The 72089-nt window shown below is 37.5% G+C and overlaps 4 protein-coding genes and 2 pseudogenes across 7 annotated transcripts in view; 3 read left to right on the top strand and 3 right to left on the bottom strand.

Annotated features, from left to right (window-relative positions):
• Positions 1-126, top strand: part of LOC127956753 (plexin-C1) — a 23276-nt gene extending 23150 nt beyond the window's left edge. Inside the window, exon 14 of the mRNA XM_052554934.1 lies at positions 1-126. This exon is cut by the window's left edge and continues 173 nt beyond it. Coding sequence (XP_052410894.1) covers positions 1-16 — 16 coding nt within the window. The 3' untranslated portion in view covers positions 17-126.
• Positions 127-29609: 29483 nt separating this feature from the next.
• Positions 29610-37290, bottom strand: LOC127956671 (suppressor of cytokine signaling 2). 4 transcript variants are annotated; one of them, XM_052554794.1, is made up of 3 exons: positions 36857-37290; positions 35312-35566; positions 29610-32837 (listed from the first exon to the last, which is right to left on the bottom strand). In XM_052554794.1, exons 2-3 carry the CDS (start codon positions 35436-35438, stop codon positions 32368-32370), a joined length of 597 nt encoding a protein of 198 aa, XP_052410754.1. In that variant the 5' UTR covers positions 35439-35566; positions 36857-37290; the 3' UTR covers positions 29610-32367. The 4 variants fall into 4 exon arrangements, with proteins under 4 accessions (XP_052410754.1, XP_052410756.1, XP_052410755.1 ...); XM_052554796.1 differs by having other exon boundaries at positions 29610-32834; positions 36857-37286; XM_052554795.1 differs by lacking the exon at positions 36857-37290 and adding an exon at positions 36270-36823.
• Positions 37291-41096: 3806 nt separating this feature from the next.
• On the top strand, positions 41097-52439 carry LOC127956892 (condensin-2 complex subunit H2). The gene is made up of 19 exons (XM_052555165.1): positions 41097-41289; positions 41729-41859; positions 41951-42052; positions 43051-43112; positions 43205-43280; positions 43369-43434; positions 43685-43764; positions 43970-44136; positions 49256-49374; positions 49460-49534; positions 49691-49760; positions 49851-49952; positions 50038-50082; positions 50157-50227; positions 50819-50915; positions 51044-51183; positions 51265-51366; positions 51480-51629; positions 51832-52439. The coding sequence occupies exons 2-19, from the start codon at positions 41752-41754 to the stop codon at positions 51973-51975; spliced, it is 1776 nt and encodes a 591-aa protein (XP_052411125.1). The 5' UTR covers positions 41097-41289; positions 41729-41751; the 3' UTR covers positions 51976-52439.
• On the top strand, positions 44506-49200 carry LOC127956891 (uncharacterized). The gene is made up of 5 exons (XM_052555164.1): positions 44506-45570; positions 46675-47256; positions 47495-47638; positions 47782-48031; positions 48127-49200. Exons 1-5 carry the CDS (start codon positions 44851-44853, stop codon positions 48786-48788), a joined length of 2358 nt encoding a protein of 785 aa, XP_052411124.1. The 5' UTR covers positions 44506-44850; the 3' UTR covers positions 48789-49200.
• A 643-nt stretch (positions 52440-53082) lies between the features above and the next one.
• LOC127956561 (protein SCO2 homolog, mitochondrial-like) lies at positions 53083-61765 on the bottom strand (annotated as a pseudogene).
• A 4351-nt stretch (positions 61766-66116) lies between these two features.
• On the bottom strand, positions 66117-69777 carry LOC127956560 (RAD50-interacting protein 1-like; annotated as a pseudogene).
• Positions 69778-72089: the final 2312 nt, after the last annotated feature.

Raw genomic sequence — 72089 nt, 5'->3', positions numbered from 1 at the left:
TTTGATATTTACGTAAATGTAATACTGTCTCTCAATAGATTATGGGAGGGAGAATCTCAGATTTTTGCTTTGATAACTGCCCCACTAGTGCTACACTGTTAAATTTATCATAGATCTTTGTCAACTTTATGAGATATTTTATGAGTAGGACATTTCTTTCATTGTCATTTCAGATCAAAGTTGGGTATTTTTATACTTCCCTACGACAAGAAAGACCAGAGTATTTGGGATTTTTTTCTATAGTATTTTCTTTAGTATTCGTATTCTTTTGTCTTATCTTTTTGATTTTGTTATCAATTTTTCGGGCTTAACATAACTTTCCGATCTGTTTTTCCTGTTCAGTGGCCACTCCAAATAAGATATATACAAACATGCAGCCTTTATAAGTGAAATTGTGTTGTAAAGTTAATTTTAAGTCAGAGTAAAATCTCTCATCCTTTGACTGGTCAGAAATCTCCCGTCAGATCCAAACTGTAGAGCTGTTCTCCAGACAGCAGGTGGCGCTTTATACTCACATATTATGATACGCTGCAAAAACATTGCCATTCAAACACTGTAGTATAATTATTTTGCATTAGTAGGCTTTAATTGTATCTTTCTCATTGTTCTCTTGTTAATCTGAAAGTTTGATGTTATCGCTATACTGTAAAACAAAGTGTAATTAAATAAAGATTTTTTCCATGATCATAACAAAGGCCTATTCTGTTATAACGATAGTTACTTGATTTAACTCCGCTACTGCATTAACCCTTTCAGGCAAATCATTTTATTCAAACATTACTGGCATGAAAAATATATTTAATTATCAAAATAACTCCTAAATGCAGTTTAAATATATTTTATATCCAAATCTAATACAGAAAGCTTATCACAGTTCGGCAGAGAAACTACTTCTGCTCCAAAAGCTTGTTTGTGCTACTTTACCAGTGCCTATGCAACCATCACAATTTCACAAAATGGATATATTCCTTCTGAAAGAGTGATAAAAGAAAACAAACTGAGGACAGAACAAAGAAAAACACCTAAACTCAATGCCAGTTCTGAATCCAGCTATGGAACATGATTCATTTGGTTTCAGACATAATTTCTCTATTATTCTGCTAATAGAGTCACTGCAAATTACCTTTGAAAAGAAGAACTGCTTCAGAGAACTCAATTTACTATAATTATTCCAGCAGAAAAGCATCACTAGAGCACTAGCCCACAAATACACAGAAACACATTCATGCAATTACAGCTCGTGCTTTGAGACACAATCCATCAGACAGTGATAAAAATAAAGGTATGGAGAGACTGTAATCACTATAGCAACAAGACGAGCCACATTCCTGAGTTCTTCACTTGGAAGGATCAATAGCACATTATTCACTCCTTCTAATGTTCCAGGAAACCTGAAGCCTTTTCCAATAGGCAGAACCACTTCTTCTTAATCATGTATTTTTACACCGATCATTATTCTGAGGGGGTACATTTTTAGTTCACTCTTTAGTTTATATTAAGATTCTTGTTTAAAAAAAAACTCTTATGATCACCAAGGCTGCACTTATTTGCTTAAAAACTGTCGAGTTTTAAAATGTAATTTATTTCTGTGATGGCATTTTCAGCAGTTTTCAGTCTCACGTGATCCTTCAGAAATCATTCTAATATGCTGATTTGGTGTGCAGTTATTAATAATGGTTCTTATTATTATCAATGTTGAAAAGTTGTTTGCTCTTTAATATTTTTGTGGTAATGTTTATCTTTCAGAAAACTTTGAAAAATAGAATTTACAATAAATAGCATTTATTTGAAATTGAAGTGTTCTGTAACATTATAAATGTTTTTACTGTCATATTTTATATTACGCAATAGAAGCATTCATTTCTTTCTTTCTTTTGTTTGTTTCTTTCTATCTTTCTTTCTTTCTAAATTTTACTTAAATTTACTTTAAATTTTAATCCCAAACTTTTGAATGGTGGTAAATCACAGTTCTAAAAAATATATTAAACTGCACATCCATTGTAAACATTTATATTAATATTTTTATCGAGCTCCAAATCAGCATTTTAGAGTGATTTCTGAAAAATCATGTGACACTGAAGACTGGATAAATGGCTGCTGAAAATGTAGCTTTGTCGTGGCAGGAATTTTATATATTGCTAACTGATGCGTTTCTTTTGCTGATGTAAAAGCTTAATCAGTAAATTCATGTAATCATATATATATATTTGCTGATATAAAAGCTTAATCAGTAAATTCATGTAATCATATATATATATATATATATATATATATATATATATATATATATATATATATATGATTACATGAATTTACTGATTAAGCTTTTACATCAGCAAAAGAAACGCATCAGTTAGCAAGCCCTTCAAGGAACTCGAGCATCATTCACAGAAAAATCACTGCGCTCACACACACACACACACACACACACACAAACACTCCCCTCGATCACAGCGGTGAAAGAAGCAGTCCTGAACTCTCAGAAATTAACCCAGCTGAGGCTTTTGGGAAAAGGGCATCTGCTGCCAATAAGCCCTGGTTAATACTTGTTATCTGCACAAGCAGGGGTATATGGAGACTTCTCAGAATCCTCGTCTGAACCGCCCCTCACGGACACAGCACCACACACTGTCACCACGTCCCCGAGGACACCCGAGAGATTTATGTGCAGGAATAAATAGAAATACGGAGATATTTCTGAAACTTGAAAATATATAAAAAAAAAATAATATGTTTTATAAGCCTAACTAAACTGCGCTTAGGACGGCAGAGGACAAGGTGTTCTATTTTGTTGGAAAGACTGTGTTTGTTTTAACAAGCCTGTTTACCAAGAAAGAGATTTTATTAAAGTAATAATACTATTTGTAATACTAAGTCTACCATCAGAAAGACTTCTGTTTCACTTCTAGTGTTTCTATACAGAGCAAATATTTTTTTTTTATCTCCTGTCCTTAAAGCTAACTGTCATATTGTCACTATTTTGCATTTTTATTTGTTTATTACTTTGCAAATGCATTTGGCTGTTTTTCACATGGGAATTCCACACAATGTAGGTGATTTCTGCAGTGACATTTGTTCCACATTACAAGCAAATTCTGACACAAACACACATCTCACTTGTCAATTCACGTCTCTTTTGTTTGTGTGTGTGTGTGTGTGTGTGTGTGAGTTAAGAGAGAGAGTTCACACAGGTGGCCTATTCACCCTCTGGCTAACATGACAGGTGACACTCTGTGCAAAGGTATTCTCTTCAACTCTTTATAACACCCTTAAACAATCTGTGAGCAAACATTCTTGGAATTAAATGGCTCATTAGATATATAAAAACTTCTTTTTTCAAGTAATTTCCACAAATTTCGCCTGAACGATACTGTAGTGCTTCTGTTAGGCTCAGTTCAAATGTTTAGCGTTAATTCCCTCTGCCTGACTAAATACAAGTGCCAAAAGCATGTAAAGACAGTAATCAGAGAGAGACTAAACTGCAAGGCAAACAAACCGGCTTCTCCAACACTAATTTAGACTCAATAAATCTCATGTGACGAGGTGCGCTGAAGCGAAAGACTGACAGAGTCTGAGAAACACAGACAGAAAGAGACAGTGGATCAGTTAGAAAAACACTGAACATTTTTGGAGAAAAATGACACATAACAATGGAATTGTATAAAATGTTATAAATGAGGAAAATAAATAATTTGCCATAAATTAGAAGGAAAAAAAAGACACATCACAGAAATCAGCAATTTGATCAATATTACAATCTCTTTCCACAAATATTTACATAAAATATAACCTGTTTCAGCCATTGCCGAAAAAAAGATTTCAAAATTAACAATTTTAACAATTCTTAGTTAAAATATATACAGTGCTAAGAAAAAGTTTGATAGTTTGGTATTATAGTCACCTTCATAAAATAAAAAAGCAAAACCGGTTTAGGTACTCATATCACAACCATTAAAATTCATATTTTAATCTGTTGCTATTTTAATCTAATTTATGCCATGTATTGTAATCTGGAGCATGTTGGTACAGGGCTTTTCTGAGAGATCTCTTAATGATTGAAATAGGCAGACATTCTCATTCAAGCCTTGTCTGTATTTAAGTATCATGTGCAGTGCATGCTGGAAGTCTTAGGACAATGTCATCAAGATGATAATGATAATAATACTATCACACCAAGATAGGTGCATTAGTACTGTCCCTGAGTTAGCAAGCATTCTGACAGAGAGAAGAAGGGAAGAGAAAGAGAGAGAGAGAGAGAGTATGCATCAGTAGGGGAGGAGCTGCTGATGGGTGATCCTACTTGTCTGGCGTTCTGCCACTTCGTTCTAATCACCACTTCCTAGAAATCCATTTCCTGGTGTGAGGAATTCTGGGAAGCCTGCTGTACTGTAGGTAATCCCAGAGAAATTCCTCTCATCTCCTTAGACCATGAAAGGAGACACTCTCCTGCCCTCACTCAGTGTGCACATCAGGGTTATGTGTGTGTGTGTGTGTGTGTGTGTGTGTGTGTGTGTGTGTGTGTGTGTGTGTGTGTGTGTGTGTGTGTGTGTGTGTGTGTGTGTGTGTGCTGCTACCAGGAAAGCAGATGCCCTTCTGGGAACACATCTTTTGTTGCTGGTCGCCAGAAAAGTGTTTCAGGAGGAAAAAGAGAAATGGCTTTTTATTCATTATGCTCTATCTACGTGGTTCCAGTGGAGCACATTGATGCTGAGAGAGAGTAAGGAAGAGAAAAGCCATATCTAGCCACGACAACCAAACCTATTAGTGATGGACACGGACTAATGGTAGATTTAAAAGAAGAGTTCACCAAAAATTCTCTGTATGTTTTTTTTTAATCGAACACAAAAGGAAAAATTTGGAATACTGTGCAAGTTGCTCTTTTTCACATCAGTGAATGGGGACTGCAGCTTTAAAGATTCAAAGGGGATGCAAAAAAGCTATATAAACGTATCATAAAGTAAATATAAGCTGTTTTCTAAGCCAAGTCACTGGTTTTGTGAATTACATTAGCTGATTCATTAAAACGATTTGACTGAAAAGAATGACTTGTTCACAAATTAGACATTGCTGCTTTTCTCATTAATACTGTCATTAAATTATGACCCAAAGCTATCATGTTGACTACTTTCACAATGTTTTACAATGCTTTTCGATCCTTTTTTTTTTAATAACTATTTTTAATTCAATTACAGTATACATGGACTACAGCTTTCAAACTTCAAAAGGGATGCAAGAGCAGCATAAAATCACCATAAATATAATATTCATGAGTTGTAGTCCTAGTCTTCTGTCGTAAGCCATATGATAGTCAATCAATAAAGAGTTCTTGAAATTTAAGAAGAATTGTTAACATCCATTGTGAATCTTTTAAAATATTTTTGTCAAAAGAATGATTTGTTCACAAATTGCCTTTCCTCCATATTTTCAGGGAATAATAGTCCAAAGCTAGTGTATTGACTATTATTATAATAATTGCAACTGATGAAAGAACGTTTGATTTTTTTTTCTCTTTAAGAAGTGTATGTTTGTGTGAGTGAAAGAAAAAGAGAGTGAATGACAGAGAGAGTGACACTGGTTAAACCATGAGGCGGTATATTAAAGATGTTATGTAAGTCTATCTACTCACACTCCGTGTTCACTCCGTTTCTGCTCCTTTGGGTTAAAATAGCTACTAAAGGTAAACCGGCGGACATTATGATCAATATAATCGGGGCTGACCCACCGGTCTATAGAATCAATGCAGTGTTGATGCCTTCATCTCATATGCGAAAAGCCATGTGGATCTGCTCGCGTCAACATAAATATGTGGCTCAGGCCAGGCTCACTGAAATCTGTTTCTGGACATATGGTGCTTTATTATCAGCTTGTGTTGTATGTGTGTGTGTGTTGCATATCTGAACATATGGGTGTGGGAACACAGCGTCCAGTTGTACTGAGATCAATGAAAATCTAATAAACAACTATCAATCACAGAACGCACAAACAGATAAAAAGAGCTGCTTTAAGATCTAGTTTCTGCTATTATTACATCTTACATATTATTAAAACATCTTTTTTTTTTTTTATTTACAGCATGAATATATATATATATATATATATATATATATATTTTATATTGATATGTAAATATTTCTCAATAATCAAGCCTAGTGTAACTCAACATGCCATATCTCAAATACGTGGATTTGCAAGATTGGAGCTGCTGTTAAATATGATTTACTATGTTGGATTACAGTATCCGAACAGCCATAATTGTAGGCCACTCTATAGACAAACAAAGAAACGGGCCGGATATGGACAGACACCTCTCAGCCATGTCATTTTGGGGCAAGTTAGTGGCCAAACTCACACACATTCACACAATAACCAGAGATGTTGTGGCTTTGGGTCTCAGTCTCGCGGGAATACACACCGTTCCCTAAACCAACACCCAGAGATCTGAATGGCCACATTGACCCCTAGTGTAAATGCTAAGTGTCTGTCTCGCACAAACACACACGCAGAGGATATGGACGTCGAGACCCCACCTGCTTATTACTGTGCAAGCAAAAACAACCACAGCTTAAGAATAACAGGACGTGAATTGAAGGGAGGGATCAGAATCTGAGAACACAACTGTAAGGAAACAAGGGAGGCTCCACTGTCTGGACCAACACGGGAAAAATATATTTTATTGAATATATTGAATTTAAATATATATAAAAATTCAAACCAACAGAATGAGGGGGAAATTACTATTTAAAAGATCAGATTTACAATGCAGCTGATAATGTTTTTTCATTTTATTGTATATTTATTTATTTATTTGTTTGTTTTGTGAGCTGCATTTAAAAAAATTTTTTAGTCATAATCATGTTTGACAACATATACCTTGCCATCAATGCCAGGTAATTTCATATTTTAAAGACCCTAATAGGGTTTCTACAGCAGTCCTGGGTTGAGCAATTTTCTGTTTCATGATTAACAATCATTTAACAAATGCCACTTTTGGCAAAATGGCATTTTTGTTGTATCACACTGTTTATCAACATGATCAAATATTAATAATATTGTATAAAGTAAGTTCTGATCAAATAAATTCTGCCAAATATTAAATAAAATGTAAGTCTTGTAATTAGGCTGTTTATTTTTGTAAATGGTCATACCAGATCTTTTTTAACTTTATTCTTTTATGTATTTTAATCAACCCCGTGTCTGTATGAATTTCATATTTTTATGTATTTTTTAATATATTTATAGATTCTAGCATAAAATAATAAACATTATTACACCCACACAAAGACCATTAATGGCCACCCCAGTCAGGTCACATGATATAAAGTACAGGAGTAATGCTCACAGTATGATGAGATGTACTGCAGAGGACAAGGCCACTGACTGATAACACGCTTACAAAATGCATAGTTTAGCATTACATCTATTGTATATAAGTAGTGCAGTATGCATTTCCGAGAAACATCTCTGTCATGTCATAGCCTCAAAACAATTCCTACAATGCACAGCTTATGTACAAATCTCAAGAGGATTATTTTCATGTTTAACTTGCCACACATGGCATAGCAGATGATTGCATAATACATTACAATCCCAGTGATTGTTTATCACTTTATATAGCATATAGCGTATATATATACTGGACTGTATGTTAGGGAAGTCCTGGTTTGCTGTATATTGGCATGCTTTATTGAGGTTTTAGCCCTGATACTGATAGTGATTAAGCATTTTTGTTGATTAACAGAATTGATCACGACTGACCCTTATGACTCAATCTGGTATAGGAGAAACGCATTTTTCCTGTTCTCTGCTTACAGACATGAACACATCCACTGTCTCTCCACACCTTCCAATCACATTGCCTTCTTTCACCACACAGTCTCACAAAGACACAAAATCCCCCTTTACCAGAGCTTTAAATGTCATTGAAACTGACATCTGTGCAAACACTGTGTGGCCTGAAACGCTACACTGCAGAACACAGGGGTGAGCTCATTTCCACGGTAATGCACGCAGTCAGATGGCTGGGGAACTGCGGTCTAAAACTAAAGCTCAGGCACAACTCTTTGTTCTTGCATTCATTCACTGCAGCTGTTAGTCTAGCTTTAAGGCTATACGATGTAGTAGAGCAGCATAATGTTGAACAAGCCGTGTCTGATCTCACTGGCAGCCAGAAAGATTATAAGTAGCAGTGATGTAGCGTTTGTTGTTCTGTCCATTTAAAACAATATACAGTTGTGGTATCAGAGTTAATACTATAGCGGTTTTATATACAGTGCAGTGATGGGCTACTTGATATATTGGTACTCCAGTGTAGACGCTACTTCAAATAAATTTAACCACTTATTAAAGTACATGTCCTTATGCTTAGGGTAAGATGGGGGAAGATGCCCTTAAGAATAATGTGGATTTACTTTTAAATTGTAACCAATTTAGACACAAGTTTAGCATATTCAGGATGACTATGCATCAGCCCATTGTTAAATAAATAGTGGTTATAACACAAAATGTCAAATATTAATAAAGGGGTAAGATGGCCTCCTTCTGGGCTAAGAAGCTTGTCCAAATAAACTTTTATAAAATGTATAAATTAATTTTGATATAACTCTATTATTAGATTTATAGATGTTTAAAGTAACATTAGCAATACTAGATCAGATACTGTATTTAAAATTTCATGTTAACAATTTAGTTGAATAATTTAATACCTGGTGACAGGCAAAGCAGAATCCCAGTAAAAGAGATTCATAATTTTATGATTTGCAGTTGTATTTACATATTTAACAGACCATATTTTAATTGAAGATTAAATATTGTAGCAACTGTAGCAACACTGTGAATGCAAATGTTATGATGTCAGTAAATTAACCTATAGCTAGGTTTTAATTAAAGGGAATATTCCCGAAATGTATAAGTAATTTATTGAAATATTCAATAACACAAATAATTATATATTTAAATAATAATAAAAATTATAAATAATTAAAAATAATAACATTTTTTTTAAAAGTACAAATAATTAAAAATAATAAATAATAACATGTAACAACATGCTCTGAAGCAGAAACCTAGCATAACCTATAACTTTTACTCCAAAAACATGTGTCCACAACATCCCACATTAACAAACAGACAAAAACTTCAATTCAACAATACATGGTCATAGATCATTACTTTACTTTCCAGAGATTCAAAATTAGATCAGTTAACCGGAATACAGTTTTGACTGACATAATTTAATAAATGTTGAGGTGAAATGATAAAATCTAAAATAGCCAGTCAAAAGTGCTGAAATAAGAATGTGTGCCATCTACAATCAAGAAAAAAAGTCTACTGATCTAATAATATCTGCTGTATGTATATTAACAATTACTTAATTTACTTAATTTTACCGACTCATGAGTTTCAGGACTCATGACGGTATTGTTGGCAACCCTGTGCTATGTAAATGTAATCATACCATGTTCACTTATATGCTTATCGAGAGTCATGTTTCGTGTGTTTCAGTCGTATTTTTGTAACTCACAGAGACGGAGTGTCATCCAAAGAAGGTTCTAGATGCAGTTTCTGTCTTCAAGTGAAGCTGCCCCATCAGTTTTCGGGCTAAATTAGGCACTTTAAAGCCACTTTCTGTTAGTTAAAATTTGTTATGTAGGCTAGCCTCCTTGTTACTCTTGCGCCTTTTCAAAGATACAATTCATCATATCACAAATTTTAAAATAAACAATCCTACAAAACCTGCAGTTGTTCCTGTTCTTTTAATCAAGCGACCTTTAGCACTCATCTTTATGGTTGATTCATGAATAGACCATTAAGCCTACAAACATAGGATCAGGAAACAATAAGAGAGGTGTCAGGATTTGAAGGTGTGGGGCTGTGATGGTTTGCTCTGATAAAGTCTCCCCTGTGCATTTACTGTACACAGTAGACTAGAGAAGGATGATGCACAGGTTTAAATGTTCTTCCTGATCCTGATTTATCTCACATGACCTCCGATGCCTTCACTAGGACATGCTCAGAGTCCTTACTTTAACCTTCAGCACTTCCACATATTCATTTTCACACATTCACGTCAAGGGCTTTGTGAATGACTAAATACTGCTTTCTAAAACCAGTGAAAAAAGAGCAGTGTTTTTATCTTGTGTTGATGAGTTTTCTATTGAAACAAGAAGTTTGGGTCAGGTATTGAAACTCCTTTTTTAAGACATCACAGATGTAATCCATGATTGGTTCAGCATGATTGTGTATGGTATCAAGAGGAAGGATGTTGTCATTCTGAAGGGTACTTGATTTGGACAAAAGTTTATATGCATCCTATCATCAATGCTTACTTTTACAGATACATTTTTATAAGCTAAATGTCAGCTTTGTATATAGCCTGATTTCACCTCACAGTAAATAAATAAACCCTTTGCAACTTCGTTTCTCAAATTAACTTATTTAATAATTTCTTGTATATTTGCTATTTTTTGTCTTATAATAGTGACGCAGCCACGAGGTTGACTTTTTTCTCATAACTGCGACTTTAAATCTCAGAATGTAACTTTATATATCATATTTGTTACATTATATATCACATATGGTGCCTTAGTTTCTTGTAATTACAGTATGTTTAAAAAAGTGACTTCATATTCCCTGTGTGAATTTGATTGTACTGTATGTGTGTCTGCAACTTTGTTTCTCAGAGTTGTGGTTTTACAAAAATCTCACAAATTTTACAAAATGCCTTTACATCTCACAATAATTGTGGCTTCATATTTCACGAATGCAACTTTGTTTCTGGTAACTGCAATTTTGGGAGGGGTACACCCAACTAATCTTCCAATTTATATCCAAGTATAAATACAACCTCTTACCACTTCCGTTGTCAGTTCTTTTCGGCATCCCTCCTCCTCCCCTTCTCCTCCTTTTATGAATTTTTTTTTTTTTTTTAATCTTTCTGTCTATAGGGGGCTATTGGAGCTTGAGTAAAATAGTCTCTCTGAGCCCTCCATTACAGATATCAAGCCAAATCTGTTCACCACTAATGATAAGATTATATGGGCACACAAACTTGTGAAACTGTCTACAAAGTATCTCAAAGTATCTATATGACAGTATCTCACAAAATAACTTTACATCTCACAATTGACTGTCACAAATATGCCTTTGTTTCTCATAATTGCAAGTTTTGTATTTCACAAAATGACTTTTTTGAACTCAGTTGAACTCAATTGTAGCTTTTATGACTTTTGTCACTATTGATATCTTTACAGTTTATTTTACAAGTGACTTTATAAAGTGACTTTATCTCTTGTACTTGAAACTGCAACTTTTATATCTCAAAAGTGTGACTTTTCACTTTTGACTACATCTATATCCAGGCTTTATTCAAACTTTATCTCACAATGTTTTATTATCCTAAGACCTTCCTGTAGCTCAAACGATAGAACATGGCACTATAAATCCAAGGTCATGGGTTTGATTCCCAGGTAACGCAAAAAGTGATAAAAATTGTACCTTGAATGCAGTGAAAGTTGCTTTGGATAAAAGTGTCTGCCAAATACATAAATGTACTGTAAATGTAGACAGCAATGGACTTCCTTAAAGCATATATATGACCTCAAGGCTTACTTACATGCACTACACTTTTCACTCTCAGCTGTCCTGAGGGATTTCATAAAGCTACTACCTCGATTAACACACATCTTGTTCCAGCAGGTAAGGAAAACCACCAGCGACTGGTAAATAATTACAGCTAATTATCACTCATGTCAAAAAATCAGTTAAACTCCTAACGGTATTCAAATCATAATGCAGGATAATGATAATTGCATTTTATGTCATAACTCAGCATCAGGGAAAAAAATAATTCCTGTCTTAGCCTTGCTATCCAGACATTCATTTGCAGAAACCCAAAAGAGGAACAGATCCGCAGACCAACCCATCAAGAGCCCACAGGGTATAGAATGCCACACCATCCAAATCCGGTTCCCATGACAACCTGAGCCGAAAAGCCCGCCACATCATTTACAGCAACCCTCAAGTATATATTTCCTCCTGAGTTCAGGGAAGGCGGGTGACCACCGCCATAATTCAATGGAGGAAGACATATCGCTCGCTGTAGAGCTGCTTTAACGTTTTGCCTTCAGCAACCTTTAAATCTAGAACAAACACGCTGTAAGCCCATGGAGGCATTTTTATCTGCTTTAACGGGCCCTGATGCGTTTTTTGGCACCACATGTGAATTTTCTGAACCACTGGACCGCACACACATCATTTTATGGGTATGAATTCAACCGTCCCAACTGAAGGCTGCGATTACAATACCCCTGCACTTTTCTGAGAAACACCGTAACTGCTGAATTTCAAACGCTTCCCTGGAATTAGGGAACTGAGGACAGAAGGCCTGTGTCAGAAAGCACATGTAGCGAGACTATAGTCAGTTATACAGAAAATAAAACGCCACAGGGGACGTATGTAGATTTCTTTATCAATCTTTCTCATCAGATGATGAACATTCATCACAAACCATCAGTTTAACACCACAAAAAAGTCGACTGTGATTTCTTAGACATCACATTATTGGATCACCTCAGGGACAATGGGGCTGTTGATGGCCATTGATATTTAACTACTAAGTCAATTATACATCAGTGTAAACTCTTTGACGCTCAGATTCTAGGAAAGCATTCAAAGTCTCATAACATGGCATCTGGGAGACAAAGCTGAAAACAAAAACGTGTCAATGACAAACGCGGAGGGAGCTGACAATCGCAAGAGAAACTGACGCGTACAAATGTTTACAAATGATGGCACGTATTACACACACACACACACACACACACACACACACACTCTGATTAATAAGTGAGAGATTAGGAAATAACCTGTGTCATATTACAAACACCTGATCTGTAAATATTGAGTACGCTTTGAGTAAACAGCACTGAATAAAAACAGCAAGTGACAGATGGAGAGAAAAACAACAGAGAGCAGACCAGAGATATTATGCTGAAATAGTATCTCAACAAACTGGCATACAAGTGTCATTTTTATTTTTCAAATGTTTCAATTCTTGTATATAATCATTCTACATGCATTTGAGCTCGTAGTAACTTTTACTTAAATATAAGTGAACTTTATTAAACCATTAAGTACCACTTTTGTCAGCTCGTGACTAGTAAACTCCTCATTTGCTGCTTAAGGTTTAGTTTAGGTATTGGGGAGGACAAGGGATGTATACTATGGTCTTGAAGAATATGTAGTGAGTGACGTGACATTCAGCCAAGTATGGTGACCCATACTCTGAATTTGTGCTCTGCATTTAACCCATCCAAAGTGCACACACACAGAGCAGTGAACACACACACACACACACACTGTGAGCACACACCCAGAGCAGTGGGCAGCCATTTATGCTGCGGCGCCCAGGGAGCAGTTGGAGGTTCGATGCCTTGCTCAAGTCGTGGTATTGAAGGTGGAGAGAGAACTGTACATGCACAGGGAAGAAACTAATAAACATACTAAAAGTACTAATAAACTGACAATATGCATGCTAATAAATAGTGAGAATTTGTCCCTATACTAAAGTGTTACCGTGAACAGTATAGAAATGGTGTTTTAAAAAGTATGAAAAAAGAATTGGTAACCAGTCTGGGAACATAAATCCCATGTGGGCGTTTCAGAGGGAATTACTGGATGGAATCAGTGAGCAGGACAGCTTGTTTATGAATGGGAATAAAAAGCATGACCCCGCTATGAACGTCACATGTATCAGCTAGCAGATGGTAAATAGATTCAAATAAAGATTGCATAAAGTGTCTTAAATCATCTCACCTCATCAAGGACACACGCTATCTGGGACAGGAAACCTTTACCAAAACATTATAAAACATGAATACACATTAAATTATTGTACAACTACATACAAAATTGACTTAATTCACCATTGGTGGTAGAAAGGCAATATCTGCAATACAAAAATAGGTGGACATTTCTGGTCATTTCTGTTGCAAATCAAATCATACTAAACTGTACCATAATTTTGTCCTATGTGACATAGCAAAAATGCAGAAAAGAAGTCTTAATAATATATACAAATAGCGTGAGAGAGATCATTGTTATACATCTCTTTTAATATAGTGCTATTTATTTATGAAATTATAATTAACAACATTTTTTCACCTTGACTTGTTGGACAATTTTAAGACAAACTTTCCTGTCATTCATTCAAAACTGCTGAAAATTATACCCTTTTTAAATGAGTGATATTTATTTAGGTGTGTCACACCATGAGACGCTACATCACACCATACTTTGCATCACACTAAAGGACAGTAACTATAGTTATTAAAGTATTTCTTTTTCATTTTGAAAATGTCAAAGGAGAAAGAAAGTTTCATTTAGATATAAACAATACCAACATGTTTCATGTTTCATCAAAATAATTTTCATCAACAAAATTCTCTCTTAGTCTCTTAGTTAATCAATATGTTACTGAAACTCGTCTAGCCCCCTGCTATATCCAAGCTTCATATCCAAGCTATATTCATTAATATTCCTTTTATACAAATGGCTACTCTTTTTAAAGCATCAATTGGATTCTATTTACTTTCTGCATCGTTCTCTCAGGATCTCCTCCCTTCTATGGATCCCAGTTCATTTTCTGTCTATATTTCCATAGTCTCTCTCTTCCACTAATTTCTCTCCATCAATTCTTTCTGTTTCAAAAACAAAGGGTCATATTTTTTACATATTTTCACGACACTTTATTACAGTACAAGTTTTCTGCAAAAACATCAGAATTTGTTTTAATTCATGGAATTATTGCATTTAAGAACACTGAAACTGATTTTTTTTAAAAAGAAAAATAATAATCATCTTAATTTGACATATTTTGTTCTATGGTGTGACAGTACAGATGTCACACCGGAGGACACTTCAGCCTTTTACTGTCAATTAATGACCTTGCTATTCTGAGCTAACCTGTCATTAGCAGTTTGCCAAACACATTTCTATAATTTTCAATGATGGAGTTACAATACATTCTTGTAACAAAATACAAAAAGTCATGCAATGACACTGTCTGTTTCTCTTCTGTCGCTGTGTTTCATGGTTTTTCCACAGCTCAAGAGCAGAATGAAGTCCAGAAAAGATGGACTTGTTATGTCACACAAACACCTGTTGGAAGACAGATGTCAGGATGTCTGCAGGCTCTGAAGCAGTCGCCTCACTGTGGCTTCTCTTCCGTCCCTCTGCGTCCACATCACCAGCCCAGCGAGCACCTGACTCTGAATCAGTACAGATCTGCAGAGCTCAGGCCCAGCGTTTATTGATTTATCTTTGCTCCACAGTGTATTTTTCACTGTGTGAGAACATGATGTGTTGTGTGAGAGTGGCAAGGCTTGTCAGACATAGCTACAGTAGCTACAGCAGGTCCTTGTGAAGGGTCAGTTGGGATTGTTTTGGGCCAATTCTTTTCTAACCTGGACGATTTCTTTGACATTCACTTCTGTCTAGGTTTCTTCAGCATCTCCTTTTGTGTTCTCCTTTGTGTTTGCATGCAACAACTAACATACAGCATGACCAGAGTTGTCCAATTCTCAAACAAATAGTTCTTTTTTGAGCTACAAGACGAGAAGACTTTTGTTTATTTAGACGCAGAATGTCTTTACGACCACATGAAACAGGAGATTTTCAGACGTGCATTCCAAACGCCTCATCACCAGGTGCTAGTCAAACGAGTGCGTAAACGCTACAAGTGACGAATCGGCTTCAGTAGAACATCACTGAACTGCTTTCAATTGGAATCAGTGAACAAAAGTAATGGGATCATTGTCTAAAACTTTGACGTTAGATGGGATTAAATTGTGACGTTGTTGCTTTCTTTATCCTTTATGTTAGACATGACAAGGATTTGACTGTACTTAAGTTCAAGTCAACTTCATGTTCAAGTCCATACAAGTTCATTCCTAATTGCAGTCCGAGTGCAAGTATCTCAACACTAATACTGTGTGTGTTCGTGTGTATCTATGCTGTTTTTTCTATTATATTTTTAAAAAATTTGGCTGAATCAGAACTATGAAATATGTTGCAAATGCAGTTCCAGGGAAATAAGAAATACAGTGCACTGAAAGCGAAAGAATGTAAGGGAATGCTGTACAGCATGATTTATTCATTTATTCATATCATGATTTATTCATATGCTTCGATGTTATAATGCACTCAGGTTGCCACTAAATGACTTAAGTTGACAAGCCATGTATGTGTAATTCTGACCTCAGTAACAGATGTTTGAGGGGGTCAGGGGACAAAAAACAGCATCTCTTAGATGATGCAAGCGTATTTATTTGAATTAAACACGCTCCATGCACCATGCACCTGAGTGGAACAGCTTAAACTGCAAAAAGTCTCTTCATAAAGCAGCATCAGTAAGTCAAAACACATTTACTGGACTGATCGAGAATTTACATATAAGACATAAATTAATTTTAATTACAATGATACATATACATAAAAGCAAACACCATTTAATTATATCGGAAAAATATTTAACCATTCCAAATCAGTTTCTTGGTTGCGACATCAACATCCAATCTTTCTGTCCCTGTGCAATAACAAGGCACGTCATTGTTTTTGTCCCAAGAGAATAGAGATGTGTTTTATTTGAGCAGCGGCGATGAATGGAGCAAAGGTCGGTTTGAGAGTTTGTTTTGAGTGTTCCCAAATTCTTCCCAAAATCAAGGACGTCCATTGATTTCTGTCGTCAAGAGACAGGAGTGGCCACACCAGGCCATGAGAATAACAACTCTGTAAGGCAGGACATCTGAATAACTTCTGAGCAGAATCTAACACTCTTTCGTTTCATACATTCTTTCCTATAATCTTCTATAAAGGATCCACATTGCTCAGAAACACTTGCTGACACTAACAGGTGCAGAAATTGCCCACTTCAGCTTTAATGGGAGCAGAAAAGATTCAATTCAATTCCTCTTCACTGTTTTAAGTGCTCAAAAAACAAAGTGCAGGAATTCTCTGCCATGGATTTGGACGCTTTATGGTAGTTTTTCACAGCTTTAAAGCTTCTAGACCCCTGAGACAAAGAAGATTAGTGCGTTGAGGTGGCCCAACCATCAGCAATAAACACCGCAAAGAGGATTTCACACAGCAAGTGCTGCTTTAGTAAACAGGGGTGAGCTGGTAAAGATCCATAACATGTCTGTGGCAATACTTTATCTGATTAACGGTACACGGTGGTGGAGGTTCACAAAGGAAAAGTGGGGAAAAGACAGTCAGAGACAAAGATTAAGAATAAAGATAAAGTGCATAAAAGACATTGGGAGTGAGCAATCAATTTTTAATGTTTTGTTTTAAAATAAATGTTTTTAAATATGAATATTGTAATAATATTATTACGTTCATGTTATTATAACATAAAAATATGAATGCTATTATTTTTGACATACACAAAAATTATTTTCAACATATTCTTCAATATAAAAATTAAATAAACAATAAAAAAAAAAACTTACAATTCTTTAAGTATACATTGTCATTTTAACAAAGAGTAGTAATGATGCTGAATTAACTTTTAAGTACAAAAAAATGCTTCATTCTGACAAGAAAATTACTAATTTCACAGATTTCAATTTGTGAATCAGTAAAGTGTTACTTTAGCTGGATTATTTGTGACTCTGTGGTCACATTCTGTGTTTATTTATTTTATTTTTTTTACAGTTTTGCCAGTGTACTCAATATATTAGCAGGCATATTTGTCATATTTTGCCGTTTATTTTATTTTGCTGACAAAAATTTCTGAAACATTATTGGTTACCAAGAAAAAGTAGCATTTCACTGACATTTTGAGAATTAGCTTCACACTAATATTATATATAAAATAAATAAAAAAAAAATTTAAAATGTGTATAGCACAATCACGATTAGTTGATAAAAGTTGGTAAAAACAAAGTAGAAAAATTGGTAAAAAGTGGTTTTACTGTGAATGCAATAGATAAATGGATAAATGGATAAAAATATAGTGTAGATAGAAATAACGAAAACAGAGAGAGAGAGAGAGGGTGCTCTGCAAAGAACATTGCCTGGGTTTCGGCGAAATGTTTAACTTTTCTGAGAATTGTTTCTTTTTTATAGGATGGAGCATTCCAGCTTCCATTTTCATGCGTACATGTGGACACTTAACTCCAGATTGCTGGAGGGAACTGATTGTTCACTTTAAGACCCTAAGTATGCAGAAGCCTTGATCTGAAGGGGACAGTTAGCGTACTTTAGTCTTAAGAGGCCGTACGGAGGCACATGTAGCTCTGATGTACAGTATATACAGTATATAGCCTATCCATCACGCTTTTGTTATAAGAAGTGCCCGTGAGTTCGTTCATAACAGCAGAGAGTGTTTACATAATTAATTAAACATCCTTGTGGGAGGATGCAGTAAATTTGAAGGACTAGGATTTTTTTTTTTCTAAGGCAATAAAAATGAAGACGTGAGCGAGCGTGCCTGTGTGTGAGAGTTAGAATTTCCTAAAACAGGTCACTCTGTCTCTCTAGGAATGGTAAATTTGTTAATTTTAGGCAGGGTGATAGTGAACCGCCCACACATGGCCTCTAGGGAACAGCAAGCTGTGTCGTATCTCTGGAAAATTCCACGAAATCCCACAATAAACCCTGCTTTTCAACAAGCCTGACGTCACAGGACTGGGCTTGTTTATCCGAAGTTAAAAAGAGGAAAAGTCACAGGCATATAAATCACCAGAATATACAATATAAACCAGAGAATTTCACAGCTAACCTCACATAAACCTGCAGGATACCATCACAATTTGACATTAATGTTCCTGTTTCCTCTTGAAGAAAGATAGAAGAGGAGGGTTCACTGAGGACATTTAGGCTCAATACAGGTTATCATGCTAACAATCCAGGCACAAATTACTGCAAACTAGCCTCAAATTATATATTTTTGATTATTAATTATTATTATTATTTTAAAAACAGCCTGACTTTGGTTGTTTGATGTGATTGGCTTCCTCTGAGGCTGTACATTTCATAAATTCAAACGTGATTTCAGTACATTCCAGTATTTATCAGGCTTATGACGTTCCATCTCATTCCTTATGACCGCAATCCTGCTGCCCGAGGAAGGAATTCCAGTTGGATTACTGTATTTTCGGCTCTAAACCGAAAATATTGCAGACTAAAAGATAAGATTGAAATGTCCGGTCAAAAATATGTGGCTTCTGTTTGTACATCTATCGAAAAAAGTAAGGAATGAATAATTAAGTTTATGCATGAAAACACATCCTTTCTGGAAAGTTTACACTGACACGAGGATCAGAGCAGAGCTAATAATGTAAATTAAAAACATGATACACTTGTTATTGTTTTAAAATAACTGTAATGAGTACAATTAATAATACAAATAATGGTTTAATAAAAAAATATATGTACATAATATATATATAATTATGTATATAAAACAAAAATATTACAGGTACATAAAAATTATATATAAAATTAAATGTGTTTGTGTAGACAAATCACACATACATACATAAATTATATTTTATATGTAATTTATTAGTTTACTTATATAGAATGTATTCTATTAATATATATATATATATATATATATATATATATATATATATATATATATATAATAGTAAATAAAAAAAGTTTAATTAACAAAAAAAAAAACATTCTGAAAAAAAAAATCTTCCTTCAAAAATCAATTGTATTGTGTTTTGTATCTTATCTCTGAGTCAAAATATGAGCAGGAAAAGTACAAATGTGAACTGACTGGGCCAGCACAGTTTTGTTATTTTTCAGATGACTGACACAATCAGTTATTAATTTATTAATCCAGCTCCATATAAATCAGAATGGCAGCAATGCATGCAGACACAAAATCTAAAATATAAAGATTTGCCTAGACAAGCAACTTGAGACAGATGGTTTCGTGTTATGAAGTGGCTCAACATGTTCAAATGGAGCATAAATCGAAGACCTATTAATTGTCCTTAATAGACCCCATGTGTAAGCCTTGGGTTTGGGCACATGAACAAAAAACAATCTTGTGTGGCTAAACTGGCTGTGGACGCTCAACATCTGATCTCTATAAGCCTCCCAATCATCTCCAAACTGCACCAGCATGAGAGTGTCGTCTCTGTTTGTCAATACAAAACATTCCTAACAGACGGAGCACATCGAGGAGTCAGTCCGAGTGTAGAGTCCAGCTGGAACGGCCGAGCGCTGCAGCCCTCTTCCACATTCTGTCAGGAAGACTCTCCTCAAGCCAACGTTCCTGGAAATCAGACTGTACTAGAGATGGGTGGAGGGGACGGAGGAGGAGGAGAGTCAATGTGATGTTCCAACAAAAACAAGTGAACAGCACTGTGCTGGCTTGTTTCAAAAGCGAATTATGAAAAGTGTTTTCCTGCGTTGGTCCGTGGGCGAGGCAGAGAGGCGACAAGTCACACCAGGAGAAGAGTCCGGCCTAGCCGACACTGATGTGATTGTTACTAGGAACAAGGTTGCTTGCTATTATAAATAACCTTGCTTATAGGTTTTATACACTTCAAACATTTGGTTAAGCATGTTTTCCTAAAATAATGACCTAGTCGTGACTGTTCTGATGCGTTCATTTCACTGTAATTAGATCAAAAACCAAGATCTTAGCGATCGATCCCACATGTTACGATGACTTCACTGTAACTACATCCTAGAGTGATGCTGGTGAAAATGGTGTAGCTTTATATACTAGACATTAGAAAGGAATACTTTTATTTAGCAAGGACACATTAAATAAATCAAAAGTTATATTTATGTAAAACATATATTTTATAATAATAGAAATATTGCGTTGGTTTCTGAAAGATAATAACGGTTGTTAAAAACTAGAATAATTGCTGATGAAAATTCAGCTTTGCAGCACTAGAATAAATTAAATCTTAATTTAAAGAGATATGTGTTATTTTACAGTATTACAGGTCTTACTGTAAAAATGAATTCAGTGCAATTGAATAAACGCAGTTTTGGTGAGCATAAGAGACTTATTTCATAAACATAATTTTTTTTTAAAAGACCTCAAAGTTTGTACAACTTTTCTTTTTTATTGTCCTGTTTGGAGCTTAACATTACCTGCTCTCAGGATCTCTTAAAGGGATAGTTCACCTAAAAAAAATCTGTAATTAATTATCGACCCCCATTTCGTTCCAAACCCGTAAGACCTTCGTTCATCTTTGGAAAACAAGATACATTTTTATGAAATCCTAGAGCTACGTAACTATCCCTTTCAAGATCCAGAAAGGTAGTAAGAACATTGTTAAAATAGATGTGACATCAGTGGTTCAACCATAATTTTAATAAAGTAGTAATAAAGTAGTTTTTATATATATATATATATATATATATATATTTGTCTCCAATTGAGAAAAAAAAAACATCATACAGGTTCGACACAAAAGAGTTTTCATTTAAGTTGCACTATATTCAGCAGCCATAGAGCACAAAAAAAATCTGTGCTTCTGTTATACAGAAGCAGGACTGTATGTGAATGTTTTACCATATGTATGCTATATGCCGTCAGATTATATTATGTACTGGATATCTACTTTAGTACTCAAGCTTTTTTATAGTCTTTGTGGGCGACACTGGCATACACTGTACAAGTAAACACTCTTGAGATGAATCGGCAGCTGCTGGGTATTACAGAGGGTGACTAACAACATATAAGGGATTGACCTGAAGAAATAAGACAGACACACGCAAATGCAGCTGTGCAAATGACAGATACTATAGTCATCGTGGTCTGATGACTAGTAGCACTGGTCTGGTGGACACATGTTACTGATCATGTAGGGCAGTGTTTGTCAGCTTCCTAGACATTCTGTTCTGATAGGGAAGGCAAAAACAATGCTAAATGGAAACAATGAAAAAGCAACTAAGTTTGAACAACTAGGTAGAATATGGTCATGCAAAATCTGCTTTATAAGTAATAATAAACAGCCAATATATTAATAATAGGCATGCTAATAAGCAACTAGTTAATAGTGAGAATTAGTCCCCATACTAAAGTGTTACCATTAGTTTGAATACATTACATTTTTTGACAGTTCTTTGGCTAAAACTGGCAAAGTAAAGAACAGAACAACTACAAAAAAAATATGCCGTTTTGTCTGATCAAGGTCTCATACAAGCCAGTTTGGAGAAGAAAGCTCCCAGAATGACTCACAACTGCGCTAATAAGCAGTCACCAAGGGTTATGGACATGCTAACTTCTGCTATAATGGAAGCCAGTTGTGATAAATTTGTCTAGAGGCCTGCCACAGAACATTTAGCCTTGTAAACAACTTAAAATTCAAAACCTTACAGCATCAAGTACGATCATTCCCAGAACCCGTAAGTGAAGGCTTAAGGAGCCATTTGCATAATTTTCCTTAAAGCAAGCATCTCATAAATAAACATGCAACGCATGACTCGCAGCAGGTGTGCAAATGGACTTTAAAATGAGGATATTGTGTCCCCACTTGACTGATCTCCGTTTAAAAGTGGGTAATAAGATCATAAGGATGGTGCTTTGTTCAATTCAACCAGAACATGCGTCTCATTTATTAATGTGTCCGTGACACTTCAGATTCAGAGCCTGTCACAACGACGGAGCATGAAAGCGAGTTGAATGAAAAACACGTTCCCATGCCAACAGGATGACATCATTGGTGTCAAGATCCAAATTCATAGTGACATGAATATTGATAATATGAGCAGCGGATGACAATAAAAGCGGGAAAGGAAGAACAAAGCACCACGACCGTTTCTGTCCCCGAATGGCCCCTGACGACTCAAACCTATTAAGCTAAGAAGAGCTTAAAATTAAAGCGAGTACTTGAGTGTGAAGAATGCCTGCTCGGAGTAGCGCTCGTCCTCGACTTCCAAGAAATTTGCAGGCACGCTTCTTTTTTCCCTCCATTTCTTTTATGCTTTCTCTCTAACCCCACCCCATCCCCCAATTTATTACCATCTGAACCACAATAAAATCTTCAGCTCAGTAACTGGAGACAGGAGGGAGAGGGAGAGCTGCCAACAAACGGCTTTGATTATATTTTTCCTAGAAAGGAGGATGCTCGGCGAGAGTGCTGGGCCGCAGCGCTAGTGCCAGGAATTAATGCAGCTTTCATGGAAAACCAGGGCAGCGCACCAAGCCGGCCTGGCCTTGAGAGACTCAAAACACAACTTCAGCTCTTTTTTTTTCTTTTTATACATCACTCTTCTTCTGTTTTTCTTTTTACTTCTTGTTTTTCTAGGAGGGTAGGGGTTGTTTTTTTTTTGTTTTTTTTTAAGATGTTCGGGGTAAGGTTAACTGTCTAAAAAGGGAAATGCGGAGTGTCAGTGCGGGGTTGTTAGTGGGTGGGAAAACAACAGAAAGCAGATAATAAGCTGTCTTCCAATGAAAGAGCAGTTTAAATACGTAGTGCATGCAGAGAACTCCTTTGTTTTTACCAACGTCTGAAACCACTGGTGCGGATGTAAATAAGGCATTTCACAGACTGTAAATATGCAAAAACATTAGTTTTCAAATGATATGGAAATCTGCTATGCTTTAAATGCATTTGCTGTATAGGTTCCCAGCTAAAATTAGTAACAGAGGGTTTAGTGTTGGGGATTAGGGGAAGGGCAATTAAAGCATTTGTTATTTAACCCTCCGGGCAGTAACGGGAGATGTAATAGCTTGACCTCAAGCTTTCATAACCTCATCTCAATAAAAAAAAAAAAAGAATAGTTTCATTATGAGGCAGAGAGTGAAATCAGGTGAAACTAGAAGGGAATACGAGGAAATATAGAAATGCATCTGACTACAAAATGCTGTGACTACATAGTGTAGTGCAACTGGTGCCTTGAAATTGCTTTTATAAAATACTCTTATGTTTTAGTTAATGATGTGTCATACTAACTTATTTTTATTTATATTGTATTAATTGTATTTTTATTTAAAGCTATACAAGTAGAACTATATGTATTTACATATATATATATATATATATATATATATATATATATATATATATATATATATATATATATATATATATATATATATATACATAAATATATATATATATATATATATAAAATAATTTAATATATGTGAGACATGCCTGGCTCTGTGTCTGGAGACATTTGTCCAAACAGTGTAGGTTTGCATATCCACCTTATTTTTCTAGGCATAAGTAATGTAAGCTATTTTCTGTGAATATGTGAGACTTCATTAAGAGCTATAGATAAATAACTAGAAGTTAGTAAAGTACAGTAGACTACAAAAAAATTTGCACTACAAATCAATGTTTATGTGAATACGATAATAAAATAATGTGATCAAATACTAGTTTGCAATATCAAGACAAAAAACAAGACTAAAGCCTTGCAAATTTACAGTAAGTTACATATGGCCACACCCACTCTTATGTTAACAATAAGGTTCACACACCTATTTGTGTGTGTGTGTGTGTGTGTGTGTGTGTGTGTATGTGGTCATTGTGGGGATTTAATTTAGGTAGTTAGTTAATTAGTTTAGTGAGTTAATGAGATAATTAGGTTATGTTTTATATTCCCTAAACCTCACACAAAACTTTTGTTTATATTCTTTATGAATAGTATTTTTCAATTAAAGAAATCCCAAAAAAGGGGTGTTCTGTCAGATGTGGCCAAGTACGATAGCCAAGTTCACCCACGCAGGACTCACCTGAGAAGGACGGAGGAGGAGACTTTGTGTCTTCTTCAGCACAGTCGCTGTAATTTGTCTTTGATCCAGGGAAAATATTTTTCTAATAACTGAATAAAGTGATGGAAGGCGCGAACCCCGCGTGGCCAGAATATCCAGCAGCTATAGCGTTTTTTTCCTATAAGACAACTCAGAATGAATCTCCTCTAAATGACTCTTCCTCTATGATCTCCTCTTGGTATAATACTCTATAATCATGTCGTCCACAAAGAGCTCCTCGGCTAGAAAAAGCCGCTGAGATCGGAGCTGTTTTTTTGTGTTGTGGGTCCATATTTGAACCCGATAACCCCGTAAAAACCACTTTTAACCATAACAACTGACTGAACTATAAAGAGTTTACTACAACAGCCTGGACAACGTCGAAGAATTCTTTGTTAACATATCATTAAATTGTTGGTGAGGGCTCATAAAGGGGTGTTTGTGTATATATATCCCAATAATATCATAAGTTGCCGCCTTTGTCTCTAATACATTGTGTATTAGGTTACACATGAGTTTTCCACGTAATGTATTCAATTCTACTGGCTGGAAACGAGGAGCAGGAGGAACTAATAAATTGGGTAATTTAGGCTAAACATTGTGCAGAAATAATGATCACAAACAAAAATACCCTGAGATTATAACCTAACATAATAGAGCTGTATTTATTTCTTTCAGACACATCCAGAAACCTTCAATATTAAAAGTTGGATTTTCTAGTCACGTTGAAATATTAACAAGTAAGCGTTCTGAATTATTAATGCAGCACGTTTATATAAATCAATAGAATGTGTTAGGCCTACGTTTTTACTTTCCTAGACATATATTAACAATAACTAGAGCAACTCTGATATTTTAGCTTAAACTATAGCCTAGTTACTACAGAAAACGTTGGCGAAGGATTATAATTACAGTCTTTTTTCGGTCTCTCTTTGTGTCTCTTCTTTTCCCATGATGTGGAGCGAGTGATATAATTCAGTGATGCTCTTGTCTTTCCAGTTTGTCCTGTGATGATGACTCTTACAAAAACATTGTATATAAAGCTGTCTGTTGCTGACATTGTCCCCTGATTAGGAAAGTTCTGTTGTATATATTTTCTTGTCCTCGTGACATTCAGTTAAACAGCTTGTTTGAAACGCTAAGCTTTCTTTTGCCCTTAAAGTGGCTTTAGTCTTTCAAACACTGGTTATGAATTTGTAGAGCAACAGTTGTTCCAGGAAGAGCGGATTATTTAAATATCATGGCACTTATGAGCTGCAAGAAGTTGGATGTATCTATGTAAATCCCCCTTGGTATTATTTGTATAATCCTGAATGTCCATACCATCATTGCTTTTTGCAGCACTCGACCCCGTGTCCTCAAGCATAATGCGCTATATGTTCAGTTCATTACATCTATGGAATGGCTCTTTCTACAACCATACATAAGGTCAGCTTTACCAACAAGCACGTTTTACACTAATCCTTTTAAAATCTTTTAGAAGGGATTTTCCCTTCAGAGAATCCATTATTTTTGAGGCTTAAGGACTTCAGACTAAATTGGAAGCATCTACTGGGCCAAATAAGGACATGGATATTTGCGTAAAACTGTACTGTACAGTCACTGCATGTTTCAAACATTTAACATTTTTAGTTATTAATCTTATGTTTTATTATTCTAATGTTAATAATCTGTTTCATGTTATCAACCATAGCTCTGAATGATGTTCCAAATGTTGTGTTTCTGCGCATGGCACCGCTCCTGCCTCAAGTTTGACCGAACAGTTGGATATTATCATTGTCTGGTCTTGATAATGCTATAATGATACAAAAGATGTCACATGTGCTTTTGCGAACTGTGCTTTGGATTGGAAAAAGCTGTGCTTTATCAGATGTACAGTACAATATGAAGACTCTGAGCTGAAGTGGTCCACTTAATTGTTTTGTGCATGTAATATGAGGTCTGAGTTCAATAGCCCTCGCCCCTGAACTGACCTTTTAAATCCTGTTTACTTGACCGCGTGAGCTGTTAAGACATTCACCAAGTCAGTGTCAGGTCCGGTCATGTAAAGAGATGTGAGATCCAGAATATTCCTCACTGGGTCAGTTCCGGTCCTCTTGCCCTCAACCACTGTCAAGTTTCAGGTCAACATATTGTGCATCTCTCTGCATTTCATTTCACTGCACTTTCATTTCATCCCCGTCACTGGGAAGATTCCTACTGAAATCCAATCCATCTACCTAACGTTTTGTCTACAGAAAATGAGTAATTATGGAAATTAAAACAAATTAATAGAATATAAAGTATAAAATATGCTAACTGTATAATTGACGATATATGTATGTGTGTGTGAAAAAGTTAGGACACCCTCTTGAATTCCATGGTTTTCCGTATAAGGGCATAATAAAAATAAAAAAATCTGGTCATTGACAGGTCTTAAAATGTGAAAATTCAAACAGATGAACAGCAACACATGACATATTGTACCATACCATTATTTATTAACAAAAATAAAGTCAAAATGGAGAAAAAGAATAATTTTTGTTACAAAGTTAGGACCCCCTTACTGTTAACATATGAATTAAGAGGGTAAGTAATGGTCAGGCATTGCTAATCAAATGCCTGTGATTAAATGATCATCAGTAAGTGTGAGCATCTCTATGAAAGCAGAAGTTTTGGCAGTTTGATGGTCTGGAGCCTTCAGGTGTCTTAACACAACGCCAAGGAGGTAAGACATCAGCAATAATCTTAAAGAAGCAATTGTTTTTGCCATCAATCTGGGAAAAGTGAGACATAACGTTCATGACAGTACAATTAGAAAAATATGGGACAAGTATGGCGTGTTTGGAAGGCTTGCAAAAAAGAAAAAAGCATGGCAGCACAGTTTAGGTTTGCAAAGTTGCATCTAAACAAACCATAAGCCTTCTAGAACAATGTCCTTTTATCAGATGAGACCAAGGGGGAGATGTTTGGCTATGATGCACAATGCCATATTTGGTAAAAACCTAAAGAGCATTTCAGCACAAACACCTCATACCAGAAGTCACACATAGAGGATTGATTATTTTGGGCTTGTTTTGTAACCTCAGGACCTGGGCACCTCACAGTCATTGAGCCGATCATGAACTCCTCTGTATCCCAAAGTATCCTAGAGTCAAATGTGAGGACATCCATCCAACAGCTAAAGCTTGGCCAATATTGGGTCATGCAACAGCACGATGATCCCAAGAACAGCAGCAAATCTACAACAGAACGGCTGAAAATAAAAGATTCAAGGGGTTACAATGGACCAGTCAATGTCCAGAGCTCATCCTGACTGAAATGCTGTAATAAGAGCTGTGCATAAACAAATGCCTTCAAACCTCAATAAACTAGAGCAACGTTGTAAAGAAGAGTGGGACGAAATTCCACAAAAAAAGAGACTGATCAAGTCAAACAGAAAATGTTCATTCAAGTTAAAAGTGGATCTACAGGCAATTGAATCATAGGGTCTCCTAACTTTGTCACACATGACTTTTCTTTTTGGCTTAATTTGTGTTAATTAAATATAAACACAGTGTGATATATAATGTGATGTTGTTAGTCTAAGTTTTACTTTCCAAATCTTAAGACCTGCCAAGGACCAGATCATTTTTATTATGTTCTAATACAGAAAACCATGGAATTTAATAGGGTGTGCTAACTTTCACACACACACACACACACACACACACACATATATAAACAATAACAATTTCTGAAAATTGTTGTGGTAACAAAAATGTAAAAAAAAAAAAAAAAAGTCAAAAGATGTGAAAAAAATCTAAATCATGTATTCCATGTAACACTTTATAACATATAAATTATAACATACAATTAAGGTACAACAAATCCTGCAAGGAGTCATTGGTGTATGCACACAAACACACACATACTGTACGTATATGATATCAGGTTTTGTTGGTGTAACTTTAAACATGAAGTCATTTGTATAGTAATTCAAGTCATTTGGATAGGATGACGCTGTTCTTCTAACATGCCGAAGCCAACACTTAAATGTGTTTGTGACTGCAGAAACTGTGACGGTGCACTTGTGGGTTCAATTACATCCAATTTCCATGTAAAATTAAGTTTAGATTACTTGGAAAACAGTGCTATCTCCACGTTATCTTTGACTAAACAACTCTTATGTGCTGTGACAATGAGAACTCCTGCTTTTAGCAGCTCTTTCTTGGGAACGGTGTCAATATTTAACAGAAATAGTTACTTTCTTGCACCGATCGGCTAGTTGGTTGCCTCTCGAGGAAACGTCTGCAAATACACAGCCTTTGTACACACAATTCACTCTAAAAATCCCTGGAAAATATGAAGTGACTCAAATTGTTACTCAGAATTTCCATGCTTTGAAAAAAAAAAAAACATGCAGGGGACAAGAAACGCTGTAGAAATGGAAAATTGACTGGGCAAACTGGGAGTGAAACTTCCCAATTCAGATGGCAAAGACAAAACACTTCCAAAGAAAATGTACACAAGAAAAACACTTATAAATTCAATATTATTATACAAAATTCTTGCAAACACTGTTGGATTAAAAAGTGAATTTTCTAAACAACCAAACAAACTATTTCCATACAAACACCAAATATACCTGATTATCTGTATTTTCAGAACATTAGAAACCAGAAATCCATTCAGGATGTGGGTTTACTGAAGGTTTGAGAGGTTGCCAGGTTGTGGGTGTGTGACCTTGGTGATGGGTGTTATTGTCTGTTCTGCTCATGATTGGCTCATTTTGGGGCACAAATAAAAGAGTGAAGTTGTTGTAGAAATCATACTCTATTTCCCAAGTCCTCTATCAGACATTACCAAAAAAATAAATAATAATAACACACACACAGAACAGGAATTAAATCTATGCTTGCTTTTATTTCTCACTTTTTGGGAGACAATCCATTCACCACTGATGCAGCACAATGTAATAAAATGATATTAGTGGAATTTTGTAGTGGCAAAGAGATCACATCAGACTTACTACCCTAGTTATACCATGTCCTCAAGGAAGACGATGAATAATATTGACAACAGTATACTGGATTTTAAAGATGTTGGCAGAAACACCTCTTAAGCTGATCTGAGATCAGCTTCCCAATTATTTAAGAATTTCTGGTAGATTGTTTTTTGTATTTTAATTAAATCATATTAAATAAGGAACTTCTTTATTTAAAAAATAATGTCAAAATAAAGCACCAACCTGTAATCCTTTTAAGCGCAATGCTTTTAAGATAATACTATTTGAATGCTTTAACTGAAAGACTAAGCATAAAGAGAAAATGCAGGAATTTAGCACCCAAGAACAATGGTGAATTGAATACATTGAGCGACCCATTCTTGAAGGGATAATATTATGTATGTTTCATTAAACCAAAATAGAAAGGAGTTCAGATTAGTGAGGAACTTGAGAGGAAAATCTCATTTTTCTTATAATCTCTCAACAAATAGCAGTAAGGAGAGAATAAAAAGCTTCTGACCTAGTAAGTTTTTTTTTTTTTTTTTGGTTTGGTTTGGTTTGGTTAAAAAATTACGATTCAGTATAGAATCAAAGATTCTCCAGAGACGACCAATCAGCATGCAGGTTTATCACGACACCCTCCTGAGGTAGGGTTAACACAGGCCAATACTTCTTGACCATATGCAACAAAAGCTGAAACAAACCATGCTGCCAAATTACCTCTTGGTTCAGAATGTGCGATAAAATACTAAGACGGTATATTTTATTTGCAAAGTACACACCCTTAAATGTTGGGCAAGGGGGAGAAGTTTGAGCTTTTAAATTAAAATGTTTATACACACACTGCCATTCAAATTTTTGTATGTTTGGGGGTGGTATGTTTTTTCCAATATTTTTGAGTCTCTTATTTTCAGTAAGGCTACATTGATTTGATAAACAATAGAGCAAAAAAAGCTGATCATATATTAAAATGTAATTTATTCCTGTGATGAGGTGAATTTTCAGCAGCCATTTCTCTTCAGTCTTCAGTGTCACATAATCCTTCAGAAATCATTGTGCTGCTTAATGTGTTTGATGAAAGGATTGTTTTCAGGATTCTTCAAAGTTCAAAAGATCATAACGGAAATCATTTGTAACATTATTAATATCTTTACTGACACATTTGTTCACTTCAATGTGTCCTTGCTGAATTACACTATTTAAAAATCTAACCCCAATTTTTCAAATGGTAGTGTATATGTATAATACATTTTATTTGTTTCAAACTACCTTTAAAAGGGCAATTTTTTCCTGTATTTTTTCAGTAGGTATTACGATATCATGAAGACATGTATGTACAGTATATCATATCACAAGGTACTTGCCAGTTTCCAGCATTTCCTTGGGCAACCATGACAGCAAATGATCTTCTATGACTACAGTACAAAAATATAACATGGATAAAGAGCAAATAAAACATAGTCCAAATGCATACAGTTTCAAACTCCCATGTCCCAAACACAGGATGCAGAACATCTCAGACACCTGATGCAATAAAAGCATAGCTCACCCAAAAATGAGAATTCTGTACTCATGTTACCCTCATGTTGTTCCAAACTCATATGGTTTGCTTTCTTCTGTGGAACATAAAAGAAAATACTTCAAACTTCAATTAACATCCCAATGAGGTTTGACATCAGTGGATGTTTGTGCCACCATAGTTAATGTGGTCTGCCTTTGTGTGCTTTGATCAGTGATTGGAGAGTAAATAATCCTTATTTAGAAGTCGTATGGATTTATTTCATCTAGTAGACATCCATAGAAACTTTTCAGTTATTTATAATGGAAAATTGTATTTTTAGAATATTAAAATGTTCTTCACACTAAGGACAAATAGTTTTAAGAACTGTTCACTGGGTGACCTAAAAGGGTTCCTTTACGGAATCACTGCAAAACTCCATCTGGAAATTTGAAGAGTGTAGTTTTCAATATATGGACAAAGACAGCTACAGGATTCTTCAAAATATCTTCTTTTATGTTCTACAGAAGAAAGAACATCACGTTTAAGATTGAGCTAGTTTATTCATTTTTGGGTGAACTCTTCCTTTTAAAAGTGACGCATGGTCACACCGTGAGGCGTCCTGTATATCTGATGTGCGTATTACAGGAAGAAGCCCACCGATGTCAGTGCAGGCCAATGCTCCTGACAGATACTGCTCAGTCACTCATTCAAAGTCAACTGTAGAATATCTACAGGCCATAAACTTGTTAAGCACGCAATGAAGGACACTTAACAGTTATGATATTCTGTGTATTAATGGGATAGTTCAGTCAATATTTACTCACCGAATCAAAACAGAAACTGGAATATGTTTTGAATAACGCTGATGTGTTCTTTTGGATCCCGTTGACTTTCATTGTATGGACAAAAATGGAATATCTTCTCTTGTGTTCCACAGATGAAAAAGTCAAACAGGTTTGGAACATCACTGACGGTGAGTAATTAATGACAGACTTACATTTTTTTTGTGTGTGAATTATCCTTTAAAAGTTGTCCTTGGGCACAAGATGAGGGATCCCAGGCAAAAGATCCTAAACGGGACATCAGCACCCCAGTATCACTGTATCTATGATCCATAGTACCTCTGCACTTATGGTCATTATTGTCCATCTGGTTCTATACATTATAAGTGTAGTCTGTCAGGTAATCCTTCAGACGGTTCGGCAAAGGAAGTTCTTGTACCCGCCGTGTGGTTTTGTTGATGGCAATACGACACAGATGCTGCAGAGATGGTGTGGCTGTGTACACCGGATTCGTGAGCAGCAGCTGCACTGTCCCATTGGACGGGGCGAGAGGGGTAGTCCTGCCCATACAAGACGTCCGGGACAGCTGCACATAGTGTTCCACGAGATGGACAACGCTGTCGAACTGCTTGAGTTTGGGTTTGACCAGCACCACGGAATCCAGCTTGAACTTGCCGTCCTTGTATTCGATTCGCAGGTTGGTGGGTCCAGCAGATGTCATGGCGGAGATGGTGAAGAGGTAGTCCCTCTGAGAGCTGTCTCGGACCAGAAACGTCCCCTCCGACGTGTCCTGCAGGATCTCCTTGGCTTCATTTGCTGTCAGGCTGCCCCAATACCAGCCTGCTTCCAAGAAAAGAAGACACAGAGGTGGTCACATACGTATCCTCTTCCACAGTATCTGTTTCAGTCGCTTGCTTGTGTAACATGAGACCCATAACGTGTCCCTCTAAAGACAGGCTCACAAAAACCGTCACAGCTACAGTCATATCCTAGCAATTCGGCTGTTGTTTTATCAGGCATTTTCTGAGTCACTGCAGATATTTTGGCTTTCAGAAGAGGACGCAACCTCTCAACTGTGCCCTGATTTGAAGAGCTAATTCACATCTGATAATGCAGCAAGAAACCAAGCACTTCCGAAATGAGCTGATAAGTGAACGTTAATTGCAAACATTATGACAACTGTGGCATAGCAAGTCTAAACAAGACAGCAGAAATATCAACATAAATGACATATTTTTCCTGAAATAGTAAACTAGACCATCTGACTATTCATCTTGGGAGTATCTGACATTTGTGATGGCGGATGCTTGACAGATGTTCCCCAAAGCTGCTCACATTGTATTTCTCAATAACAAACAAACCTAAAAAAGGATCTCGCTGCAGCATCATAATGACTTTATGTTATGTTTTTCTTTTATACAGTGCAGTGCTGGACTAAATTTGCACATGCACTTGAAACCAGAAAGGGATGTGATGTGACAGAGACACAAACCACTAAGGACAAATGTTCCAGCCAGACCAGGATATATAACAAAAGCTTCATAGACATGATAATGTAACTCTTTTGTTGCACAAAAAGCAAAACAGAAAAAAATTAACAGTAAAAGCTTTTTCAAGAAATTCACATAGTTCCAATAATTAACTTACATATACTTCTTATCAGGCTCAGAAAGGGGGTGATAAAAATAAAGTGATAAAATAGCCCCCATAATTAATGTGGAATATATTCCTTTTTGATGTTTAATTAATTTTAATTACACTTCATAGATTATAAATTTAAATTACATTTAAATTTAAATAAATTTGCATTTATATATTTATTCATTTTACATTATATCTAATTATTTATTTATAATAAAAACATGCCACTGGAAATCCAAATGTGGTGAAAACTGCCCCTTAATGTAAAAAATAATTAGCCTACTTTTTTTCTTGACATTCACTTCTCTCATATTTTCATTATTATCTTCTGATCAAACAACAGTCCCGAAACAATACACTAGATGCAAATTGTCACAAAAAAAAAGAAAAAAAAGAAAAAAAAACATAACAGCAAGTCCTGAAACATTTTCAATTATTTGACATTCACCCAGCATCGAGGTCCCCGATGTCCAGACCTCGGTATTTTTTAAATAACAGAAGATGTAAAATAATTAATTACATTATATTAATTCTGCTTTGGTGCTGCAAGGATAAAAAGCCAAGATAACAGATCTTCTCATCTGAGATGCCTGTTTTACATATTGCCTGTTTTTGCTCTATTTCACCAACAAATTCATTCCAAACACAGCCACAGCACAGTTTTGCGTCTCTGAGCAACATGACGCTGTTTCTTTCCTGAATGAATCAACCGTTTAAATGATTCGGTTCAATCGCAATGACTCACTTATGAACAGTGACTTGCTGCTACCTATTGGCGATTTTAATTTCACATTTCGATGTGGGTTTTTTTTTATGTTTTAAATAATTTCAAATATCAGTATAGTAAACGTTTTATGTTTAACATATCAAAACATTACTTATGCATTTGCAGATAAATTAATTCACGTCTTGCATTAAACAGTGTAATGCCACTTCAGATGCAACTTCTGTGTTGATTTAATTTGCATGGTAACAGCCCAAATGTCTTATTATAAAATGCAAAAATCAGTTTAAACTTGTTGGAAAAGATTAATTTCTATTAGTGTGAATTACATAATAATAATAGCTAATCAAATTCATGTTTAATCATTTTAGACGTTTATTAAATTCATAAACAAACTACATCTTCTCTATTTGTAGCGTGGATCATTCATTGCAACTTTTAATCTGATTCTCATGTTTAAGAATCTGTTATGTTGAAAAATAATCTGTGCTACTATACCCACTGCCTTGGTTTAAAACCTACATTATAATCAAATTTGTGAGCCTTTAAACATCTTAAAATGCACACATGTAAGCCAGGAAAATCTAAATTTTCTTGGGGGAGGAACCACCTTACTCTCCATTTTGGGACATCGATATTTTGAAAAAAAAAAAAAACTGTGTATGGGTCTGCAACAAACTCATGGCAAAAGCACGATACAGCTACTGCTAATCTGATTTATGAGATTAAAGTACACTCAGAACGACCTTTAAACATTTTACAGAAATTTTATATAGAAGGTTAATCTTTTTAAAATCGACTGTTATCACTTTTAACATCAAATTTGACGCATTGTGATAATTATTTTTTAACTAGCCTGTTGCTGTGTTGCATGCGACATGAATTCAGTGAGAGTTAGCCTACAGGAGCAAATGAAGAGAGTATGTAAGTGAAACGAGCAGTAAACGTTTACCAGTGTTTTTAAGGTCTCTCATGGCAGTGGCAATGCGACTCTGCTCGGACTCCGCGACTTGGGTTTCGGTTTGCGATCTCCTTTCATTCTCGATGCTTTCCGTGGAGTCGGATGAGTGACAGGTCATTGGAGAACGGCGTTCTGCATCCACTCAATGTCTATAATTATCCTTCAAAGACTACTGACTCTTACAATCGACCAAAACATGTGAGAAGTCTTCCACAGCGTCCGTGGATACTGTTTGGCTGCGCCGATCTGAAAATACAAACATGATTTTAACCCTATGTTTTGTTTGATGCTTTTTGTGTTGTTGTTTTTTTTTTGTTTTTTGTTTTTTGCTGATTAGTATTTCCATACATGTCTGCTGCTAATTTGCTGATGTTTAAGAACTACATTGTAGCATAAAACCGTGTGAACTGATGTCAATTAGGCCTACTGGTACTGTACTGGTGCTACAATCTTCTACATTACCTGAGAGTAATAGAAAACATGGACATGCATGCATTTATGGTCATCAAATGTACTTCTTCAAAACAATTATGTCACCCCAAGTCACCCTCGATTCCTTTAAATAATTTAATTCAATAAGGCCACCGTATAGGAAACGTTAAAACGCTTTAAAATAACAAAAAGAAACAAATACGCAAATGCATAATACCGCTAAACGAAAGAGTGTGTGTTAGTCACTCACACAATTGAGGTAAGCGTATAACACTGTCCTGGTTTGGTCAACTGTTTGTGTCTCCAGCAGAATGGAAAATGTTACATCCCTTCCCGTCACCTCAGACATGGTATTTATAGTTTTTAACACGTAAATGAAAAGCTTGTGTGAACTATCACTTGTATACTTGTGTCAAACTAAACATTAATGACACCAGTTCTGTCATTTAACATTCATTATCCTGATCTGAATTTGAGTTGTAGCTTAAGACAGAAACGAAATCATTCCTCGCCTTACCTTAAAATTGTTTTTGCCCTGTAAATCCTTAGTATTTTTACAGTCTTAACGCGTCTACTGTCACCCAGGAGGGTGTTGCTCACATAGTCATTCCACTCCTGTAGCGCATTTCTTATTGTTGTTTTTTTATACTCTCATAAAGTTCTCAATTGAATAAAGCAAAGGGCAGCTACTGTTATGTTTTCGGTTATTGTTTTTAATTGGATAAAAGAGCGAAATGACATCACCATAAGCTTCATTAACATTAGGCTACAAACGTCCGTCTTGTGTGTGAATGGCTCATTGCGCACGTGCATGAGGAATAAAAACAAAGGCTGTCTTTGAGAGACGGCAAAATACGCAGAACCGCCTTTACTAGGAAACTGCATTGACAGCTTGCTCCTGGTAAACGATAGTGTGACAAACAAGAGAAACGAGAGTCTTTTCTCCTGAACGTGTAAATGAAGATACGTTAGTTCTAATTGCACGGATTATTTGATGTATCTGCTATGTGAGACATAATGAATCAGACGAAATAAAGCAGAGTATATTTTGAATATAAACTTGAGCCTGAAAGGTGACAGTCGGAGAAAGCGCACAGCACTTACCTTTTGTCTAAGTGAAAGCAAGCAATCAAGTCCAGCGCGTTTCACGTTACAGTCGTTCAATGGCAACATGATTCAGACCCATCGTTTATTATTGATGGGAAACACTGATCGGCTCACTGTCAAACGACCAGCACCCCCTGATGCTCAGCAGATCGGGACGCGTTTTTCCGTGTATTTGCATTGATTCTTTCGGGAGCGATACTGGCGACACTGTATGTCTCGCGCTGTCTGCAAGCGCACCGCGCGCACCGCGCGTCCTAACGCGTTACAACGCGAGCCAAGATAGCAGGACATATAATTACTCTTTCCAGCAGTTTAGTGATATTCCAACGAATCTTTTTTTTCTCTTGCCCTGTCTCTCTCTCCCTCTCTTTCTCTGTGTGTGCGCGCGCTCGTCGTTAACTACTTAATCCTCGTTTAAAAAGACTAGTATATAAAAGACTAATTTCCAGGAACTTTCCAGGAATCCTATCACGTGGTCAGATGTGCGAGCGCTCTCTTAAGGTCGTGCCAACTGGCTATTTTGTTGTTGTTTATTTGTTTGTTTTATTGAGATCTGCCAGACACGTTTATATCGTAAACATGTTTATATTAATTATAAATATATAATTTTTTTTTCGTTTGGTTTTACATTTAGATCTTCCTTATAAGGCTGTTTTCATCAGAAGAATAATTGAATTATATATATATATATAAAGACCTAATATCACAACCAGCAGTGAAGTGCAAGGGACAGACGAAATGTACTGCGATACGTTCAATATAACACGTCCCAAATCTATTTTATTGTTAATTAATCGTTCTGTGTTGTATTTCTGTAATACAATCTTTATTAATAAAACATCTGCGATGGGAATAAGGTTTATTTTTTTTTATTTTTATTTTTTTTTATAGAATCTGTACAGGTTTTAAAGAATAAACAATTGTTGCTTTTCGAGATATGTGTGTAATGTTACAGAACTCCTCTGAGCAAGTCACAGCATGACAAGTGCCACCTTAAACCAGGAATTTATTGCCTACATACATGACAAAACAAAATATAAGAAGCTGTATAATATTGAGTTTCGTCGTTGTGTAAAAACCCCAAAACCACAATAAACTACCTAAATATCCACAACACATTCAGACAGATAGATAGATAGATAGACAGACAGACAGACAGACAGATAGATAGATAGATAGACAGATCCTTGTATATATCTTTGTATAAAGACAACAGTGGATTAAATGCCTATGGTTCACACTTTTACTCACCATCATGTTGTTCCAAAACTGCTGTTGAACAGAAAAGAAGATATTTTAAAGAATGTTGGTAACCAAAAAGTTGTCAGTAGCCATTGACTTCCATAGCATTTATTCCTATGGAAGTCTATGACTACTGTCAACAGCTTGAACTATCCATTTAACACATCAGCAATCAGAGATGACTAAGTCTGATGTCTCAGATGACCTTGCACACACTCTTACGAAGACAACTGGAATGCTTGTTAGTTTTATGGACGGGTCATGTTACTTGTGTATATAAGCCAATTAGTTGCTACTTTAAAACAAATAAAATTGTGGTTGAGCATCCTCTTGTTTTGATACAGTTAGGAGGAAGTTCTTGGCAGATTAGCCTCATATGACACATAGGCCTGTGTCCTCAAACAGGTTCAGTCATCACCAATTTGTGCTTGGTTTTGCATTCATTTCGGTTTAAAATAGTACATAACTCTTATACGTCAAAAGTTAAATGAGCCCAACTTTACCTATGTACTGTATGCGTAATAGCTGTCAATGTTTCTCAGCACCAGTGGTTAAAGTCCTTGCTTTTTCTTCCTTGTTAGAATGCAGATAAAAACTACTAAATTGGAAGGATTCTGTTCCACCATTTACATCCGGTTCAGAGATATAATATCTTGCCTCCGCCTTGCAAAGATCAGATAGAGACTCATCATAAAGAAGACCTGAAAAATTTTGTTCTAAATAATACACGATTATTGACTAAATAGCCCTGTTAAGCCAAATGGATGTAAAACCAGTTTATTTGTTTATTTATTGCCATGCATGTGCATAACTGAGTGTATGTGTGTACATATTTATGTAAATTAATTGTTCAATTATCTTATGAAAATGGTCAGCATTATGGTAATTTTGGGGAATATTAGGTCAGGGTTGAGGGATTGTGTTGAATTAATTTGTAATACATATAAAAACCAATAAAAATGCTATAAATATGCTATAAAAAAAAATATGCTATAAAATATAATCATTCAATAATCTTCATATTTTGTACTGTAATTGTTCACTTCTATCTTGGTTATGCATCTCTGGGGTTGAGCTAAAAAAAAATTGTATGTCTGCCTTATAGCGACCTCTTCTGGATGATGTAAAGTTTACGTTGGTTTTCCTGCTAGATGAAAAAAATAAACAAATAATTGTAAAGTGCAAATATTTGTTACTTTTTTATTGACTTATTTTTAATAAACCATATGACTTATGTTTTCTCTAAATTGTCTAACCTCCTTATATGTAAGCTCTTTCTGTATTTTTTGCTATGCAATATATATAAAATAACACAAATCGCAAGCCCAAATACCTGTGGTCTTCCTGAGACTTTCACTAGACTCTTTGAAAACATACAGAGGATACAGGTGCTGGTCATATAATTAGAATATCATCAAAAAGTTGATTTATTTCACTAATTCGTTTCAAAAAGTGAAACTTGTGTATTATATTAATTCATTACACACAGACTGATATATTTCAAATGTTTATTTCTTTTAATTTGATGCTTATAACTGACAACTAAGGAAAATCCCAAATTCAGTCTCTCAGAAAATTACAATATTACTTAAGACCAATACAAAGAAAGGATTTTTTTAAATCTTGGCCAACTGAAAAATATGAAAAGAAAAGTATAAGCATGTACAGCACTCAATATGTAGTTGGGGCTCCTTTTGCCTGAATTAATGCTGCAATGCGGCATTGCGATGAGTCTGTGGCACTGCTCAGGTGTTATGAGAGCCCAGGTTGCTCTGATAGTGGCCTTCAGCTCTTCTGCATTCTTGGGCCTGGCATATCACATCTTCCTCTTCCCAATACCCCATAGATTTTCTATGAGGTTAAGATCAGGCGAGTTTGCTGGCCAATTAAGAACAGGCATACCATGGTCCTTAAACCAGTTACTGGTAGCTTTGGCACTGTGTGCAGGTGCCAAGTCTTGTTGGAAAATGAAATCTGCATCTCCATAAAGTTGGTCAGCAGCAGGAAGCATGAAGTGCTCTAAAACTTGGACCTCAGAAAACACAGTGGACCAACACCAGCAGATGACATGGCTCCCCAAACCATCACTGACTGTGGAAACTTTACACTGGACCTCAAACAACGTGGATTGTGTGCCTCTCCTCTCTTCCTCCAGACTCTGGGACCTTGATATCCAAAGGAAATGCAAAATTTACTTTCATCAGAGAACATAACTTTGTACCACTCAGCAGCAGTCAAGTCCTTTTTTGTCCAAGAGACACTTCTGACGCTGTCTGTTGTTCAAGAGTGGCTTGACACAAGGAATGCGACAGCTGAAACCCATGTCTTGCATACGTCTGTGCGTAGTGGTTCTTGAAGCACTGACTCCAGCTGCAGTCCACTATTTGTGAATTTCCCCCACATTTTTAATGGGTTTTTTCTCACAATCCTTTCCAGGGTGCGGTTATCACTATTGCGTGTACACTTTTTTCTACCACATCTTTTCCTTCCCTTTGCCTCTCTATTAATGTGCTCGGACACAGAGCTCGGTGAACAGCCAGCCTCTTTTGCAATGACCCTTTGTGTCTTGCCCTCCTTGTGCAAGGTGTCAATGGTAGTCTTTTTGACAGCTGTTAAGTCAGCATTCTTCCCCATGATTGTGTAGTCTACAGAACTAGAGCGAGAGACCATTTATTAATTAGCTGATAAGAGTGTGGCACCAGGTTTCTTCAATATTGAACCTTTTCACAATATTCTAATTTTCTGAGATACTGAATTTGGGATTTTCCTTAGTTGTCAGTTATAATCATCAAAATTAAAAGAAATAAACATTTGAAATATATCAGTCTGTGTGTAATGAATGGATATAATATACAAGTTTCACTTTTTGAATGGAATTAGTGAAATAAATCAACTTTTTGATGATATTCTAATTATTCGACCAGTACCTGTACATACCAGACATTATTGCGACGATCCTCCTCCAGGCCGGCAGTGGGCAGCGTTTCACTAGATGCCCAGTGACTCCGATGTGACGTCACGCAGGCGGCAAAAACAAAAATGACGTTTGTGCCGAGTTTCCTCAAAGAGTAGATTTTATTGTTTACTTTTTTTTTGTTAAATTTAGAGACAGAACCTGTACGTTTTTCGAAATACGCAATCAAGAGATTATTTTTACCCAGCAACCGTTGCTTATTCGCATACTAAAGGTGAGCGTATTGATATGTAAGTTACATACGAGCGTCGCGCGGAGCTTCATTGTTGTTAAACCGTTACTGTTGTTTAACAATTAAACATAGTTTACAGTTTAACAGCGATTACGACTGGTTATAAAACCACCTTACACTTAATGGTAATGTTTATATACAGATATATGTATTATGCTTGTAGTTACTAGACAGATAGCAAATGTCCTGTTTACACTTAATGTTACTTTGATTCCGTAATGACATAAGTTAATTGTTTCTTTCATGTGTAACGTTAACTGGATTTCTGTATTTGACTCTAAAGAGCAGTAACATAGTAAAACAGAGCGTACTAAATAAAATATTACATGCCATTGTCTTCTTTTCAAAATTAAGCAGTCTTGTTTTATATCATTATTAATATATGTGGTGAATGGTGATTAATTTGAAAGATTATTTGCAGGGTATTTTTATAAATACGTGGTCATGGACTCTGCGGAGACGAGATATGGCCATCTGCTTCAGCCCCTGCGAGACCTCACCAAGAACTGGGACATTGACCTGGCCAGCCAGCTCGGAGAGTATCTTGAGGAGGTGAGAAAACACAAGACAGACTGATCAAGAAGCACCTTCATTCATTTAAAGCTTCATTTTCTAACATTAAGTATGCTGTCTGTGATCACAGCTGGACCAGATGACCATTTCATTCGATGGTGGGAAAACCATGATGAACTTTGCAGAGGCTGCACTTTTAATCCAAGGATCCACATGCATCTATGGCAGAAAGGTAAAACATTTGATGTTTTATGTGTGTGCTACAGTGATTAGTTTCAGGTTTCAGTGATTTAGTAGTTTTCATTAAAGTAAAAATGTTATTTAATTTATTTACTTTTGGATATTTTATTAAAAAGTTGAATGCGTGGCAGAAATAAATACATTTATAATTCATATTAGTGTCTTAACCGTCATTGAGAATCCAAGCAGCTCATAAAACGATCACAATAATCCACAAGTAATTCACACAATTTCAGGTCGTCAGTTCACATCTTGAGATGCACAAATATGCATGTTTGTCTGTATCAGGAGAGACATATGCACTGAGCAAGCGACTTTCTCACTGGAGGTGTCATTATTTTATTATTGCATTGGCATTATTTTGTAATTTCTCACTAGAGGTGGCATTATTTTATTATTGCATTGCCATTATTTTATTATTTCTCACTGGAGGTGGCATTATTTTATTATTGCATTGCCATTATTGTATTATTTCTCACTGGAGGTGGCATTATTTTATTATTGCATTGCCATTATTGTATTATTTCTCACTGGAGGTGGCATTATTTTATTATTGCATTGCCATTATTGTATTATTTCTCTCTGGAGGTGGCATTATTGTATTATTTCTCACTGGAGGTGGTATTATTTTATTATTGCTTTGGCATTATTTTATTATTTCTCACTGGAGGTGGAAGAATAATGATTTGTTTATCTGTAGCACACAGATTTTCACTTCAGTAGGCATTTATTGATGGACTGAAGTCGTGTGGATTACTTGTGGGTTATTGTGATGCTTTTATCAGCTGTTTAAATTCCAATTTTGATGGCACCCATTCAATGCAGGGGATACTTTAGTTAGCAAGTGATTCTCAAAATCTACTAGATGAAGAAATAAAACCACCTACATCATCTAAAATTACATTTTTGTGTGAACTAATCCTATAATATGTAATACATTTATTATGGCAAAAGACTTTCTTCACAAAATGATCTGTTCTGAATGTTTAGGTCGAGCTCCTTCACACTCTGGTGTTTCAAACATTAGATTACATCTCTAACAAAAACAAAAAGTAAGTGTTATTGTCCTGGAACTTCATATTCTGTTTATTCTCTTGAATCGGCATTTGGTGTGTTGTCATGCTGGTTGTCCCTGTTTCCACAGACGTGACAAACAAGGTTCTTCATCAGACGGTAACCAGGAAAAAAACCCTTCAGGCAATGAAGGAGATGATTGTGAGGTGCCCAAATGAGCAATAGTGCTTATTAATTTAAACAAAGATTTCAGTTTTTGTATATCTGTGTGAATAATTGAGTATTCATATGCAGTTTGATGAGATTGAGCAGGATGAGAACGTCAACTCTCAGAATATAACGATGAAAGATTCAACAGAGGTGGGTTGGGCTTCACCTCATCATACTTTTTGTTTCTACAATTTATAATGTCTATACTAGGCATCCATACTAATCTGCGTTTGTGTCTTTGACTAGGAAAAATTGTGAGAAATTAGGAAAAATTTTGAGATTTACTAATATTACGTTTTTGTTTTTTTTTTAATGCTCTGCAGACCAAGTTGTATAGCATGTGAGTTTTGGTTTGTCTTTTTTATTTTTATTTTTTGATATTCTTTTTTTTTTTTTTTAGACAGTGAAGATTATTCGTCTCCCTCCTGAATCTCTCATTCCTGTAGAATCACTTGAGAAACAGAAATACCCCCTTCTCAGGTAAAGACCCACACAAACAAAGAAAATCGTGGCACACTGTTCCTTCTTTAATTATATTGGTTCTAGAGTCCAAAAATAGCAGTCCAGTCACATGCTCTCCAGGAGAATATTACCTGAACAAGTGACTCAGTTGCTGGAAATTAAGTTCAACTTGCAAAGAGCTAAAAATGCTTTACCAAAATGCTTATTTTTTTTTATCCTCTAGCCTTAAAGGAGAGCTTCTTGGCAGCTGTAAGGATTTTCGAATGAATCATTTCACCATGGATGAATCCGGATTGATGCGTCTGGGCTCTTCCCACACTGACTTCCTCAAGGAGGTCGCAGAAATCCAGCACAACTTCTCTGTACATGAAGCTCTGCCTTTAGATAATGGTGAGTACACAGGCTTCTCGTGTGACAGTCTATACAGATGTTTTTGAAAGTTTCATGAACGAGAACTTGCACTAGATCAGATTATTAAATTTTTTTTTTTAAAGTCAATGTATGGTCATCAAAGAATACTGAAAAATATATTACAAAAATATGAAGCAGCACAATAGCTTTCAAAATAACAAGAAATTATTACTTGGCACCAAATCAGCATGTTATAATGATTTATTAAGGATCATGTGACACTGGAAACAAATCAGCTTTGCTATCACAGAAAAACATTTAAAAATTTAAAATGTTATAATACAGTAAAATAGAAAAAATTCTTTTTAAGTGTAATAATATTTCATAGTATTAGTGTTTTTATCAGGGTACCCGCGGGGTCTTAAAAGCATTGAAAAAGTCTTAAATTTGATTATATAAAATTAAGGCCTTAATAGCCTTGAATTTGGTATACAAAGTCTTGGATTTCGTTACAAAGGTCTTATTTATTTATTTTTATTTTTTTACTTTTCCTAGGATTAAGTTCATACCATAACAAAATAAACTTTTACTATTGTAGGCTAATTAAAAATTCATGCAGCGTAATGTCGAGTGCACTTCGCGCTCCACGTCATAGCAGTAAGCGCGAAAGCTCGCGCACCCGTTACTATGGTTACTAGGCAAGTGAGGTAAATTACAGAACAAGATAGTAGCTAGCCTAGTTTGTCGGCTAAAATGGGAAAGTGTCGGTTTAATCCGCTGTGGACAAGGAATCCGAATTACGCTTGGGTCAAGCCTGTGCCAGGAAATGACCGCGAGGCCTATTGCTGTTGGTGCAGGAAATCTTTTAAGCTAGCGACAATGGGTGTTACGGCCCTGGACTCCCATATGAAGGGTGCCAAACACACCGCGTGTAGCACTGCTCGCCAACACCAACCACCTATTGGCCCGTTCTGTGCACCGCGGATCTCTTCGGTTACTGAAACAGCTCTGACTATCAATAATGAAGACATTTCTACAATAGAAATGCCACCACAGCCAAGGAACATTCTATCGTACTGTGGCTCGACACCAACTCTGCGGGCAGAGGTGATGTGGGTCCTTAAAACAGTCTCTGAGCACCACTCTTACACTTCAAATGAAAACGTTACAGAGATTTTTAAAATCATGTTTCCTGACTCCGAGGTTGCAGCTACATTCTCGTGTGGAAGCAACAAAACGGCATATATTACTAAATTCGGATTAGCTCCCTTTATAACGAAAGAACTGACTGACCATGTCAATATGTCCAACGGGTTTGTGATCATGTTTGACGAGAGTCTCAATAAGATGACGAAAAGTAAGCAGTTGGACCTTCATATTCGCTACTGGGTGGACGACCACGTCCAGTCACGATACTTCGGCTCGCAGTTCATGGGTCATGCAACGGCGGTGGACTTGCTCAAACATTTCAAAGTAAGTTTTTATTCTGAATTTTCAAAATGTTGAGTTTTTTTATTTATAAATAATATATGATATAGTAAAGTAACATAACACGACCAAGTGAGCTGTTCTAAAATATCACGATTGCAAATGTTACATTGTATGTAACGTTACATTGAAAATAGTTACAAAAGAAAAGCAACACTAAAGTGCTGTGTTCTGTTATTGAATGATTCAGCATTTTGAACAAATCGTTTTAATGAATGACTCAATTATTCATTTATTAAGACGGTCACTTGCTGCCACCTATTGGTTTATTGTTTACAAGAATCATTGTTTTTATATTATTTGTTTAAACCTCAATCTCATAAAATTATTTATTACAGTTGCAATTTTGCAGTGTAAATGACTTAATTTGATTGATAACGGCAGCCTTATTATTAAAACTGAATTTGATCAAATTTAAAAATTTGACAGGAAAGAGAGTGCATATATAGTAAGGTTTAAAAACTGTCCTTATAAAAGTCAATAATGCCCTGGTGTAAAAATCAGAATTATGCAGATTTAAGTATGTAAAGTCTGATGAGAATATTGCTTCAAAATAAATTTGATTTATTTATGACAGACATTATTTAAAAAGTAGAAAAATATTATGTCATTAAAAATGTATTGTAACATTATTATAAAAACTTCCTTATGTGTAATTTAAATGGAAGTAGCTTACAAATAAATAATTTTAAACCTTTAATATTAGAATTATGTACCATCTGGGGATCCTTATGGTTTACTTTACAGTGAGATATTTAATTCTTGTTATGTACTGTACTTGATAGGCCCCAACTTAATTAATATGATATCAAATTGTTTTGATTATTGGTTTTATTGGGTTTTTTTTACTTGAAGGAAATTCCTTGTCAGAAGGCACCAGAATGCCTCATTTACATGTTTAAATCATAAAAATTGTCTCATGGGGGGATAATTCCCCAGACCCCCCTACAACATGTCACTATTTTTCCCAGTTGTGAGTTTGCATGTCTTTAGACCTTTAACCTTGAGGCCCCAACCTCCATCACACTAGCTATTATGTAGGCTGTATAATGTCTTTGTTTAAATGTCTTTGCTTTTCATGTCTTTTAGGAGTGTGTATGTGACCTTGACTTGAGGAAGATGGTCTCTGTGTCTATGGATGGACCCAATGTTAATTGGCGGTTTTTTGAGATGCTGCAGCAGGAGCATGCAGAGCATTTTGGGGGTGCTCAGCTGGCAGTGGTGGGGAGTTGTGGCCTGCATACTCTCCATAATGCTGTCAAATGTGGATTCACCGACTGGCATATGGAGAAGTTCCTAAGAGCTCTGCATACAATTTTTCACAATGTGCCAGCAAGAAGGGAGGATTTCTGTAATCTAACAAAATCCAAAATCTTTGCTTTGCCTTTTTGTGGTCATCGCTGGGTCGAGAACTTCCCTGTGGCGGAGAGGGCCCTTGTCATCTGGCCAGACATGATGAAGTATGTGGAGGCTGTTAGCACCAAAAAGCTTCCTAACCCTGGGACGTCCTCCTATGATACCATTGCGGCGGCAACCAAAGACCCTCTCATTCTGGCAAAGCTTCACTTTTTCATGGCAGTGTGTCGAAGTGTAACACCTTTCCTCACCAGATACCAGACTGATGAGCCTGTGCTGCCTTTCATTGGTAATGACTTGGCTGAACTGCTGAAGGTGAGGTGAATCTTCTCATTTTATTGTCATAGTGATTTTAAAATCTCCTCTCGTTCACAGTTACGCTAAGACAACAGCTAAGACTGAATGAGTTGAAAATGCAAATATTTTGTATAGTCAGATAAATTAGGCTCATTTAATAATACAGAAGAAAAGAAACATTGTAAAGTCAGAGTGCTTATTTTGTATTGTAAAATATTTTATATTCTCAAATATCTATATTTTTGTCTTTTCATAGAGTTTGCTGAGGCGATTCATCAAACAAGAACTTCTCAATGATGCCACACCTCAGCATTTGGTCCGGCTTGATGTTAGTGACATGCAGTCCAGGGTTCATCTTAGAGCTGTTGATATTGGCATTGGAGCTGAGGCTGCAATAAAGGTATTTAGGAAATACATAATGTGTGACCAGACTGCTCCTGGTTGTCCCTGTTGTTAGACCCGTCTACTCAGCCACTCACTGGATAGAAGGAAAGAGGAGGGAGAGGAAGCTATTTACTTAATTTAGTCCCCATTCATCCTTAGGAACGTCAGCAGCAGAGTAGATCCACTGAGGAGCTTTCTGTCCTCCAGTTCAGAAAGGAATGCATGGAGGGTCTGTCCAAAATTGTGAAGAAGATTCAAGAGAAGAGCCCTTTGAAATTCCCAACTGTAAGGCAAATGACTTGTCTTAACCCAGCTGTGATGTATTCAAATCCAGAATTGTGTCAGGGCCAGATGAAGTGTCTAGTCAAAAGGTTTCTTCAAGACAAGCAGTTAGATGGGGTTGCTACAGGTATATAAGATTAAGTCCTGACGTTAGGCGTACAATTTACAAAAGAAACACGTGTACATTTGATGTGAGTGCTTTTTCTTTCACTCTTTCTTTAGGTGATCTGATCATTCAGCAATTTTCACAATTGTTGTCCCTGGAGGTGAGGAATGAGAAGTTCCTGTCTTTCAAGCCCCTCGAGAAGAGGCTGGATGTGTTCCTCCATCCTTATATAAGTCAGCCCTACCCACAGCTCTGGGCTTTCATCAGAAACCTTCTGCTCCTCTCCCATGGGCAGGCTACAGTGGAGAGGGGCTTCTCTATCAATAAACAAGTAGAAACTTGTAATATCCAAGAGGACACTGTCATTGCACAAAGAGTTGTGTGCGATTACGTGTCCATGCATGGGGGTGTTAACAAGGTGCCCCTCACACCAGAGCTCCTGTCTTCAGTCACATCAGCAAGGGTGAGGTACAGGATGCATCTTGAAAGTGAACGAAAGAAAAAAGAATCTCAAGCACATAGTCAAAGAAGAAGAATAATTGAAGAGGAGTTGGAGCAGCTAAAAAAGACAAGACAGACCATCCAGGAAGTTGCGGAGCATCTGAGTAGGGATGCAGACAAGATGGCAGAGGAGGCTGAGGACAAACAAGGCAGCAAAATGGCAGAGCTAATTGCCAAGTCAAACGCGTTGAGAAGAAGCTACAAGCAGAAGTTGACAGAACTTGAGAGCCTGGGCGAAAAAATTGCAACCAAGGCAGCAGAGCTGCGAAGACTGTAGTGTTCAACACCAAGTTCAAATATATTTGTTTTTTACAAATCAAATGTGTTACGCTGTTGCGTATGTATTAAATATAACTGATAATTTAAATAAAATGTTTTATTTAATTCAAGTAGTACTTGTACATAATTATTTTCTAGGGTTGAAAATTTATACAGATTTGACATTTTCCCGTCATACTTCTGTCAGAATGGGTACAAAGTTGGCATTGAATTTCATTTAAAATGGTATTAAAAAGGTCTTAAAAAGCCTTGAATTTCATTTGGAGGATCCTGGGGGTACCCTGTTTATGTACTTATGTACTAAATAAATTCCTTTGTGAGCGCGTATGAGACCTCTTTCAAACAAATTTTTTCTAAATCTTACTGACCCAAAATTAAACCTGAACTTTATTGTTATTACAAGACTTATAGATTACCACACTGATCTGCTTTGTTTTTGTCTTATCGTTGTCATCTGGGGTCCAGAGGGTGTCGCTGAGGTTAATGGTGGTTACGATGAAGAAGATGGTGGTGCGGAGGTTCTTCCTCCACTGGAAGATCATGGGATGCAGGTTGAGTCAGAAGAGTGGGTGGAAAGACATCAGGTGATTAACAATTGATATATTTGGCATTTGGAAAAAGATCTGTTGAATGTAATTATTAAAGTTTTCCATTTTTTAAATGATCTAGGCCCCTAGTGAGAGGAGGATGTTAAGACCGAGACCTGCAGTTCAGCCAGTTCCAGAGGAACCCAAGCAGCTCAAGGTATAGATTCTTCACACTTACACTAAATCAATCATGTAAAGAACATTCACATGTAGTACATGTTAAAATATCAATATGATTTTGGTATGTTATGTTTGTTATGCATTCTGTAATCATGTCCTCGTAAAAGTAATCAATTGCATGTGTATATATCAGGAAATTGTGGACCCTTGGAAAAGCCATGATTCATATGCTGCATTTGGGGAGGACAAACCTCTCAAAACAGGTGTGTGCTCAATCTGATGTTCTTCCAATAAAATAACTCATTTCATTATTTAATTGCAGTTGGACTTTTCTTTTGTTCTGTGCTCTCTAGGGAAGTGTTATAAAGTGCCTGCTGGTCTTGAAGAGTCTGGAAAGAGGAAGAGGAAGGGTCCTTCAAAACTTCAGGACTTTGGGAGCTGGTTCTCTAAAGCCTGTAAGCTGTTATCAGGATATTATTTGAAAAGGAATGGATGGCATAGCTGTTTGGATGAATTAGAGTAGTTTTTTTTCCCTTACAGTTGAGACTGCAGACCGCAAGCTTAAGAACGGACCTACTTATCCTGGTAATATAAATATATATACATTTTCTCGAAGTAGTGGTTGAAATGTATACAAATTTTTGTTTTTCTTATGGTAGACCTTAATTACATCTTTGTGAGTAAAATGGGTCAGCGTCTGAAAGCACAGAAGCAGATCCTCAGGAAAAGGGTAAGTACAATTTTGAGTTGTGTGATATATCATTAAAAATGTTTGGGCTCTTTTGACACGTCAGTAATGTTACAGAAGATTTATATTTCAAATGAATGCTGTTCTTTTGAACCTTCTGTTAATTAAACAAATCAGCAGGATCTGTTCTCTCTAGACACTCCCACGCTAGCATTCCTATTCTTTTTCTATTCTAGCTACTTGTTTTCTTTTCATTTATATTCAAAAGCCTTGCTATTTGTATTTTGCTAAGCTAACCAAGACTTGTCACAGCATTTACATATTATTGCTCTTTTGTAGGTTTGGATAAAAGCAACTGCTAAAAGACTGAATGTAAATGTACAAGTGACACTGAAGACTGGAACAATAACATTTTGGCTTTAGCATTATAGGCATAAATTACATTTTAATTTATATATTAATATCAAATTGAATGTGATCAAATATCAAAATATTACTGTATTTTCTATATCAAATAAATATCTTGCTGAGGATAAGAGACTTCTTTTAAAAACATAAATCTTACTGAGTCTAAACTTTGAACAGTAGTGTATTTGTTATGTGTCATGTGACCAGAGGTATTTTCTGTTTTAGGGTGTTTTTGTCTCTGATGAGGAGTTAAAGAAAACTTACTTGGAACCAGAGAATATTGAGGACCAGGTCGAGGTTGTCCGGCATCCAGACGAAGAGGGTGAGATGCACACACTAAAAATAATCCAGGCCTAGACTTTTTTCCCCTACACCATTATTTGCCCAGAACCATTGTTTAAAATGCACCAGACATAAATATTTTGTGGTTATTCCCTCAATTTCTTTCAGGTGAGGACTTTTCGGATGAGGAACATGACAAGTTGGTTGATGATCTTGAACCCGCGGAGCACCTTGGTGAACAGGAGCAAATTTTCCATGACTTGCATATGAGCCGGATGAGTTACGAAGATCTGGTCAAGAAGAGTGTGGTACGAAAGCTTAAGATCGATTTCTAGAGAAATGAATTGGACAGTGGTAGTTTATTCTTTCTAAACTTTCTCTGTATGTAGGACCTGTTTCTGGTGAACTCTCAGAAGTATGCGCAGGAGACTGCTTTGTCTCGGAGAGTCAAAGAGTGGGAGGATGGAATCAACCCTCATCTTGCTGCTCAGGTAATGTGGGCTGAGCCTTGCAAGGTTTCTGTGGTAAAATATTCAATAGTGATTTAAACAATTGGTGGCCATTTATCCCCATTAAATGAGTGTCTGAAATATTTTGTGCACAGGAGACCCATCCAGTTTTTGACATCCATGAGTATGGCGACAGAATCGTCCAATCCCTCTGTAGTGTGGGTGTGAAAAAATCATTTGCCTTTGTCGTAAAAGGCAAGGAGAACACAGAAGCCTGCAGATACATGCTGGCTGCACTTCAGCTGGTGGGTATTAAAAGCAATGACTGCTGGTATTTTCTACCTGAGGCTTAAAGTATAGTTATGCATTACCAGAAAGGTTGTTTGTGACATTTTAAGCAACTTGTATTTCTTTACTGAGATTTGTATTGATACTTGCGACGTTTAAGTTAAAACAACATAACCTTCTAAAACAAAAATGTCACCTGATGCTACTTTTGTATTACAGGCCAATGATTACACGGTGGAGATTGACAAGAGACATGGGCTTGAAGAGAGCGTAGATACTATGGAGCTCACGTTACTGACTACACAGAGGGCTCATGAACGTCTCAAAACCTACAACGCACCATCTGCTACAGATATACCTTGACCCTTTAAGTTTGTTTATTGCTCATCATCTCTTACCTTCGGCCCCAAACATTACCTTTTTATCACCTACAATTTCAGAGATAAAATCCACACAAAGGATTTTTTTTTTTTCGTCTGATTTCGCCTGTATTCTTATATCCAGCACTGTACTTAAGATTTCAGTTTGGCCTTTACATATGCTGAAGAAAAGAAAAGAAATAACAGGTGAAGAAATAACCCATGTTTGAGATTGGCTTTGCATTTTAAGAAGCTAATATGTCATATTTCATTGGCTAAAATTATGAAAAAAAAGTCTTTAAAATGGTTAAAAAAAAAGTATTTTTCTATGCATTCTTTGAGATTTTAAAATGACGGAGACGTTTCCTTCCTATTTTCATCTCTATGTAAACTGCATGTCTGTACAGTTTCTAAACCAATTTTTGGTCAGAAGACACACAAATAAAAGAATGCTGAACTATTTAAAAAGTCATTTTGTGTGATGTAAGTAAGTAGCATGTGCAACTAACATTTAGTAGCAGTGAGGTATATGAGAACTGCTTCTGGATTTATAGTTTAGATAAATAGTAGCCTTTATATGTACTGTACAGTTTTAATCAACTGCACAAACTGAGTTTAAATCAGAAATAGAACATTCCCTCTAACAATCTTTTAATTATGTGGATATTAATTCATGTGTTATATTTTTATAGATATACTTTATTTTTATTTGAGTAATTTTATTTGCTTTTTCACAAAATGCAGTTTCATAACAAGGTTCGGGAGGAGCATGTCAGATACTTAGCCTAATTAGCACAGGTGGAGCCGCTTAAGATAATCAATCTTAGGGTATAAATACAGCTGAATTAGCCTACCTGTCTCCATTGATGGTTTATCAGCATCCCCCCTCCACCCCATCTCCTCCACTAGAGTTCATTTTACACTTTTACGTATACGGGGGGGTACTCCAGGTTCGGGCCATTCCCGAGCTCGGAGCCCCTTCCCCGGACAGCACGCCAAATATGCATTATAATACTTCAGCTAATTATATGTAAGTGTGAACTCGTGAAAATAGTTCTGTGTAGCTTTAATTTGAGTCATTTTAGTACTTTTTAGTAGTTTTCGGCATTTTCCACATTTTCAAGTTTTAGATTTTCAATATAATATTTCAGCCTAATTTTAATTACAAAAAGATAATAGTTTCAGTTTAACTTGATTTACAATGCCATTATTTATTCACGTGAGGAGCAAGCACGTATCTGATCAGTGTTTTGAAATACAGCTTTATTGTGCAAGCATTTTCCCCCCCATTTAGATTAATCTGGAAATAATTTAACATAGTTTATCATATGATTACGTATACTCTCAGCAATCTGAACATCGCTTTCCACTCTATTGTAGTAGTCCAGGAAGAGTCCGTCTGGATTAACCAGGTAGATGATGATGGTGTGGTCCACAATATGATCCCCATCCTCATTTTAGGCCCAGCGCTGGCATAGACCCTATAATCGCGTCCTGCCTGCTTCACTTCCTCCGCAGTTCCCGTCAATCCAATCAGCCGGGGGTGAAAATCTTTCACGTACTTCGCCATAGCAGACACATCATCTCCTCAGGGTCAACGGTGATAAATACTGGCTGGACAGAGGGCAGGCTTGGGTCGTCATCAAGAATACGCACCAAACTGGTCATTTTATCCACCTCATCTGGGCAGATATCTGGACAGTGGGTGAAGCCGAAATATAAGAGCACCCAACAGCCCAAGAAGTCACGTTTGGTCCTTTGCTGTCCTGTGTGACTGAAGTATCCCCGTCTGACTGCCATTTTTCTCAACTGCTCCGGTCTTTGCATCTGTATCTTCTTTTGTTTCTCCTGATAAACATACCAGCAGGTACCAATACCTTGTTGTTGACCGTAGGATGCTCTGTGACATCAAATGACAGTCCAGGCCTCCGAGGCGGCCGAGTCCCAACATCCTCAGAATAACTGATGAAGAGTGAGTGGAGAAATCACGTTCAAGGCTCTGAATCCTGGAGATCTGTTTTCCTGCAGACGGACATACTGCAATTTACAAGTGAGAAGTTTGGTGTGTTTATTTAGGGTTTGAGCCTCAACTCAGCAGGCAGATCTACAGAAACAGGATCACAATCTGTTGATATTCATAATATATTCATCATAAATTATTCAGATCTTCAAATGAAGAATATTTGAAAACAAAAAAGTCTTTAGTTTATAAATATTCAACATATAATCATCGGTATAAAAGTATATAAATAAAATAACACTATAAAGTAAAAACTATTTTTGATACTGCAAATTTTATCTTGATTTTTGTTATATTGAAAACTAATAAACAAATATATTAAGACATATAAAGGATTTTAAACGGACACTTGATATGTATGTAACTATCCCATCCCATGAAATAGCCTTCTATGGAAGGTAACGTTAGCAAAGATAGCTCTTCGAAAAAATGTCTGTTTATAATACTGTCTTTGGTCGGTGCAAATACAGGCGTTGTAATATGAACTCAATATTACAGTTACAACACGTTTAAATGTCACAAACCCTGAGGTTCCAGTCGTCTGTCCACATGTAACATGTCATCTCGGTCACGTATGTAACCTTGGTTCCCTGAATAGGGAACGAGATGCTGCGGTGACGTCACCACGTATGGGAACACCTCTGGTGTGACGAATGTCTGAAGCCCTATACCATCCCGCCAATCCTATTGGCCAAATGGCGCATAGCACCACCCCACGCATGCGCACGCATGATATACCTGGGTGCAGCGCGCCATTTCGCTCAGATTTCATGACTGAAGATGAAGAGTTATCAAGGTACGGAACGGCCAGAACCGCAGCATCTCGTTCCCTATTCAGGGAACCAAGGTTACATACGTAACCGAGATGTTCCCTATCATAGGTCACTTCGATGCTGCGGTGACGTCACCACGTATGGGAACGATATACCAAAACGCCTGACGTACCTGATAACTGAGATCCGAGGAAGCATCTGCTCAAGCGGAGAGAACCCGGGAGCCAGGGGCCATCCTCACATCCAGACTGTAGGACTTGATAAAAGTGCTCGGTGAGGACCATCCTGCCGCAGCACAGATATCATCCATAGAAGAGCCACTGAGAAAAGCTTGAGAAGAAGCTACAGCTCGAGTGGAATGAGCCTTAATCCCTAAGGGCGAAGCGAGTCCGCGCGCCTCATAGGCCAAAGAAATTGCCTCCACCAGCCAATGGGACATGCGCTGCTTTGTAACTGCATGGCCCTTACTTTTATGTCCAAAGCAGACAAACAGCTGGTCAGATTCACGCCAAGGGGCTGTACGATCCACATAAGTCTTTAAAGCTCTCACAGGGCAAAGACTTAGATCTCCTGACCCAGCCTCAGCAGGTGAAAAAGCTTCCAGAACCACTTGCTGAAAGCGAAAGGGGTTAGATGCGACCTTAGGAACATAGTTAGGCCTGGGCCGCAGCAGCACCTTCACAGAGCCCGGTGCAAATTCCATGCATGAGGGTGAAACAGAAAGAGCCTGTAAATCCCCAACTCTCTTGAGGGAGGATAAAGCCATGAGAAGAAGTGTCTTCAGTGTCAGGAATTTATCCGATACGGTCTCCAAGGGCTCAAACGGATGCCCTGATAAACCTAGCAACACAATGGATAAATCCCATGAAGGAACTCGCACAGGGCGGAAAGGCCTCAGCCGTCGCGCACCCTGTATGAAACGAGAAACTAATGGATGACGCCCCACAGAGGCACCGCCTATGTATTCGTGGTAAGCTGAAATGGCTGCCACGTAAACCTTTAAAGTGGCTGGTGTAACGCCATCCGAAAAACGCTCCTGGAGGAACTCCAGCACTGAAGCCACTGGGCAGTAAACTGGATCCACATTATGATTGCCACACCAGGCTGTAAACAGTCTCCACTTGAAAGCATATAAGCGTCTCGTAGAAGCTGCTCTAGAATTCAATATAGTCTCAGTAGTTTCAACAGAAAGACCGGGACATACTAATGCACTCCGCTCAAAGGCCACGCCCACAGTTTCCACAGATCTGGCCTCGGGTGCCAAATCAACCCCTGTGCTTGTGATAATAAATCCTGTCTGAGGGGAATCTCCCACGGAGAGCCCGCTAGCAGACTGATCAGATCCGCAAACCACGGCTGCGTGTGCCATCGCGGAGCCACCAGCAGCAGCTGTTCCACTCTGTCCCGCCATATTCTGCATAATACCGCTGGGATCAAACGAATCGGAGGAAAAGCATACAGACTGGTCCTGGGCCAGCTGTGAGCTAACGCATCCACGCCCAGGGGCGATGGGGAGCGTAGGGAGAACCATAGCGGGCAATGCGTAGTCATGCTCGACGCGCATAAATCCACTTTCGCTTTGCCAAATATCCGCCATAAAAGATCCACCGTCTGGGGGTGTAATCGCCATTCTCCCTGTTCCAGAGCCTGTCTGGATAGCAAGTCCGCTCCGAAATTCAATCGTCCGGGCACATGAGGCGAGAGCGCAATCCTCCTTGATGGTTCAGATAAGACACAACCGCTGTGTTGTCTGATCTGAGCAGCACATGACGGCCGATCAGCAGATCCGTGAAATACTGGAGAGCCAGAAAAACTGCCAGTAATTCCAGTCTGTTTATGTGCCAGCCGCGCTGAGCCGCTGTCCACACTCCGTGGGCTGGTCGCCCTCGACACACAGCTCCCCAACCAGTCAAAGACGCGTCCGTCGTGACAGTCTCTCGGAAAGCATACATTCCCAGTCGAACTCCTGACAGGAGAAATTCGGTTGACATCCAAAATTTTAGCGACATCACACACCGCCGTGTCACCGAAATCGTGCGATGCGGGAGACAACGGGGTGAAATATTCCGCCTTTTCGTCCACCACTGAAAGGGGCGCATTTGAAGCAATCCCAGACGAATCACGGGGGATGCTGCTGCCATTAGACCCAAGAGCCTGAGGCACAATCTCACTGTCACCGTGCGACCCGCTTTGAAGTGCCGCACGCATGACGCAATCGACTGAGCGCGCGGGAGAGAAAGCTTCTCTGTCATCGCGCGAGAGTCCAGATCTATTCCCAGAAAAGTTATCCGTTGAGAGGGAGATAAAACACTTTTCTTGAAATTTGTTCGTAAGCCCAGGCTGTTTAAATGATTCAGCACAAGATCTCGGTGAGAGTGTGCTTGAGTCCGCGATTGCGCTAGCACCAGCCAATCGTCCAAATAATTCAACACACGAACGCCCTGGAGCCGCAACGGGGCCAGAGCTGCGTCCATGCATTTTGAGAAAGTACGGGGCGCTAAAGCCAAGCCAAAGGGAAGAACGCGGTACTGATACGCTTTGCCCTCTAAAGCGAATCTGAGGAACTTCCTGTGTCTCTTGACGATCTGAATATGGAAATACGCATCCTTCAGATCGATCGTAATAAACCAATCGTTTGGTCGGATCTGAGACAGAATAGATTTCACCGTCAACATCTTGAATTTGCTCGGTCTGAGTGCAAGATTCAGACGGCGTAAATCCAGAATGGGCCGTAACCCGCCGTCTTTTTTCGGTACCACGAAATAACGGCTGTAAAAACCTGTCTCCATCTGAGAGGGGTGTACTTCTTCTATAGCCCCTTTGCTCAGCAGAGCTGACATTTCCTGACGCAGCACCGCCATTTCCGTAGACTTCACCGTAGTGGAAAGAATTCCGCGGAAAGGAGGCGGGCCTTTCCGAAACTGAATGGTGTATCCGTGACAAATCGTGCGTAACACCCATTGAGAAATGCCGGGCAAGCGTTCCCACGCGGCCCGAAACAATATTAGCGGTTTCAAAACTTCCGCTCCCTGCAACGCCGTCATACGCGTTAAAACGACCGGACACGAAAAACCCGTGGCGTTCGTGCACCTGGGAAGCGTATGCGCCAGAGTCGTTGCGTTCCGTTGAGTATAATCCTGAAACGTGTCCACGGCAGGAATTAGGCCAACAGATGGAACATCGGGCTCTGCCGCTAGCGAAAAAGCGGCGGCTGCGCGAGCCGTCATAAACGGGCCGTTTGTGCAGGGTCCTTGAGTCGTCCCTCGAACTCCGAAAGCAGGACTGCGCAGAGTGTCTGAGGGAGCGTCTGTCATTACAGCTCGATCCAATGTTGCTCGAGGCGCTGTTTGCGGCGAGTCAATCAATTTTTGAGCATGGGGACTGCAATGAGAGCGTAGGATGCGCGAAAGCGGTCCGACAGCGCTCTCTAGCGGAGGGCACAGTCCCTGGCAAGCAGCAAAAAGATCAGGAGCTGCTATTCGGTACCCGAGAACGAGAGGCTTTAGCCGTCGAGGTCAGGTTCAATCGTTTACATTGACGCTGGTGCGCCGGAGAAAAAACCCTAGGGCCCCAGTCCTTACGAGGAGGCGCCATAGGTGTGGGTTCCTCTCGAGAGGCTGCTCGCTGGCGGTGAGAGGAGGTTGAGCGAGAACGCGCAGGCGCTTGCCGGCGTTCGACCTCTCTGGGTCTGCGGGGAATCAGCTGGCGGAAAGCGGCTGATTGCTGTTTCGCTGCCCTGAACTTCTCCACTACTGACGTGACAGCCTCACCGAACAATCCATCCCTGGAGACAGGGGCATCCATAAGGAAAGATTTATCCTTCTCCTTAATATCGGTGAGATTAAGCCAGAGGTGGTGCTCAACCGAAATCAAACCGGCCATAGTACGGCCCACTGCACAAGCGGTATGTTTGGTAGCACGTAGCGCCAAATCCGTAGCTCTGCGAAGTTCTTTCACTGCTTCCGGTGTGATGCCCTCACCTTCATCCAATTCCTTCAATAACTCCGCTTGGTAGGCCTGAAGGACCGCCATAGAGTGGAGCGAAGAAGCCGCTTGACCAGCCGCCATGTAGGATTTACCCACCAAACTAGACGTGACTCGACACGCCTTCGAAGGAAGAAGGGGGCGAGACTTCCATGCCGCGGCCGAACTAGGCGCAAGGTGTTCGGCGAGAGTCTCTTCAACCGGGGGCATCATAGTGTAGCCATGGTTCGCCATATCAGAAACGGTGGCGAAATCCGCGGCCGCAGCATTAGTGATCCGCGCCGAAAACGGCTGTTTCCAGGACCTCGAAACCTCCTGGTGGAGGTCCGGGAAAAAAGGTAAAGGCCTCCGGGGCTGTGTAGGTGTCCGACTGGTTAGAAAACGGTCGTCCAGCTTAGAAGAAGGTTGGGCCTCGGCCTTGTCAACCTCCCAGTCTAGCCCCAATTTACCCACCGCACGAGAAACCACATCCAACAGCTCACTGTAGGAGGGGGAAACACGCCTCTCCTGTCCGCTAGGAGGAAGAGGGCTAGTGTCGGTCGCGAAGTCCTCAGACCCCGAGGCCGCGGTGGATAAAACATCGTCGTCATAACGTCCACAACCGAAGGAGATGGCGGCGCATGCCTCCGGTGTGGGAAGTAAATCCTCATTAGAGAAGACGACAGGCTCAGTATAAGTTTTATTCTGCAGCAGGGTAGGGGAGAGCGAGCGATGTGGAGAATATTCCAGCGCTGCGCTGTCCACGAAGTCCATGTCGCACGTGTCACCCCAGGCCCTCGCCTCGTGCGGTGCCTCGGCAGTCGCAGAGGTGACCTGACGGGGGTTAGACTCGAGGGCGACATTAGAGAATACTTCCACCCTGGAGCGCAGTACTCTGAGCCGCAGGCCATCACAATGGGGACAGGAAGAAAGGCCGCTAAGCGCCGCCTGTGCGTGATGTAAACCAAGACATACTACGCACCTGTCATGAGTGTCCCCCGCCGTGATGTACCTGGTACATGGCTCCTTGCATTTGCGAAAACTCATCGCGTCCGCGAAGAGGAGTTAACACTGCTCGAAGAGATCGCTGGAGAACGCGAGATGCTAGGGCACAGATGATTCGCTATTCCTGAAGGAATGAAATCTGAGCGAAATGGCGCGCTGCACCCAGGTATATCATGCGTGCGCATGCGTGGGGTGGTGCTATGCGCCATTTGGCCAATAGGATTGGCGGGATGGTATAGGGCTTCAGACATTCGTCACACCAGAGGTGTTCCCATACGTGGTGACGTCACCGCAGCATCGAAGTGACCTATGATAGGGAACAGAATTGAGTTTCGAGGGAGCAGATTCGTCGTATAATATTGTCGTAATTGTAAATGACATAATAATAAATGAAATATAAATAAGCATAATTTTATATTATTAATTACTATACATTACTATATACTATGTATCGTTTTTGCTAAGATGCATATCTTGCGGTAGATTCGTCATTTCCGAATGGCCAGTAGATGGCAGATTGGTAAAAAAATAAATAAACAGTTGAGAGTAAATCTGTTAAACGGACAAAGTTTAAAGTTGTCCATTTTTCATTTATTGTGTTTTAGGGGGATCGTATTGCATATAATTATACTTTACATCTAACAACCAAGAAAATAAATAAATAAAGCAGGAAACACGGAAAAAAAAAAACATTTTCATGATAAAATATAAAACATTTTTGTATAAAGTGCATTTTAATGTATCTAAAAAAAAGAAAAAGAAGACTGACATTATATGATATTAAGCAGCGCAGCTTTTTCAACATTGATAATCAAAATATTAGAATGATTTCTGAAGAATCACGTGATACTGAAACCTTTAGTAATGGCTGCTGAAAATTCAGGATTGTATTCTCTGGGACCAATCCAGAACATTGGGCCTGATGTTAGAGGGAAACCATAGCCCTAATACCAATGCCAGATGGCTGACATCAGAGCAGATACAGTGATCACTCCCCTAATATTACTGGCCTCAGATCTTCTCGTGGACATGATGGAATAGCTGAAGGTTAATCCACATCACCTTTAGAGCAGTGGTTCTCAAACATATTGACTTAAAGGCCCACTGTCCAAAACATTGTTCAAAGGACCTCTAAATAATACAAGAGGGGGGTAATTTAATTTAATTTAAGAATTTGAGTCAGATCATTAATATGATTCATATTAATTATTTTATGAAGTTAAATTAATTAAATATTATTACTTTTTTTTCAGTCGTCTGTAAAAGTATCTTTCATGTTTGTTTTCTTTTTATTCTGTAGCTGTGGAATGTTTATGATGATCAAGATGCAGAGCTTGAGGCCAGCCATACTTCTCTGCCCCAGTGGATGATGGGACAGTTATAGATTTGCACTTACTAAGGACACATTAGAGCTTCTGTACTATCAGGCCAAGTGGGAGAATCTGGCCCACCTCGCCCTGCTTTTCAATACATATACTCGGTATGCTGTTATCTCACTGATGCTGGAGTTGCATTCATTTTAATACTTGCTAATAGTAAACATTAATCCAAATGTTCATGAATATAATTTCTCTTGCAAAAGTCTATTGAAATGCAATGAATAATGGGTTTCAAGGCGTGCTACTCTCACATGGTAATAACTGTTCTGGTGCATGTGCAGAGGATGTTGTTGAACAGGATCAACTGATCAATTGATCTGGGGACCCATCAGCCCCTCAACCTCACTTCACCTACACTGAGATGCTCTCTCTGGAGAGAAGGTATAAAGAAATTATCACATACACATCATGTTGATTAACTTTGACAAGAGCTGCTTAAAATTGAGTTCACAGCCTGTTCAATGCAAACCTTTAGAATGGATTTTCCAGTTCTGTGTCCATTAGAGTTGGAAAAATGTCTATATTTTGTAACTGACGTTCATGGGTGACATGCAGGAATTATGCAAGCAGACAGTTACTGTTTCCCTGTGGAGGTCAGATTATGGTCACTGACCCAGAGCCCAAGAAACTTGCAGAGACAATAAGGGTTGCCATTTCCTATATATTTTTTGATTAATTTACCATTTTATACATTTTGCATGTCATATTTGGGTCATATATAATGACCCAAAATATATAATTAATTTTTTTAAAAGACCTAAGTCTTATGTTTATGTTTATAATTTACTGGTCAATTTAATTCATCGTTGCCAAATGAAACTATTACTTTCTGTAAATTAAATCTTACTGGCCACAAGCATTTGAACAGCAATGTAGGTAATCAGATGTTTTGATTTCACACCATGTAAGGACAAGAAAAGCATTTTTTTTTAATATGTGTTTATGTTTGTGTCTAGATCCACACACGCTTTCTAAAGTAAGGCTTTGGACTGTGCCCTGCAAAGCTCTGGAGTTCTGGAATCTTGCGATGGTGACTTTCTGGAAACCCCACGGCTTATGGCCCTGTGTTCATGGAGCTTTGCTTTCAGCCAAGATTGCACAGTAAGTGAGAAACCATAGAGCATATTTGTGACTGCTCATTACAGCAGTATTATTTCCCCTATAATGACAGGCACATCCTGACTTCCAACATCGATCAGCACACAAAGTGCTGCCTTCTCTCTGGCAAACTCGTCATTATGAGAGCTGAATCACTTTTCATAGAGTTGAAAAAGAGTTTTTGGAACTCCGCTAATGAGGAAATTATGACAAGCAGCACCCGTGTCAACACTAAGAGTTTAATAAGATCATACGCTCCGCAGTTACAGGTAAAGGTATTGACAGATTTGGGGGCCTTCATTCAGGCATTTAAAAAACTCAGCAGTCTCACAATTCATGAGATGCCTGTACCTCATGCAGGCCACCACAGAGCAGAGAAACCATCTTGGGTAAAGCAGCATAAACAATTAAAAAAATACTCAGTTTACAAAAGCAATACAGCAGTTAATTTCTTTACAGTAAAGTGTAGAGTTTATATGTTTCTTTAGCACCAACTCAGCATATTTAGAAAGATTTCTGTAGCAGCATGTGACACTGAAAAATTCACATTGAATCCCACAGCCATAGGAAATATTTAATGAAGGGAAACCGCTGTCTTCCAATCTTCTAGTTAACCTGTTTTTATACATGTACATCATTGACAAAATACTGTACTGTTTGTAAAAAGCTTAATGTTTTGTATGATCTTTTACTTGGGTAATAAAGGAAGTGGTTAACAGTAGGCAATGTAAAGACATCAAGGATCTTTATGGCAAAAATTGACCAGGTGACTCCTGATGGCCAGAGTTAACCTCATCTTGGCTATATGTAGCACTATACATGACCTGCCTGAGCCACTGACTCCGGGTATCATTTCATTATCATCTTATTATGGACAATTACAGATAATAAATCTCCATAACACATTATTTTCTTTAACCCCCAGAGTTATCCGAATCTCAGGAGAAACGCTCTAGCACTTCCTGTTTGTCTCCAGCAGTGACGAGTCCAAGGGTCTCCAGCTCGGTGCCAGGAAACTCACATTAGGAGAATTCAAGGTGCTCCATTTTACCGTTAAAGCTTTCCAGCTTTCATTTCTGTTAAATTGTTCTTCCAGATCTAGGCCTATAAAAGCATTTTAACATTGTTTGACCCTATAGCATTAATAGCTGTAAAGTATAAAGTTATAAACACAAATATAAATGCATCTGCTGAATGCCAAGAACATTAAGGACAAAGTGAACATAATGTCTCTTTATTGCTCCTTTCAGACCATACTTTTTAAAGAAGCACAAGCTCTGGTTAGTCCAGAGCTCTTTACTCCACATCCTCTGAACACCGATCCTGAAGAAATGGAGCTGGCAGTGGAGATCAGACTGTTAATGTCCAATATCAACATGCACCAGGTCAGAATGTCTGCCAGGTAGAACAGAAACTTAACTCATGAGGAAAAATGCATGTTTGTGAAGTTGTGTGGGTGTCTGTATGAACACTACTATTACAAAGCTTGGGATCAGTGTTTTTTTTTTTTTTTTTTTTTTTTTAAGAAACTAGTAGTTATATTCAGTAAGGATGCATTAATTTATTCAGAAAATATGAGTAAAGACTTTTATAATATTCCAAATAAGTGCTGTTTTGAACTTAAAATCCCAAAAAAAAATGCATCAGGATTTCCAGCAGCAGCAGGAGTAGTGGCATCTAAAAATTCAGCTTTTTCATCAAAGGAATAAATTACATATTAAGATAGAAAGCAGTTATTTTAAATTGTAATAATATTTAGCAATATTAAGTTTTTTTTTTAAAGTCAAATAAGAAGCCTATGAAAATTTCAAAAACTTTTTATGGTATCGTAGGCCCCTGGGAATGCATGCTTGTCTGTATGTTTGAATCCATTATAAATCTAAACATCTTTCCTCTCTATTGTAGTACAGATCTGTCAGTATCTGCTTTGAGGCTCCTCCTTTTCCAGGAGTCCTGGACCACCCTCCTCTGCTTTCAGATGACCCAGAGCCAAAGCACATCAGGTAATAATCAACCTCTGATTTACTGAGATAAATTCAGTGCTTAATTCAGATCTTGCATCAGTTTCATTAGGCTTTTATCTCTCTGTCTTTTTCTCTGCAGACAAGCTCCCGGGACAAAAAGTCTGTTCTTGATCTCCATAGTGGAGAAGTTCCAGAAGAAGTGGAAGCGAGAGAACGCATGGATCTCCTTCTCTGGCTGCACTGTGGGCTGGCGGTAGCTCGCTCCCTCGAAGGCCATGTCCCTGAATTGCAATCTGCTCTGGTTAGCTGCTTTGCAAAGTTTAATGTGGTGTGAATGTTGCTGGATCTAACTGGTATCTGGTGTTTTTTGACCACTTGTGCTTGTTTGTGCATGTGCGGACAGCAGTGCAGAGGCGTTTTGGCCACTGAAAGAGGGTCTGGAGGAGACTGAGGCCTGGGGAGACCTTGACACTAAAGCCCTGTTACTCCTACAAGGTGTCCAACTCAACACACACCGTGGCAGACCCAGAGAAGACAGTACGTCCATGCTACAGGTCAGTAGTTTGTTACGACAGTTGATTTTGATTTAGTGCTATTTGACTCTTTCTGATGGCTGATGTGTGTCTGTTTAGGAGATTGTGAGTTGAGAGGAACAGGAAGACACACAGAAACTACTGCAGCAACCGGTTTTTTGATATTATTATGCTCAAAATGTTTGTTGAAGCCTGACACAAGTAGATATTCATGTGGACTTAACCTTTGCCGTTATCTAAAATGTGTTAACTCAGCTGCTTAACATATAAAAATGTTGTTTTGTAAATTGCATTGGGTGTGCTATTTGTTTTAAATTTTATATTTCGTTTGTTCCATTTAGTTTTTTTCTGTTTTGTTTTGCTTTCCCTTTTTCATTTAGTTTTTGTTTGTTTGTTTAAGATGAATGCATGGAATTCTCCCATTAACTTACACTGAAATAATATTCAGAACTGAAAATGTTCCGTGATATTTGAGTACTAAATTGTGAATGGTCTTCTTATCTTATGTCATTTTGCACACTGAGTTGTCATTGGTCATGTATTTAAGCATTACATTTACACAGAATTAAATGTCAAACTAATTATTTTGCTATGCCATGGCTATTTCTTTCCAAAAAAGGCTTAGTAGATGCTGCTATGATGAATGTGGATTCTATCTGTTCTAGGTCGATCGTTGGCATTGCAGGCTTTGTCAAGTTCTTGTGAGGGAGGTGAGGAACCCTGGAGGCCCTTAATATCTGCTCAGGAAGCTCTGCAATGTGCGCTCAGCATCTATCAGGCCTCTAGCAACAGAGACCGCCTGCTGGAGGCTGATATTCTGTTCAAACATGACATTTCAGGTTCAGGAAAAATAACTTTATTAAACTAGGGGTTTTATTCCGTTTATTCAACAATTAATTGATCTAAACTCTGAAAATCTTTGTACTGTATATGTTTTTATGTAATGGTGACTGTGTTATTCAGGTGGAGTTCAGGGTGTTGATGGGCTGTTGTCCATGTCTGGCGATCCTAAATATAACATTCATGAAATAACCCCCATATAGCATACATGAATCACCTCATAGCAGATCTATACAGGTGGAGCTGGGGAAGGTGGAGGGTTTCTGAAGCCCACTGCAACTGCTACGGCAAGCTCTAGTCATATATTTAAATGTTGAGCAGCGAGCTCATTGGCTACCAATACAGGAGTGAATCAGATGTGCCATGTGATGATGATGTCATTACGTCAGATTGAGTTAAACCTATCAGATTGCGCCATCAGAGTTTCATGCCAGAACTCTGTATTTCCTGAGCAGAGTTGTATTTGATCTCTTTAGATTCTGCTTCTCTTTGCTGTTAATAATGTTCCTCTATCAGCAATGAGCCCTATTGCAGACGCAGTGGAAGCACTACAGGCTGGACAAAGAGCAATCTGTTTAGACAGGTAGATTTTATTTAATCTAAAGACATACCTTATTTTGTGTTGGATACACATACGCTGTTTTTACAGAGTGCATTATTGTTAGCAAATGGGACTGTGGTTTATTTTGACCCCTCTCTTTTCATCTGTTTGATTTAAGTTGTAGTTAATTGAGTTTTGTTTACTCTTATTACTCCATTTAGGCTGAAAGGCTGTTCATGCACTGCTGAACACAGCAGGTGTAGAGGGTGATGGGCATGTTTCACTATCCACCAGCTCAGCCTCCTCCTTCAGCCCAAAAGAGTTTTAAGTTTTACATTTTGTACATCAGCATACTCTTCTCAATCTTCTCAATAAATACTGTAGTGCAGCTGATGTAGGATATTTCATTCAGTCATATCTGAAGTATGACAGGAGTTTTAGTGCCTGGTGATGCTTTGTTAATGCTGCTTTGGGTGATTTATGATTGGTTGAGCCAGGCTGAACGGAGGTTGAGTAGGATCTGCACATCACTGGGGGCCAGCTTATAGACTCCCAGCTCATTGAGCGCTGAATCTGGACTGGGCTGCTGATGAGGATTCAGAATGCCCTCATCTTCCTCTGACTGCTTCAGCACATCACACAACAGCAGTGCCGGGCTGACCTTAATAGTTAGGATGATGCAGGCCTCCTTCACACTGAGACGAAGAAACAGAGACATTAGAATCAGGTTTTTCTTAATAGTAGCTCCGATTCAACACACTTACTGTTTGAAGAAGTTTTCAAGTCTCTTGCAGTAGTGTCCAAAAAGAGGGAAGAGATTTCTGGTCACATCGTACTGAAGCTGTGCCTCCCCGCCTTCACTGAAATGGTTATAGAAGATCAGCTGAGAGCAAAAAAACCTGACACATTACTGTATGCAGATTTTAAGTATGGTTAATCCTGACTCGATTTCTTTAACCATTCTACATTTTTACGTTGGGGGTCAGTCAGACAAAAAAATAAAAAATAAAGAAATGAATGATTTTATTCGATGAGGATGATCAAAAGGATTTTTTTTTAAATTGATACCTGTGATGACCAGCAGAAGGGTCGTAAAGATCTCTGCAAAATCTCTGTTTTGAGCTCATCCATATCCGTGATGTCTTTATACTGAGAGGCTCCCTCTGCAGACAGCATAACGTCCACTTTTTCCACAGCCACTAGAGAGCATAAACATACTAAATTTAATTTATCATAGAAACTGAAAATTTGACGTCGAAATGCATTTCTGGAACATGGTCTGCTCCAGCAGTATGTGCAAGACACCAGGGTGGGCTCGTGGGTAACTGGGTGCTGCGGAGCTCTCTTTCGAACTGCAGCACCTCGTCCACTAGGTGGCAGAAGAGAGCATCGTCGTACAGGAGCGTCATTGATGAGCTTCTCCTGCGCTAGTGTCAAGAGTCCTCTGCAAAGCTCCACCTGGAGGACAGACTGATGCCTACAGACTGATGCCTACAGATTTGCACTTAAAAAGATTTTCTCATTCATATTGTGATGTACATGCATTATAGAAAAAAATGGTTCTATCAATAGGTTGTTGATTGAATGGAGGCCGATCTGAAATGCAAGCTTGCAGTCAACTGTAAGAAAGGGACTGGGATTTGAGAAATCTGCCATAAGTCACCAAAGAGAAAATGGTTGATTGACTGGAAGACCAAGTTATGAAATTTGGATTAAAAAGTACAAGGTGAAAACAATAAATAAATCTATAATATGCATTTAGAAAAACCAATGCAATGTAAAACATACCCTCGCATTAACTTATGCTCCAGCATGATCCAGTATAGGCTGAATCTTCTCATCCATAAAGTTGGAGTTGTTTCCCATCCAAATGAGGACTTGGGTCAAATACCACTCTGGCTGTAAAGGTGAAAAATTTAAGTTAATATCATATCATTGATGTCCATATGATAATTTATAAATAGTTTGCCTACTCGCACAAATGTGTAGTCGCTAACCTTGCTTAAGTTGTTTGTCAGGCAGTTTTCAGTGAAGAGATATCTGAACCTCTTACTGAGGAGAAGCAGCATGATCTGAATGGGCAATGAGAGTGGAGAAGTCTGGGACTGCACTGGAGGAGACTCTGATATAAGGTCATCACTTCAACACCTGTTAAAGGAAAATTACCAGTTTGCACCTTAATAAAAAAAATAAATAATAATACTGTAAATAAAATGATTAGTCTTAGCAGCATCTGGTGTAGTGTGTCTCATACTTTAAGAAAATCTTTGTATAAAATAAATGACCAGTGTTGTATCTTTAAAAAGTTATAAAATAAATAATAAATTATAAAATAAATCAATAATACTGTTAATAAAACCGAACAGCATCTCATATAGTTTGTCTAACATTAGTTCACCCAAAAATCCAGAGAGGCCATCCCGTCTATCGCACCGACCGCATCCCACACACTATTGGTCATCAGATACTGCTGGATGCTGTCACTAATGCTACACAAAAGAATTGAAGTGGAACCTGTGTTAAATACCAGTATAAACCATCAGTGGCGACACACTTACCTGAGTTCCTCAATATGAGACAAACATTGAAGGTACTTCATATGCCTCTCTAGCTGTCTAGCTGACCCAAGACCTGCCCAATGCTGTCGGCCCAGACCTGTGCGCCCTGCAGATGCTGCTGCAAATTGTTGGACAAAAGTCTCTCCTTCTCCAGTAAAGACTCCAGCTTCACTTGGGACTCCTCTGCCACGGACAGGGCAGCCGACACGAGCATTGGCACTGAAAAGGGGACAGTCAGCACCTGCATGCACACACAAATAAATAAAAGTATTCCTAAAATAAATAAATACACAAAGATCATAATTTCTATGATTTTATAAATAACACCAAAATAATAATGAATAACAGAACTAGAAATTTGCAAAACAAAAATAATAAATACAGAAAAATATAACAAATTATTTATATATGAGTCAAAGAATAAAAGGGGTTTCAGGCATCAAAACAAAGATTTAATACGCTTTTATTTTTTCTTTACCACTATCCTTCAAACTGCTAGAATTTTTAAATATAATAAAATGAAGTATGACCATTTATATATATATATATATATATATATATATATATATATATATATATATATATATATATATGTTTTACTAAGCACAGTTCAGAATAAATATGCGTTTCATTTTTACATAAATATGTCACGCTGAATGACAATGGAACATAATTTGACCAATATACTAACGTTTTATTTTCACAAAAGTTATTTAAATCATTAAAGTAGACTATTCACTTGCATTTAATATGCTTTCAGCATATGCAATATCAGTTTTGTAAATTTATTTTAATGCAGTCACAAATAATAAATAAAACGAAAATACTTAATAAATAAATAGACAAGCATTTGGTCTAGTTTGTCTCACATGAGACAAATAAAAATAATGTAATAAAATGGCTAAGCTTATATATTTATTTATATATACTTTACAACACTTAAATACTGTTAAGGGAGTCTCTGTGGCTTTACCTGCTCCTCCAGCTGCTTTTATTCTGATTTTAATTGCTCCAAAAGCACTGACACCTTTTTTAGCAACTTAAGATCGCCGCCTATCTCTCTCTGAACAAGTGCAACTACATCATCTGTAAAGTTTCAATCCTCTGAAGGAGATTCAGAGTTATTGTTGTCTGCACGAACTTACGTTAGATGTGAAAGAACATTTCTGCTTTGTTTGGTGTGCTCCATTCACAGGCGCTGCCACGTGCTCGACACGTCATCGGTGGATTTTGTCCGCTGCTCCCTCTAGTGTTAGAAAGTGCTCCAACGTCGTTTTTTTATTGTATTTTTAAATTATTGTTTTAAATCTTGTACTTTTGCTAAAATTATAACAAACATGTTTTTTCACACTTTTCAATGACAGAAACTAGGGCTACTAATACGCATCAATTCCATTTTAATTTTTTAATAATAATAATCAAGCAGGATAAAATAACGAATCATGTTTAAAATCGTGATTTTTGACAGAAGTTGACATTGACATATACGCCTATATTTAACATATAATATGTTATTTATTAAATTACTCATATTAATATACGTGATTACGTAATTCAACACTGTACAGGTAACGTTACGTAATCAAAACCGTTTGCGTAATCTAATTAACATCCGTAACGATAACGACGTTGTATGTGGCGTTTCGAGTTTTTCTTCCTGGCAGGCATGGATAAATACATTTATTTCACAACAAAACGACGCGTATGTGTTTAGAAACAAGTTTATGCTAACGTATCACTATATAGTTACAACAGAAGTGTAAGACAACGTACTTTTAAGACTCGAGTTATCAAACAGGCATAAACAATGGAAAATTAGATCAGTTGATGCGTCCATTTTTAGTGAACAGCCATAAAATATAAATATCGCGTCATATATTATCATTTTATATTTAATTAAAAAGTGTCCAAATGTATGTCAAATGTATGCTGTGTATTTTCCTGCATTAATAACATTATTTTTGGCTTGCGTACCAGCAACGGAGACTCTACTGTCACCACGTTTAGTGCTGTAAAAGCAGTTGTACAGTATTTCATGTAATTTCCTAGTATTGTGGTCGTGCAAAAGACATAAATCGCCCAAAGATGTTATTTCTTGGCTCATGTAGTTGCAGGAGGCGCTGGTGTAAGTGCCTGCAGGCCTCTGCGATACACTCCTCTGGTTTGAGGTTTCCTGACATGACTCTGACAGGGCTCTGCTTGCCTTGGATGGCAGAGAGGACATAAGTTGTTAAGGATCTTGAGGTTTCAGAGCGTTTGCCAAAGTCAATTCTGGCCTTAGCAGCAGCTGTATGTAGTTTCTTAAACTGGCACGTTACACCAGTCCAGCTTAGCGTGGCAGTCACCACCACACAGTGCCTTCAAGTTTATGTATAGCACCCTGAAGACAGGACCCCTTCTTTTATAACTGAAAACAGGTGAGTCTGTTGTGTGGTTTGGGCTTCAAAAAAAAAAAAAGTACTCACACAATCACATATTATTCACATAAATAATGTTATTGTAGTAATTAATATAAATAAAATGATACAAATGCACACACACATATATATAATTTTACAAATTATTATATTGTCAATAATACTGTACATATCAAAAATGAATTATTAATGTTAAACAGTGTCATACAATGTAATAATACACAATATATCTATAATTATATTTATTATACAATTATTAAAATACAATTCTAAACCACACATTTGTAATTTTTATTGTGTGTGTATTTTTAAAATAATTATGTATTATTCCTTTTAAATTGAAAATATGTACGTTTTTATATGAGCGTATATAGCTTGTATATACTGGCGTGCGTGTTTATTTAAATATAACAAAATGTAAAATACTTAAAATTAATAATATAATTTTGTATAATACATTTTTGTAAATGTTGTAAATATACATTTATTATTTAATATTTGTATTTATTATTTTTTGTAGTTTTTTTTTAACAGCTTTTGAATACTTCAAAAAGCTTTGAAACATTTCCTCTTTTCTTGAGAAGCCTATTTATATAAGTCTATTCCTGTTTTAACTATGCAGAATTACATGGTTTATTCAAATTCAGCTTGTTTTTTTTTTCTTACTAGGTCATGACCTACATGTTGAAGGACCAACACCCTAAAGGCATTTATAACATATCTGCATTTTCCAGCTGTCAGAAGAAAATGAAAAATTTGTCAGCCAAGTGTACTACAGACAGACATTGTTATCATCAGGTGAGGGGTTGATCGAGAACTTTGTTCCGGGACCGTTGATGAGCATTGCCTACTCATTTGTCCCCAGGGAAGAGGCGGCCCACCCATTAAAATCTGGTTTCAGGCCATGAGCATTTTAGCGATGGCAACTAAAGAGTGACAACCTTGAGCTCCCAGTCTGAGTCAGAGAGTGAAGCCAGGCAGCGCTGACAGCCCAGGAAAATATGAATCGACTAGGGAGACGGGACTG

Source organism: Carassius gibelio, chromosome B4 (genome assembly GCF_023724105.1).
Source record: "Carassius gibelio isolate Cgi1373 ecotype wild population from Czech Republic chromosome B4, carGib1.2-hapl.c, whole genome shotgun sequence".
Taxonomy (NCBI): Eukaryota; Metazoa; Chordata; class Actinopteri; order Cypriniformes; family Cyprinidae; genus Carassius; species Carassius gibelio.
The sequence above is the reverse complement of the archived record's forward strand: the minus strand, read 5'-3'. Positions and strand labels throughout refer to the sequence as shown.

What these genes read in the sequence shown, in the direction of transcription:
- LOC127956671 (XM_052554794.1), bottom strand. Translation starts at nt 35,438, where the DNA reads ATGACCTGTCACTCATCCGACTCCACGGAAAGCATCGAGAATGAAAGG. An exon ending in GAGAGACCTTAAAAACACTG is followed by an intron (nt 32,838 to 35,311) that starts GTAAACGTTTAC and finishes TTTTCTTGGAAG; the next exon opens with CAGGCTGGTATTGGGGCAGC.
- LOC127956892 (XM_052555165.1), top strand. Translation starts at nt 41,752, where the DNA reads ATGGACTCTGCGGAGACGAGATATGGCCATCTGCTTCAGCCCCTGCGA. An exon ending in ATGAAGGAGATGATTGTGAG is followed by an intron (nt 43,281 to 43,368) that starts GTGCCCAAATGA and finishes ATTCATATGCAG; the next exon opens with TTTGATGAGATTGAGCAGGA. An exon ending in AGTGGGTGGAAAGACATCAG is followed by an intron (nt 49,375 to 49,459) that starts GTGATTAACAAT and finishes TAAATGATCTAG; the next exon opens with GCCCCTAGTGAGAGGAGGAT.
- LOC127956891 (XM_052555164.1), top strand. Translation starts at nt 44,851, where the DNA reads ATGGGAAAGTGTCGGTTTAATCCGCTGTGGACAAGGAATCCGAATTAC. An exon ending in GAGCTGAGGCTGCAATAAAG is followed by an intron (nt 47,639 to 47,781) that starts GTATTTAGGAAA and finishes ATTCATCCTTAG; the next exon opens with GAACGTCAGCAGCAGAGTAG. An exon ending in GTTAGATGGGGTTGCTACAG is followed by an intron (nt 48,032 to 48,126) that starts GTATATAAGATT and finishes CTCTTTCTTTAG; the next exon opens with GTGATCTGATCATTCAGCAA.